Source organism: Durio zibethinus, chromosome 13, assembly GCF_047325235.1.
Source record: "Durio zibethinus cultivar Kanyao isolate XHJ-2024 chromosome 13, ASM4732523v1, whole genome shotgun sequence".
Lineage (NCBI taxonomy): Eukaryota > Viridiplantae > Streptophyta > Magnoliopsida > Malvales > Malvaceae > Durio > Durio zibethinus.
Genome location: NC_143174.1, coordinates 20,297,823 through 20,354,766, shown reverse-complemented (window position 1 = coordinate 20,354,766; position 56,944 = coordinate 20,297,823). Strand labels below are relative to the sequence as shown.

The following is a 56,944-nucleotide window of genomic DNA, read 5'->3' as shown; positions in this document are numbered from 1 at the left end:
ATTTTATTTTAAATTATCCTAAGAATTTTCGGTTATAATGGTCTTTTATTCAATTTTAGTGTTTAAAATATTAGAAATAATTTTTTAAGATTCTCCACTAATTCAAAAAAAATCCTAAAAATACTTTTTCATTTCAAAATATTTAAGAATCTCATTTATTTTCTTGAAGAGACTCTGTCATTGAAAAAAGATTTAATGAATTTTTTTATTAAAAGTTTTTATTTTATTGAAAATATATCTAATTCTTCCACCATTTGAACCTATATTAGAAATATTTTTTCAACTAAAATTTTTTTTGATAATCTTCATTTGAGATTATTAGGAATTTCATCATTGAAATTTATTATTTATTCTACAAGTTTCATTTTTAAATTTTTCACAATTTGGGCCAAATTTAGAAGTATCTTTCTTAGAATTCAAACTCTTGTCATTGAACTTTATTCGTTATTTGTTTCTTAATTTTTTTTAGAATGAAAATAAAATGCCAATTATTGTTTAAAATCTCTTCCAAGTTCTTTTACCTTTTGGGTTAAATCTAAAAAAGATTTTATCTAAAAATCTCTTAGAAATATAACCATTTCTGATTTTCTTAGGATTTTATCATCGGATAATTGTCATATATCTCTAATCAAATTTTCTTATTATTATTATTATTATTATTATTATTATTATTATTATTATTATTATTATTATTTTGGCTTGGAAATGAATGCAATTACTTTTATTGAAGTTTCCTCTAAATCATTATATCATTTGGGTTAAATTTAGAGAAATTTCTCACTTAAAATTTTTTTAAAAAACTCTCCATTTGAAATTTCTAAAAATCTCATCATTGAATAATTGCTAATTCATTCCCAAAATTTTATTATTTATATATTTTTATTATTCTCTTAAAAGAATTGAAAATAAATATTAATTATTGAAATTGAAATTTTATCTAAATTTTTCTTCCATTTGAGTCAAATTCAAAAAAAAATTTCTCACTTACAAATTTTTTAAAAATTCAACAATTCTTGACTTTTTAGACTTCAATCATTGGAATTATTATAACTTATTTTTAGTAATTTAAAATCTTTATTTTTATTTATTATTTTTTTTATTAATATCAAATAATGAAAACAAAAAAAAAGAATAAAAAAACAATTATGCATAAAACAAAGTGAATAAACAAACAATCAAAGAATTCAAAAAAAGCTAAATAAAAATAAGAAAAAGTACCAAAGTTAACTTGGACCTTTGTGATGAAATTTCCCTAAACCACTGTGCTAGCCTATCACACCACTTTTGTTTTTGGCACCATGTTTTTTCACCCCTATTTTATTTCTTGTTCTTTTTAACAAAACCAACAAGATTAACTTTTTTTGAATCTGAAACAACTTTTAAATCCTTCTCCTTAAATCGTCGTTCACTGCTGTTAAAATAGCCTTCCTAACTTCGCCTTTTTTCTTCCATTTTCTAAGTAAAGCCTTTAAGTAGATTTGGAGATCAATAACTGAAATCCCAAAGAAATCCCAAACTCCAAACTTCAAACTATCTATGACCAAACCTAATATATTTCTCCCATTTTCAATCTCTTATTTATCTCTATTAAACCCAAAATATCAAAGAATCTGGCTAACTTAAGATATACCTATTTCCCCTGTTTTCAAATTTCTTGTTTCTGTGTTGTTGAAAGATGTTTTATGTTGATAATAGCCAATGGCTGGGCTTAATGAAATTGATTCAAGTCAAAGAGGTAGAATGGGGTTTTTCGTGTATGTGTGTAGGAGGGAACTGTAATGGTAATAATAGGGATGTTAGAAAAGATAAATAAGAAAAGAGATAGTAAAAAAAAAATTTAGCTTTGTGACGAGAAGAATATTTTTTTAAAGGTAATTATGCCTTTAGGATACAATAAAACCTTAAACTATCCAATCAGAAGTAGAAAAATAGTTATACTGAAAGATTAATTTATAATAAATGAACAGACATAAACTTTTATTTATATGGTTATGACCTTCTGTATAATCATGACTTTTATGAATAACAATAAATTTATATTCAAATAGTTATGATCATTTGTCTTATGATAATTGTTTATGTTCAAACATAATTATTTAAAATATGAATAAAATTAATACAAAAATTAATTTTATTCATCAATAATTAAATCTTTTTATCCAATGTGAGATGTACCATATTCTAAACTACTAACAATCTCTCACTAGTGTGGAATGTTGGTGCTTAATCTTTAACTTTTCACATAAATAAATATTATGAATGCAATAAGGTACCTCTCGATTTAAACCTTCAACTAGTGTATATATTTTAAAATTCTAATGAAGTGAATGGTGTTCGCAGATTTAACCTCAACACCTTAGTATTAGAATTGAAGATATAACACACATAATACTAATTTATTCTTTTATTAGAGGTTTATAACTACTTTTAGTACTATTATGGTCATGTGTTTATCCTATTTATAAATATTTACAAGAGAGACTACAATTCTTCTTGTTGAAACTGCACCATTTTTATGTTTATATAGGTAGAGTTTTCATTATGTCTCAATTACCTTAGACATTTAAAACTCCATTAACAATATAAATATTTATCCTCCTCACGCAATGAATCACACTAGTTTCTAAAATTTGAATGGATTTTACTAGTGTTTAACAGATACATAACAATAACTTGTTTTCACTCATTAAACTTTGTAATTAGAGGTTAGTAATTCAAAATTAGGTTCTCATTATTGGTGTCTAATAGTAAGGGTTTAAATCCATTCTACTTGTAGTACTACTAACCAATATCTTGGAATTCAATTTTCTTTAATGAAATTACCCTCATTTGAGATAGAATCTCTAATATAATCACTTCAGACAAATATGTCCAAACTTTTCATTTTGCCTTTCATTTATATGCTTTAGACATTGTTGCCTCATTCTTATCATTTTAAGAAATACTTAGTTTTGGTTATGGCCACAAACCTATACTCATAAATTTCAACCATTCTATTTCCATACTTTTATACACCTTTAATACAATTATACTTCTAGTACAATTGGATAAACTCAATGAATAAAAAAAACCATTTTAATTCTTTTAAGATTTGTAAGGATATTTTTTTATAATTTTACTTTAATAATTGTCTAAACTTATTAACTTGTATAATTTACTCATAAAATTATACTGAAATTTTACAACACTATGATAGTAATTTTTTTTTAAATTTCTTTTGATTCTTATCACCTCTACTATGTGTAAGTATACATTATTTTATTAAAGAATATATCAGTCAGTTGTTAAGATGTCATATATATTTAATAAAGTTGCCATTCATTTATCTTTTCACTATTTGGTATTTTTTTTTAAGTAAAAGGCATCCAAATCCACCATTAGTGAAAGATAGCTAGCAAATATCTTAATATTTCTATAAAAGATTCAAAACTTTTATATTTTAATTCAATATAAGAGTTTACATCAATAAGTAGATTTCACATATAATCATGTTTCTATAGTCTCTTTTTAAGACTTTTTATGTCAATTCATAATAACTTATTATGAATTTATTTCATCATGAACACTATTAATAATTTTTATTACCATGAACAAAACCATTTTCATCACCTAAATAGATCAAATAGTATTCCTTTTGCTATTATAAAAGTTTTCATATTCACAAGATCTTTGAATTACTCATAGCTTCCAAAGTAAATATACTTTGAAATTTGCACTATATAAAATCATAAATGATAAATCATTGTACAATTCATGAATTAGACCATATACATAACAAAAAATTACCACAACATGATTAAGATTATGACATCAATTTTGGCCTATGGCTATTCTAAGCCAACCATAATAATCCACATCATACCTATAAATCATGTAGATTTGGTTACTGAAGTAATCTTATTTATAGTAATGGCTTTTAGTGAAAATTCAATTATCTTAAATGTTATCATAAGTTTCCAATGCATTTATTAATTGCCCAATGGCCAATTCCAAGTTCATGACTATTGAACCTCTAAACTTGATTTCAAAATTTTATGAGAACTTTATTTCTCCACCATTGTGCAGCCTATATATTTCTATTATTTATCACTTTTGATTGGTCATAACATTTTTGAATATATAATAAATTCAAAATTTACTCAAATGACTAATATGCCTATGTGTAATAAGAGTTCATAGTATATTTAACTCCAATTTCAAATACTTTTACAATAATTTTGTGATCAATATATTCATATTTAGATCATCATATCAACATAAGTCATGAAACATGAATCCAAAGAATCACTTTCATAAAATAGTATAAACAATAATTATAATATGAGTTCTACTCATATTTCATGCAAAACTCATGATGAATTTATATTAGTTAAATTATTGATTGGCTAAGTCCAAGGCTTATGGCTTTTACAAACCAATATTATTATCTAAGTTCATATGTTAATTTGGTGTATAACTAGCCACATCCTTGCCATTCTCATGAAACTATTGAAAACCTTAGAAACTTGTTCACTTTTCATTGTAATAGCCTACAAAGGCCATTTTTTCGGGTATAAGAAACAAAAATATCTTCATTGTCTTTAACCAATAATGAATCAATTGGATGATGGCATTTTATATCTATACTCCATATCTTTCTTATATGTATAAGAAAGAAAATTTCATCTCATTCAGTTCATTTTCGTAATATATGGCAAATGTACCAATATTCTCCATGCCATCACAAAATAAAATTAAACATATGCATATATTGTTGCCTAACATTGAATTTACATGTTCTTTTCTAATTTATAAACATGGCTAATTAGACATTGATGAGCATCCTTTAAAATGCTAGTAACCAACAAATGCTTCAATATTTTTAATCACATGTCTTTTATTTTAATCAATATCCCAAATACGGAAAGCAATAATACTTTGTGTAACCATTAGTTAACTCTTTGATGGGTATTTATGATTTTCACTTTGTAATTATTCACAATAAAATTTTATTTTGTAAAATTACATCTAATATAATATACCAAACAGGTAAAATACATGTCACATTACCCATGTTTCTAATAATAACAATTATTTAGTTTATTATCCATCTATTAATCCATGAAACATCATATTTTAATAATAATTATTCACATACATCAATTTAATTTTAATTGGTTTTCATGAAAATTGAACACTAGTCAAAATTTGAACCAATAATAAATTTAAAAATATGTATCAACATTTGATTTATAAACAAGCAACAAAGATAGAATCATACAAATAGCTTAACTTAACTTATTATCTCAATTTTAGTGCCATGATTTAAAAATAAAACTAATCTTGTAGCCAAATCTTATTTTTTGCATATATTCTCCACCTACATCTAATTTTTCATGGTAAATGCCTTTACCTATTTTTGATTGTTTTCATAGAAACCATGGGACAATTTGCCTATTTTATATATAACTAAGGCATGACAATTAAACAATCGGTTATTCCATTAGAACCTAATTTAATTCGTTACTTGATAATAATTGATAATTTTTTTTTGTTGTAGATTAATTCATGTCTTTCTCTTTTATGTTTTCAAGCTATTTCTCATCCTAATCTTTATAAGTATCGATTTATCAAATAGATATAATACAATTCATTAAACCCAATTGTGGAGCTAATTTCAGTATATATATATAAACTTATACAATGTAATTAATATATTGCATATTTTGTTTTAACTTTACACATTAATGAAATTAATTTTTAATATATTTATCTTATTCAGTCAATCTATTTACCAGCAATTATTCAAAAAATAAAATACATACGTCTAATGAAGATCTTTATGAAAATTAATATTTTGGTCAATGGAAACATTAATTCTTTGACACCTTGAGCCTCATCTAATATTGATCTTCAAATCATGTAATTTTTTTCTTTGTATCTTCCTCATGTAAAATATAAATTTATCATAATTGCCTTTAAATTGTTAGAAAAGATAAATAAGAATAGAGAAATAATAGAAAAGAATTTTTGCTTTAAGCCATGAAGAATACTTTTTTAAAGGTAATTATGCCTTTAGGATACAATAAAGCCTCAAACTCTCTAATTAGAAGTAATGAAAATTGCTATACTAAAATATTTATTTATAATGAATAAATAGACATAAATATCTATTCATATGATTATGGCATTCTGTATAATCATGACCTTTATGAATAACAATATATTTATATTCAAATAGTTATGACCATTTGTCATATGATAATTATTTATGTTCAAACATAATTATTTAAAATATGAATAAAACTAATACAAAAATTAATTTTATTAATCAATAATTAAATCTTTCTATCTAATATGAGATACACCACATTCTAAACTACCAATAAGAGAATGGTAAATGACAGTGGTTGATGGTGCAATTGACATTGATTAGGTTATGGGAATGTTGTTCTCAGCTTGTTGGTGTCTTTGTGTTGATTTTTATGTTATTCTTCTCGCTTGGTGTGAATTACAAGTCTTATAAGACTCAAATAGAATTTCAGGTGACTTGATGAAAAGTTTAAATAATGATAATACCAAACTTATCTCCACATTATCAACATTCTTTCTGTGGCCATCCAACATTTTTTCATTCTCTTTTTTTTTTTTTTTTTTGAAATAACCCTGTCAATAAATAAATAAATAAAAAGGTGAAAAATAACAAATAAACAATATAAAATAAAAACTAATCATATAAAAAGATAAATATTCAAAAGTAAATGAAATTAAAAATAAACCACAATAAAATAAAAGTTTAACACAAATTAAAAAAAAAAAAGATAAATAAGATAAATATGTACATAGATAAATACAATAAAAGTAAAATATAAGATTAAAAATAAAGGAAATTCAGCATTTGGTCATAGAATGGGTTTGAGGCCAACCAATTTGGGTCTTTAGGTTTAAAATTAAATCGAACCCAATTGACTTAGACCCCGGACAGAATGAAGTATCTATAATTTATTATTAAGTTATCATTAATTTATTATTAAGTTATTAATTATCAACTACTAAGTTATCACTAATTCTTTATTAACCTATCATTGATTTACTAATAAATTGTTATGCATTAACAACTATGAAACACAAAATTCAAAAGTCTATTAATAATATATGAGATAATTTTTTTATATAATAACATTATTGTTTTATGAAAAACATAAATTTTCACTAATTTTTTTATTGATTATGCTCATGGTAGGTTTATCTTAATCCAAAAAATGAAAATTTTGACTTCGTTTTTGTTAGTACCCAAGGTTCAATGCCTAATAACTTCAAGTATAATTAAAGTTATCAATACTTGACAATTAAGTTATCAGTTATTTATTACTAAGCTATTATGATATACTATTAATTTATGAATAATTAGCTACCAATTTATGAATGATTTGTTATTAAGTTATGAATGATTTATCAATTATTGTTGATAATTTATCACTAAGTTATCGATAATTTATTATAAAATTATAACTGATTTAATATTAATTTATCGATAATTTACTAAAAAGTTATTAATGATTAAATAATTTATTACCAAGTTATCACTAATTTACAACAAAGTTATTAATAATTTACTATTACATTATTAGTGATTTACTATGAAATTATTACTAAATTATCAATGATTTATATTATATTTTTATATATTTATCATATTATTATTATTTTACTACTTAATTTTTAATTATTTATCATAAAATTATCACTGATTTATCACTTAATTATCTATAATTCACTACCAAGTTATTTTTTTTATATTAAATTATGCATAATTTACTATTATATTATCAATGATTAGCTATTATGTTATCAATAATTTATTGCTAAGTTATACCGATTTACTTTTAAGTTTTCAATTGGTAACTACTAAATTATCAATTATTTATCACTACTTTATAATTGATTTACTACTAAGTTATTTATTATTTACTATTATCAATTATTTACTATTAAATTATCATTCATTTATTATTAAGTTATCATTGATTTATTATTAGGTTATCACTAATTAACTTTTAAGTTATTACTTATTTTTGTTAAGTTATCTTTAATTTAATACTATGCTATTATGCATTTATAATTATATTATAATTAATTTACCATTGAAGTATTATACATATATTATTATATTATTACATATTTACTAAAAAATTATCAACTATTGACTATTAAATTATCATTCATTTACTATTAAGTTATTACTAATTTATTACCAAGTCATCGATGATTACTATTAAATTATAGTAATAATATTTAAGTTGTCAATAATTTATTGCTAAGTTATTACTTATCCAATACTATATTATCATTAATTTATGTATATCTAAAAAAATAATCACAATGTTTGCTAGACGATGTAATTCGTAAGTTAGAGAAATTAAAAAAAAAAGTTTAAATGTAAATGACTAGAAAAATATGAGTAAATAGTTTTAATTTACTATTTGTAGTTTAACACATAATAATAAGTTAAAATCATAACTTGTTATATTAATGCCAATATTAAAATTAAATTAAATAAATATATACAATATACATTAAGTCAACATTTTAAAGATATTCTTCAAATTTTTTAGGATATGATAAAATAGTATATATTAATATAAGTTTTATTGATGATTTAATTGAATATTAGTGTTTATGTTTTTATACCTGTTAGTGAAGTACAATTGCATACAAAATATTGTAGAAAATATTATAAAGAGTCATAACAACTCAAATAATGTTTAACTTTATATTGTCTTCTTAAATGAGTATAAACTATGACATCTTTTTTAAATGAAATGTTTAAATTATTTTCCTTAACCTATATAACAGCAACTTGATTAATAAATAAATAATTATAAACTCATTAATCTAAATTAATATTTTTATAATACGAATTTTAAAATCTTCAAAAGAAGATTTATCCTTTTATCTCTGTAAAATTTGGATCTAAGGATTTTCTTCTAGAATTATTATTCATATCTCCATCATTTTTGCACTTAAATTTTCATTGTGTTTATAATTGTGTTTATAAAATTTGCACTTAAAATTTAAAATCCTCAAAAGAAGATTTATTTTTTAATCTTTGTAAGATTTGGGTATAAAAATATTCTTCTAGAATTATTATAAGTATCTTCATCATTTTTGTACTTAAATTTTCATTGTATTGTATTCTCATTTTATTTTAAAATTTATTATTGGTATCATAAAAATATAGCTAAAATAATATGGGTTAATTACTCAAATTTAAAACAATTCAAAACTCAAATTGAATATAAATAAAATTTGTACTCATTTTAAATTTTAATTTAACTAAAAATAATATAATATACATAATTATAAAAATGAACTAACTTGACTCTATTTCAATTGATTTTAAAAGTCAACGACTTAATACTTATTTAAAACCCGAAATAAATAAACATAACCAAAATCTAAATTGAAATAGTAATCCAATCAAAATCTAATATTTTTTATTTATCTTCCAGAACAATTTAAAAGTTCCTTATTTAAGCTTTTTTTCCTTCATTGTCAATGTCTTATTTTTATTGTCTTTGTGGTTGAATTAGTTAATTAATTTTTTTAATTATTTTTAAAATGAAAATGTAATTATAAGTAATTAATTATATTTTTATTTGAATTTAGAACAATTTGAATATAACTTTTTAAATAAAAAAATACACCAATTATTTAGTCAAATTTGTTCAGTTGCACAAGTAAATAATTGAGTACACTATGAATATAAGTAAATAATAAAACTTGACTCTATCTAATTGCTCGTTGATCATAAATTTAAAATCCAACTCGAAATTATGAAAAGTCAAAATTCAAAATGATTAAAATACTAAATATACAATTAAATAAAGATTTATCAAATAAATTTTGATAATAAATACATATACATCATTTTTAACTTTAGTTAAATTATAATTTATAATAATATTTTTATATTAAATATAATGTGATAATTAATTCGATAAATTTTAATTCTTTTGAACAAATATTACTTAATATGATAATTTTAAAAATTTTGATACAACTATGAATATTTTTAAACTGACATAAAAGAGAAAATGAAGGAGTATACAATGTTTTTTTAAATAAAAAATTTCATATTAATTCTAACAAAATTTGAAACAAATAATTTGTATATTTTTAATTGAACATCATATAGCACTAACATTTTTTGTCATATGAAAAAGATAGAGTTATGCACAATCAATTAATATTTTGTCTCATTTTTTTGCTTAGGATAATCTTCAATTGATGCTTCCATCAATTGGATGTAATTGTACGTTCTATCAATTGAAAGCTTAATTTTTCTTATATTTAAAAAATTTTATTATACATAAATTTTTATTATATAAAAAATATTAAAATACATAATTTAAAAAATAAAATAAAATAAAATCCTAACCTTATTGTTTGTCATGTTTTATTAAGAAATTTTCAATTTTAAAAATAACAAACTTATTATATAATACCTATATAATTTATAATGATTTCATTTTTAGTATTAATAACATAAATTTTCGTGAATAAATATAACTTTGGCATAAAACACATTCAAAAGATAGTTCTAATGAATTATGTCTCACCTTAAAAGAATTCACAAAAACTAATTAATTTTACTTTACTTGATAATTTCTTACTTAGAATAATTTATATTTCTGCTAGTAACCAATGTTCAACTTTTGATAACTTTAAATATAATAAAATTTATTAATAATTAATAATTAAGTTATCATTAATTTATTATTATGTTATTAGCAATTTACTACTAAGTTACCAATAATATACTGCTAAAGTATCAATGATTTATTACTAAATTAATATTAAAAAATTACTAATGATATTTTAATCAATCATTTTTAATATTTTTGGAATTAAAATTTTGTTAAGTGTTTAGTCAATCACTTTTAACACTTTTTTAGTCTAACTAAATTAGCATAAAAAATTACTAATGATATTTTAATCAATTGCTTTTAATATTTTTAGAATTAAAATTTTATAAAGTGTTTAGTCAACCACTTTTAGTATTTTTTTTGTCTAATTATAAAAAAAAGAGTCTAATAATAAAAAAAATTTCTTTTAAATTAAAATTTATAAACAAAATTTACTAAAAATATTTTAGTCAATCATTTTTAACACTTTTAAAATTAAAATTTTAAAATCTTAAGTAGTTTAATTTCTCATAAACTCTAATTTTAATTCTAATTGATATAAATTAAACTTAAATAAATTAATAAAAATTATATATTTAAGGATAACTTTGTTAATTTAAAATTTATATGGGCATTTAGATTATTCTATATTAACACTTTTGAAATTCATACTTTTATATATAAATGATAATAACAAAATTACATTTTCAATTTTTACCTTAATTTTATTTTAAGATTTATTTATATTCATTTAGGGTTCCTTTTTTTAAAATTTGTTTGATTGTTGTTTATTTATTATTCATGAATATATTTATTTATATATGTATATATATCTATGAACATGTTTGTTTAATATTTATAAATAAATTATTTAATTTAATCAAATTGAGTATAAATGAATGCGAATATCTTACAATTTAAACGAATCGAGCTTAAATGAACAATGCAATTTTTTTGTTGAACACGAATTGAGCTCAAACATCTTTAAAAATAAATGAACAAACTACAAATGTACATTTGTTCATTCATGTTAGGTTCGATTACGGTCCTAAAACTAAATAAATACCAAATTTATTCCTTTATCATTTCATTTTCAATTTGAAAAAAAAAAGGTCATATTTTTCTAGCTCCATTATTTCGTTCTTGGCATTGTATAGAGCATGCATAACCAAAATAATGTTTCAAAAGTTGATCGGATATTGATGTTAGAAGGTGCAAAAGTAACAACTGTAATGGTTGATGCTCTAAGAGCTGGCGCAGCTGCATTGGAGGCCGTAAGCAAGTGAACAATGTAAGTTATACCTCAGCTTTTGGAAAAGATTGCAGATTGCACTCTTTAGAATTTGGTTCCATTTGATGAAGTAATGGTTATGAGTGAAATATATAGGTTGTTCTTAAGAAACTAGAAAGTGCTTTGAGTGCTCGTAGTCAAACACCTACTGAAACTCTGAAACACTACTACGTGCAAGTAATGTATATATATTCTTCAAGAGTAAAGCAATGTTAGCATTTTACTGGTCCTATTATCAATTTTCTGTGTTGAATCTTTCACTATCCTTTTATTTTGTTTTGATATAAAAGAGATTACAATATGAAATTTTTAAAAAATTACAAATTTTAATATTTGAATTTTAGATTTACTGAATATCATATTTTAAAAATTATTGCATAAATTAATTGAACTAAACCCTATATTCCACTATCCTTTTAATTTATTTAATCATTCCTTTATAGCAAAATATTAAACATCCTTTTGAATGGGCTCATTTCGTTATCATGCATTGTACATGTATTCCACACAGCATTGTCATTCAAGTGCCTTGCCTAAAGTTTCTTTTTCAATTTGTTTACTTTAGTCAAATATACATACAACAATGCAAAACGATCTTATTATAAAACAACAGTAAAATCATTTTAAAGGAAGTGATAGCAAATTAGCAATCATTTCTTTTTGTCCTTTGGATTTTGTCTGCTGTTTACATTTAATTTCACATCTGTAGAAGTGGAACTCAAACCAAGTTGCGTTTGTTTAGTATTTAAATGAATCACATTTAACTATTACCAATGCCTGCATGCCCCACTATTGGCTTGCTAGTTTTTTTAACTCAGTTTCTTATTGTTGTGTTTTTTCTCTCGTTTCTCTTAAAAATAAATAAGGAAAACAGTAACTGTTCTTTCTTATGTTAAAAGGGACTTATTATTTTTCCGTTTCTATTGATTTCTTTGTTTCAGCCACTGCCTTCTTCTGTGGACTTATTCTTGATCAATTGAAAAACTTCACCGTGGATATTAGAATATTAACAATCCATATTAAACTCAAAATTTTGAAAGATAAAAATGCATATGAGAACTAAAGTACATACCATATATTAGATTCAATGTGTTGTTCTTAAGCTCATGTCATTGGGATTGAAAATCTTCTTTGAAGTCTAAATGTTTAGATTTCATCAGATTTTCAATCTTTTAAATTCTGATCATCTCTCTCTCATTTACTATTAAAAGATGCGGCCCTCTAGGCAAGTTAGCTAGTTCCTCCGATTCTTTAAAGAGCGTTACACCAATTAAGAAGATGAACTTAATTAAATAGCTTTACACATTGAAAGATAGGGTTTTTGAACTCGAAACTTATTTCAATTAATTTATATAGTCAAAAATAACATTCAGCAGATTTGAAATTTTAATCTCAAAATCTTAATCTTTTTCTTTTTTCTTTCATGTTATGATCTTCTTTGCAAATACAGTTTTTAAATACAAAATAGGACCGCAAGGATTAAAACTGTGTCCCAGGGAGGAAAAAGAAAAGCAATGCTGGTCTATCCAATGGTGCAGATATGCTGGTCCTCTTAAAATACTTTTGAGAAGGAATATTCATTTACAAGTAGCGCCACCAAGATATAGTTAAAGCACATTATGATGAAATGTCTGAAAGTGCAATGTGCAAACATTAGAGGGAACAAAATGTCTGCCCAGCTTTGAGGGCCTTTTCTATTTACTTAATTCCTAAAGAAAAGAAAACTCTATAAACAAGTTTTTTTTCCCAAACTTTGAAATTTTGAATCCTTTTTGAGCAGTTCCTTATTGAGGTAAGGGGTAGAATATACATTGAATAACCAGTTAGCCAAAACAAGTGTGTATTTGGCTTCTGGGCTGCTCAGGGTATGTGGACAAATTGAGGCAAGATTATAATTGCATTCACCAGGGTATATCTAGGGTTTCCAAATTAAAACACTGTTGGGTTTTCTGCTAATCAATTATACCCTTAACTGCCTCAGATTTCTGGCTCTCTGTTGAAAAAATATCGACAGTAGTGGCCCCAGCGGGGAAGCCTTTACCAGATATAACGAGGTTGCATAGTTGGCAAGGTTCTTATATCTCATTAGTCATTATATATGTTGCTTTAAGAGAAAATGGTAGTTTATTTTTAGAACTTGTAATTAAAATGAAAAGGGGTGGCGAAAAATAAATGTTTAAATGTAGAAATGCTTGTTTTTGTTTACTAGTATTTTTTTTTCGGGGAGGTTAGTTATAAAGGTGCCAAATATGAAATAGAAAGATTGGCAATGGGCACAGGAGAGTCACATGCATGGCAAAAGAAAATGTTAGCACTTTATTAATTTCTGGGTCTTGAAATGTCTGAAAGGAAGTCATGTTTTATACATATTGATCCAATAATTTAATGCTGCTTCAAGAAAAATCTTGAGAGTAAAAGTTTTAAATGGTAAAACTCGGATGAATATTGAATAGAAATTAGAAAATGATGTGTTAATTTATGACCATTTGAACAGGCCATGCCCCCATCCCATGCAACTTTTGTGATCAGTGAAACAGCAAAAAGCAGGCAGACATGATGATGGAATCACCCTCACACCCATGTCCATCTTTCCATAGGATAAATTAAAAACCAAAATTTTCAAGACCCCACTTCGCTTTGACAATTGTCCATATTGAAACTTATCAGTTAATAGAATATAATCATTTTTACATAAATTTTTATTTCATTTGAAATGTTTCTATCCGGTAACATGGTCCAAAATTGAAAGGTTAAAGGCTGCATTCAGAGAATAAAAACTATTACTATAAAATCAACATCAGATTAATTAAAGCTCCATTTACTTGACTTGAAAAGAAAATCTTATAATCTTGTATCTCTCTTTTCTTTCACATTTCTTTTAGTTTTTCTTCCACCATTCCGGCCAACTTCCAGCCATTTCTCTCTCAGTATCGATTAGCAACACTTTCATTCAGTCCTTGAGGCTTTACGTCAGCATGGGAAAAATCAGCTAAACCATCATAGCAACTTGGAACAACCTCGCCCGTTTTCTCCTGACTCCAAATGCCATTGACAAATTCATAAGGAAACTCAAAGCTGAACTGATCAATCAAAATATTGCCGGTATCTTCAGCATATCCATTACCAGGCATTGAGGCAGACTTGAGCTCCGTATCCAAAAAAGTAGAATCCCAAATGCCGGCTTGCTCGTGAGAGGAGGTAACAATGTGACTATTCGCCAAAGTTGCACGTGACTGTGACAGATGGGTGATTGCTTCTGGGCCAGAAAAGTCCATTACTGGGTCTAAAGGCAAGTTTTGAGTACTAATGACAGAGAATCCATAACCAACATCAGTTGAAATTGACAATGGTGTAGAAATATGAGACTGTGAAGTTGAGCAATCCAGATTGTAAGTTTCAGCTTTTGGTAAACAAGGCTGTGAAGCTGCTTGTTGAGGAGGAATATTAGTGTTAGCAGGGACAAAACCATTGTTATTGAAGCTTGATTTTCCTGACAGTAGCTTCTTCTTTAACTTGGTATTCCAATAGTTTTTCACTTCGTTGTCTGTTCTTCCAGGCAGTTGAGAAGCTATGAGAGACCATCTAACAAGAATCACAAGAGGAGTTTTTATAATTCTTAAATGAAGCAATATAAAAACAACCGACATTGGAATAAGTTAACACAAGAAGCTTTGGGATCAAGGTAATTAACTAAAATTTTTAAGAGCAACCAGACAGATCATTCTTTAACCAAAAAAACAAAGACAAAAACTTGCCTGCTTCCCATTTGACTATAGAGAGTGCATATGATATTGTCCTCCTCTTCGGTAAAACCTCCATGTTTGATGTCTGGCCTCAGATAATTAAGCCATCGTAATCGACAACTCTTGCCACATCGCTTAAGGCCTAGAGGTAACAAGAGATCATATTGAGGCGTAAACTTCCAAGCCAGGAAAATTATAGAAAAAATTACTGGCAATAAAATTGATGCTCACTTGTAGTTCAAAATTCAAATTAAAGACAGACAAAAAAAAAAAAAAAAACAGTTCAACGTCTTGTTTTAGACAGACGTAAAAAGCAAGATTAAGGCTGATTTCAACTGCTGTTGGAAACAAAATTTACAACGTCTTATGTTCTCTCTTTGATTCAGTCTTTCCGGGGCAAAAAAAAAAAAGAAAAGAAAAACTTTATGAGGCAGATGCATATGGATGTCAGAAAAGTATATATAATTTAATTATGAAAACAGATTATTTAGAAAGATGAAAAATGATCATAAAAGTTTAAGCAGGATAGGCCAAGACTAGAGAATAATGTCCAGACTTGAAACGGTACTCTGAACAAAGATCATAAAACTCAGCAGCCAGTCTAATTTTTTTCTTGCAGGGGAAGTACCATAATTATGAACGTAAATGGTATTTCTAAATTTTACATTAAAGTTTAAAGCAAAAAGAGGACACATATGTAACTAAACAACTGAAAAAGCTAAAATCTGCCAGAATTTTCTGAAACTGAAGGAAATTAAAACGATGGAACGGTAAAAATAAATGCACCATTTAGAAAGCTGACGTTACAAGATACCTTCATAGTTGATGATCATATTCCTTTCGTGCTTAGTAGAAAGGAAGAACAAATTTAATAATCTATTAAAATGTGAAACCCTTGTCTGATGATTTACTTTCAAGTTGAAAACATATGAAAACTCTTTTTTGGTGAAATGGATAGAGGAAAATTTGCCCAGAAACAAAAAAAAAATAAAAGACCCATTTATGATTGAAAGGTGAAATGAAGAAGAGAATACCCTAATAGAGACTAGAAACGGAGAGAACAAAAATAGCTTTATCTATACCAGCTTTTTGAGGCAAAGCGATCCAGTTACCACCGGTGCCATGAGTCTCAACATAGGTTTTGAGGGTGGCGTCTTCTTCAGGAGACCATGGGCCTCTCCTCACGTTTGCTTTGTCACAGCATGGAGCTCTCCCCATGCCTTCTAGCTCAACCTCTTCGGTATCACTCTAACCTCAAAACAAAGACAAAATCCGACAAATAGACAGAATAGACAGAGAGAGAAAGAGAGTAAAACTGAGACACGCAAATGCTTTCAAATTTGAGAAAAAAAAAAGTACTGGGCTCTCTAGTCTCTTCCAGTGAAGGAGTTTATAAAGTCAGTGATTTTCTTTTACTGGCAGCCTAAGAATATATAAAGTAATTATAGATATTTAAATTCAAATTTTAAATTATTTTTTTAAAAAATTATATAAATCAATTAATTTAAGTTCGATTAGATGACTCTATTCCTTTGCAAACAAAAGAAGAAAAAAATGTTGACTTTGTACGACTGTCTGTCTATCTATTTTCTCCCACTCTCCTCCATTTTCTTTCTTTTACTTTGTTTTTGCCTTCTCTTCTCTTGCATCCTTCTTGTCTGTTAAGATAGTAGGAACCAGTCAACAATCACACCGAATATCGTGTTGACTTTGTTTCATCAGACTTCTGAGACTTCATCTCATTAATTAGCCATCCTTTGGCCTTTATGCAATTAAAGCTTCTATTCAGAAAATTAACTAAAATTTATACCAAAATATAAGTATTGTTTGAGATTCACAAAGAGGATATATAAACAACGTAATTGAATAAAGCAAAATGAAAACTTGATTTGTAAATTGCACCTGGCCCCATAATATCCTTCTTTTCAAACATGTAAAAAATTTTAGAACGCCCTAATTTTTGTATTTCACTTTTTGTTTTTCTCGTCGTCCAAATAAGCAGCAACCTTTATCTATAATTAATTATAGAGTATACAATAAAAAAAGTTTTTTAAAAAATTGAAATAAAAATTACAAAATTTGAGCTTATAATTTTAATAGGATACTCTCTGAACATGTAATTTGATGATATTAGGCTATTTTTTTTATAAGCCATTCATATATAACTCAAGTAAATAAAATTTAGTGATATTTAGGTAAATATATTATTTCATATGAAAATCATATTTTGTGTATGAATAAGAATTTATTAATAAAAAATATTATTTTAAATAAAATATATTTAAAATAATTTAATCAATCATTTTTAACACTTTTAAAATTAAAATTTTATTAAAAATATTTTAATATTTTTAATATTCACACTTTTATATAAATAAAGATAATAGTAAATATTGTTTGTTGATGTTTATCCGTGTTATTACTAATTAACAAATCTAATAGTACTAATTTATTGTGAAAAAAATTACACATTTTATTATTTTATTATTTTATATTTTCTTCAAAATTTTCATGTTCTAAATATACATGCTCATAACCTTAATTATACATAAATGAAAGAAAGTTTGAAGTTGGGGAGTGTGGCATGAAATTGAAGAGCTACACATTATAGGGTCTAGTATTCAAATTTCAAAGTAATAAAGCAGAAGTATTAATGTTCAAATGAACCTAGTCCATTTGTAAAAAGGAAGACCTCCCTCCTTCAAAATGGTTTCTTTTTCTTTCTTTCTGAACAATATGTACTTCTCTTCTCTTCTATTTTAGATCATTGCTTAATCTTTCCCGTATGATTGAAATAGCCTAGTGTCATGTTTTTCAAAGGTGGAATGATATTTATCTCTCTCTTTGACAAAAGAAAGAACACAAATTCAAAGGAATACACCTTTCAATCTTTGCCTAACATTACCCTCTCTATCTCTCTCACTCAATGGAAATACAAATAAAAACAACCCACCTAAACAAAAGAGTCAAACTATTCTCTAAAAAAAAAAAAAAAAGTGAACTTCAGCTTCAATTTTTAAGGTTATATAAATATATAATATATTATAATATATAGTCATTTAGCACTTTTAGCAACAGTCGCACTCGCATGGATTATTAATAAAATATAAAATTTTTAATTTCAAAAAATATAATTTCAATTTTAACAATCTCAACCATAAAAAAAAAAAAAACTTTTTTAGAAAACGTGTAGTTAGGAAAATCCAATTTGTTTATTGGACTTGTTTTTTGGGCGGTTTGAAGGGTACAAGAAGTAATTAATCAATGGTTACTACACCTTTCTATCCCTAATCACTGAGGATAAAAAACTTAGATAAAATTTTTTATTAAAAATGATTAAATAAAAGTTAAAGTCGAAAATTAAAATCAACAAATTAAAAGGTCTTGTTACATAGATCAAGTTTTTAAATTTTGAAAACTGTTTAAATATTTTTTAGATAAACATTTTTAGTAAAAATATTAATAAAATATTTACCGTTGGATAATTATCGATCAAATTTTAATTATAAACAACATTTTAATACATTTTTTTACATATTAGTAATCTTCACTATTAATCTATTACTTTAAATTTTTTATTAAATCATTTTTAAGAAAAAAATTCACATAACTCCACTTAAAAATTTTAATATAAATCTTATCCCCGTTGAGGATCATACTTGGCTTTTTTAGACATTCTCTTCCTACGAGCAATTTACATATATGCATATGAAAAGGCAAAAATGTCTATCAATTTAGAGAAAGTGGCACCTTGATTACATTCCAAAATAATGTTTCTCAAAGAATGTAGTTTTTTTAGTGAATAAGTTTTTGGCATGTACATGATGTAAATGTAATTTTTATCTTTAAAAATCTATTTTAATAAATAATTTTTTTGATACTATGATAACAATGATAAATACTAATAATTTAGTTTTGATTTTAGTATAATATAAGTAAAATTTGATAACATTTTTATATAATTTTGATTTTGATAACCTTTGATAAAATTTTGGTAACCTTTGATATAATTTTGGTAATCATTTATATAATTTTAGAAATTTTTTATAAAATGTTAATAACCTTCTGATGTAATTTTTGTAATTTTTTGATAACTTATAATATACTTTTGATAATTATTGATAAAATTTATGTTATCATATATTTAACAATAGATTCCTATAAGAAAATATGAGTTTAGTTTTACTATAAGATAATTTTTTTATATAATATATTATTATTTCATTCAAATTTAAAATTTTTTTCACTAAATTTTTTATTGACAAGGTTTATGATATGTTTATCCTAATCTTCAAAAATAAAATTTCTAACTCCATTTTTTCAAGTAACCAAGATTTAATTCCTAACAACTTTAAGTATAAAAAAATTTATCAGTGATTGATAATTAAATTATCATTGATTTATTATTAAGTTATCAATGATATACTGCTAAATTATCAATGATTTACTTCAAATTAATATTGATTTACAACTAACTTATGAATGATTTATGACTAACTTATGAATAATTTATTACTAAGTTATTACTGATTTACTACTAAATTATTGATAATTTACTACTAAGTTACTAATGATTTGTTATAAAGTTATAACTTATTTACTATTAATTTGTTGATAATTTACTACAAAGTTATTAATAATTAATTAAGTTACTACTAAATTACTACTAATTTTAACTAAATTATTAGTGGTTTACAACTAAGTTATTAATAATTTGCACCTAAATTATCAATGATTTACTATTATTTTATTATGCCTTTAATACTATATTATTATTGATTTATTACTCAGTTTTTGATTATTTACTATAAAATCATCACAGATTTATTATAAAATTAACCATGATTTATTATTAAATTGTCACTGATGTATATTAAATTATCCATAATTTACTATCAAGTTTTCATTAATTAACTATTAAGTTTTTTATAATTAACCACTATTAAGTTATATTGATTTACTTTTAAGTTTCCAATGATTAACTACTAAATTGTCATTTATTTTATTATTAAGTTATTTATGCTTTACTACTATGTTTATCAATTAATTACTATTAAGTTGAAAGTGATTTACTATTAAGTTATCACTAATTTACTATTAAATTATTATTAAGTTATCAATTATATTTATTAAACTATCATTAATTTACTAATATATTATTATGCATTTACAATTATGAAACATGACATTTAAAAATCCACTAATAATATATGAGATAATTTTTTTAATGTAATAACATTATTGTTTTATTCAATTTTATAATTTTTCACTAATTTTTTTTATTAAATATGTTCATGGTAGATTTATCCTAACCCCTAAAATGAAAATTTTGATTTATTTCTGCTAGTACTCAAGGTCCAATCCTTGGCAATTTCAAATATAATAAAAATTATCAATATTGATTGATAATTATCAATTATTTACTACTAATTTATCAATGATGTATTACTAATTTATGAATAATTTGCTACTAATTAATGAATGATTTGTTATTAAGTTATTAATGATTTATCATTGAATTGTTAGTACTTTACTACTAAGTTATTGATGATTTATTATAACGTTATAATTGATTTACTACTAATTTACCAATTATTTACTAAAAGTTATTAATGATTAACTAATCTACTACTAAATTATCACTATTTTACAACTAAATTATTAGTAATTTCTATTACATTATTAGTAATTTACTACAATGTTATGAATTTACTACTAAATTATCAATGATTTATTATTATATTATTATATATTTATTATTATGTTATCATTGATTTACTACTTAGTTTTAAATTATTTGTCATAAAATTATCATTGATTTATTACTAAATTATCTATGATTTACTACCAAGTTATTACCGATTTATATTAAATTATGCATGATTTACTATTAAGTTATCATTAATTAATTATTATTATTGATGATTTACTATTAAGTTATATTGATTTACTTTTAAGTTTTCAATAAATAACTACTAAATTATCAATTATTTATTACTAATTTATAATTGATTCACTACTAAATTATTTATTATTTACTAATATCAATTAATTACTATTAGACTGAAATTAACTATTAAATTATCACTAATTTACTATTAAGTTATCATTAATTTATTACTACGTCATCAATAATTAACTACCAAGTTATCACCTTTTTATGTTAAGTTATCTTTAATTTAACTTATGTTATTATGCGTTTATAATTATATTATAACTGATTTACCATTAAAGTATTATGTACGTATTATTGTATTATTACTAATTTACAAAAAAAATTATCAACTTTGACTACTAAATTATCACTCATCTACTTTTAAATTATTACTAATTTGTTACTAAGTTATCTCACATTTGAAGAATGTGTGGATATGATATGATATATATGTAAAAATCTAAACTCAAATATATGAGGCACCTTTTGTAAGATAAAGTCGTAAGATCTTCGGGTCAAAGTAGACAATACTTTATAGGTTGGGTGTGGATCTCCACAAATAGTATCAGAGTCATCCCAGTTGACGAAAACTAAATGTTATATCCTGAAAGTCAGTAAATGTTACACCATGGGGTGCCATCTTTAGAATTTCAATATCTTGTATGATCTTGGTCATATAGTTAAACTCGGTTTGACAATGACTCAAGCTTTAAAGGTAGGAAGATTGTGACGTCCCTAATCTCACATTGAAAGAATGTGTGAATATGGTATGATATATATATATATAAAGATCTAAACCCAAATCTGTGATGAGCTTTTGTACGATAAAATCATGAGATCTTCATGTCAAAGTAGATAATATCTCACAGATTTGGTGCAGATCTCCATAAATTTACTATTAAGTTATACTAATTACATATAAGTTTTTAATGATTAATTACTAAGTTATTAATTATCCACTACTATGTTATTATTAATTTATATATATTTAAAAAGAAAGTAATCATAATATATGCTAGATGATATAATTCGTAAGGTAGAGAAAGAAAGAAAGAAAAAAAAGTTCAAGTGTAAATAACTTGAAAAGCATTAGTAAATGCTTTTAATTTATTATCAATAATTTAACACGTAATAATAAGTTAAAATCATAACTTTTTATACTAATGCAAGTATTAAAACTAAATTAAATAAATATATACAATATATATTAAGTCAATATTTCTAAGGTATTCTTCAAAATTTTTAGTTCATGGTAAAATAGTACATGCTAAAATAAGCTTTATTAATGATTAGATTGAATTATTAGTGTATATATTTTCATAACTATTAACGAAATATAATTGCTTATAAAAGATTGAAAATTTTAAAGTGTTTTGTCATTAATGGAAATAATAAATTATGCCTTATAATTCGATCTTTAAATATATAATTTTGGGTGAAAATCTTGTTATATATGCGATAAAAGTAATTAGAACAAATTTATTAAAAAATTTATAAAAATTAAACATATCACAATTTTAAAAATATTAAATTCATATTAATTTCTTTTTCTCCATAATTTTTTTTTACTAAACAAAAAGATGGTATACTTTTAATTATTGCTTTTTTGTTATTACCATCATTCAAAATGAATTTTTTGATATTTTGATCCCAATCAACTTTTTCATTTTGAAAGAGTAAAAATATTGTAAGAGGTTATAAAACTCAAATAGTGTTTAACTTTATGTTTCTTCCTAAAATGTTTGAATTGTTTGAACAAAATGTTTGAATTATTTTCCTCAACTCATATAATAGCAATTTGATCAATAAATGAACAATTATAAACTCGTTGATATAGATTAACATTTATACAATACAAATTTCAAAATCCTCAAAAGAAAATTTATCCTTTAATCTCTACAAAACTTAGGCACAAAGATTTTCTTCTAAAATTATTATTAGTATCTCTATCATTTTTACACTTAAATTTTTCTTGTATTATGTTTTTATACTATTTTGAAATTTACTACTAATGCCATAAAAATATAGTTAAAATAATATGGATTAATCAACTTAAATTTGAAACATTTCAAAACTCAAATTGAGTACAAATAAAATTTTTACTTATTTTAAATTTTAATTTAATTAAAAACAATATAATAATGTAATTATAAATATGAACTAACTTGATTTGATTTCAATTGATTTTAAAAGTCAACAACTTAGTAGTTATTTAAAACCAAAATGATTGAACATAACCAAAATCCGAATTAAAATAATAACTTAATCAAAATCTAATATTTCATATTCTTTCATAATAATTTGAAAGTTCTTTATTTAAGCTTTTTTTCCTTCATCTTCAATGTCCTATTTTTATTGCCTTCATGGTTAAATTAGTTAATTAATTTTAAAAATATTTCTAAAATGAAATTGCAATTATAAGTAATTGAGTATACTTTTTTTTAATTTTGGATTTAGGATGATTTGAATCTAGATTTTTAAATAAAAAGAAATATGGACCAAATATTGAATCAAATTTACTCAATTGAATAAGTGAATAACTGAGTGCTTTATGAATAAAAGTAGTTAATAAAACTTGACTTAACCTAATTGTCATTGATATTAAGTCTAAAATTTAACTCAAAATTATGAGAAGTCAAAATTTAAAATGATTGAAATACTAAATACACAATTAAATAAAGATTTATCAAATAAAATTTACTAATAAATACCTTTGAATTACTTTTAAGTTTAGTTAAATTATAATTTATAATAATATTTTAATGTAATAGTGATAATTGATTCAATGAATTTTAATTTTTTTAAATTAATATTATCTAATATGGCAACCTTAAAAGTTTTGATATAACAAAATATTCTTCAACTAACATAAAAGAGAAAATGAAAGAGTATACAATATTTTTTTAAATAAAAGAGTTTCATATTAATCCTAAAAAAGTTTGAAACTAATATATTTGTATATTTTTCATTGAACATCATATAGTACTGACATTCTTTATCATATGAAAAGAATGAAATTATGCATAACCAATCAATTTTTTGTCTCATTTTTTTGCTTAGGGTAATCTTCTATTCATGCTTCTATCAATTGAATACAATTGTATATTCTATTAATGAAAAGCTTAATTTTTTTATTTAAAAAATTTTATTATACATAAAATTTTATTATATAAAAAAATTAAAATACATAATTTTAAGAAATAAAATAAAATAAATTCTTAACATTGGTACTTGTCATATTTTATTAAGAAAATTTCACTTCTAAAAATAACAAATTTTTATATGTAATACCCATACAATTTATAATGATTTCATTTTCAATATTAATAATATATATTTTCTTAAATGAATATAACTTTGGCATAAACACATTTAAAATATGGTTTCAGTGAATTTTGTCAACCTTAAAAGAATTTATCAAAAATAATTAATTTTACTTTACTTGATAATTTTTTACTTAAAATAATTCACATTACGTTATTCAACCACCTAGATAACCAAAAAAATGAGCAATTTAATATAATTGAGAAAGATTAAATAACCTTGAGAGACAAATTAATTATATATAAGCATATTAAGATAAAAAGTTAAGAAAAATTTAAATTAATTATTGTTTTAATTAAAATGAACAATTCTTATGGCAATTTGACAAGAACCAATCCTGAGCTATTGGTAACTTTATCATCTCTTTAGTTATCTAATTCTATAGGTAAAAAGTCTAATTAAAGTGTTTAATAAATCATATAATGCTAATTGTTGGTGAATGGGATGCAATTGATCAGCCTTTAATTTTAGCATTTGATTTTATATTAGTTTTTGTTTATGGGAATAACAATTATAAAATTCTAAAGAAAAAAATACAAGAGAAAAATTAATTATAAAGGTCTTACTAAAGTATAAAAATGATATATTAAAGAATTATTTCAAGGGACTAAAAATATTTAATTATGTTATCAATGATCAAACAATTAACTCATAAAACATATAAATAATAAAGTCATTATCATACATATATAGTTAATATATTAAAAAAATTGAAAGGCCAAAAATAGAAAAAAAAAGCTTAAATGACTTAATTATTATTTTTTTAATGAATTTATTTATCAACATAAATTGTAGATACAATTATTTTTACAACAATTGAAGAAATAAAATTTATATAATTGTTTTATTTTTACGCACAGTGAGCTTTGGTATCGTTCTATTTGTATTTCATTTGATATGAAAAATCATTTTACTTAGAGAAAAAGAGTTTAATAATAAAAATAAAGTCATTTAAATTAAAATTTATAAAAAAATTATTATGATTTTTTTAATTAATCACTTTGAATATTTTTAGAATCAAAATTTTATTAAAGGTGTAATCAATCACTTTTAGCAGTGTTTAGTTTAATTATAAAAAAGAGTCTAATAATAAAAAATTCATTCAAAATAAAATTTATAAAAAAAATTACGAAAATTATTTTGTCAATCACTTTTAACACTTTTAGAATTAATATTTTAAAATTTTAAGTTAATTTCTCATAAACTCTATTTTTTAATTTTAGTTGATTTAAATTAAATTTAAATAAATTAATCAAAGTTATATATTTGAGGATAAATTTGTTAATTTAAAAATTTATAGGGATATTTAGGTCAATCATTATTAATACTTTTGGAGTTCTCACTATAGATGATAAAGGCTTTTAAATACACCACCCAAATTTATCTGTACACCTTTATCAATTTTTTTCCAAAAATACCGACATAACAAATGTCAAATTTATCATTTAATAAATTATAATTTTACCTTTTTCTTCTTATTTCCTTTTTCTTACTTTTGCTTCTTCCTCTTTCATCTTTCTTTCTCTCATACCTAGTCAAATCTAGATTTTTTATGTTTTCGAAAATCCATTTCTGAAAATTATGATATATTTTTGAAAATAAAATTTTGAAATTTATGTTATATTTTTAGAAATGAGGTTTCTCGAAAATGGATTTTCGATAAACTTAAAGGCTTCTCATAAATGGATTTACAATAGCCTTTAAGGCTTCTCAAAAATGAAAATGGATTTCCAAGAGCTTTTAAGAGCCTTTAAGGCTTTTCAAAAATACATTTTAGAGAGCCTTAAAGGCTTACTGAAAATTCATTTCTAAGGAGCTCGAATTTTGCAAAATCTATTTTGTAAATCTTAATATATTTTCGTATGCATTTAAACCAAATCAAACATAATTCTCAAAATCTTACTTTTAATCAATGGAAGATTCAAGAAAACATGTAATCTTAGGATTAATTTGGGTTTGAGATTGAAGAGAGAAGAAGAGAGAAGGAAGAAAAAATGTTGAGGGTATGAAGGGAAAATCAATTATTGAGAGATGGGGTGTATTTAATAGAAATAGCAAATTTATATTTGATTTTGGGGTGTATTTAGTACTTAGGTGTATAGAATAAAAATGGAGGTGTAAATAGAATTCCCCATAAATGATATACAAATATCAATGTTCTGGTGAAAGCATTTTCCCCAATATTTTTTCATAAGGAAATCTCTACTCAACGTTTGTTTAGTGACTTCATTAACTTAAGAGAATGTATATTATGTTTAATCTTTTTTGGGTAAGTAAAAGCTTTTATTTATGGAAAGAAGTACAAAGCTGCTACAATCTCAACAACGCTGCATACAACAGTCATCAACAACAATCTACCTATTAAACCATGGACTCACAAAGATCTCAAACATTACAAATGACTGATTAAAAGGATAACTGGCTATGTTTCTTAACCTTGCTAACCTAGCTCGAACTACATTAGCATTAATCAGGCAAAAAATAGCTTGATCTGATCTGCCTTATCCTCCATGAAGCCTGTTTTTCCTTTCCTGCCAAAGGTAGTAAATGTAAGCATTCCAAGCCAGACTCAGAATGAAAGTGATTAGATCCTTCCCTCTTAATATCTTCATTGCCCATAACAGTTCCTCCTGCCAAGCTCCCACTGATCCGCTGATACCACAAGCTGAAAGAATCTTTCCCTACAACTGTTCTGAGTAGACATAAGTGAAGACTATGTGATCTCTTGTTTCAAATCCTCGTGACAAAACAAACATTCAAGAGTTTTCTGATGACCCCATGAACTAATTCTTTGATATCATGTTTTTTTACCTTAACATGTTTTTTCACTCTTAATTTCTTTCTTTTCAACTTAACATCCACACTTTCAGTGTCCCTTGTTTTTCAAAATAATTCTTTTTTTTTTTATCAAGTTGCTTTAATTTTCAACTTCGTGAAACAGAGACTGAAGTGGAAACCTGACCTCCAAAACCCAAAAGATAGCATATTTGCATTTTCTCCATAGTGATTAATTCTCCCATCTGAGGACTAGGGCGTTTTATTTTACTCTCTTGGATGCTCAAGCAAATACAAGTGTAAGTTTTACACTCTAGCTCCTTAATTTTCTACCTCAATCCAAGTCTAAAGATAACTGCTAAAACATAAAGTGGCAAATAGAATAAGCATTAAAACTTAGATGTTTTTGAAACTCATGATTGTAATATAATAGAATAAGATAATATTATGAATAGAATTAAATTAAATAATATCATTCTATCTTGTGTTTGATGTGTGTACGGATTAAAATTAGATAATTTACTTATTGATCAAAATTATTTTTTCTCAAAATTTATACAATTTAAATCATTGATAAAATTTTTAAGGTTATAATAAGAAATAGTAGTTCAATTATAGATTAAAAATAATTTTCTCTACTTTTTGGAAGATTGAATTATCCTTTATCAGGAGAATGATCAATCTTTTTTATAATCTTATTCCTTTTTTTAGATATAAATAAAACATAATATAAAATGATTATCATCAAATAGACCAAACATTACCTTAATCTATGATAATGTTTTTGTTTTAATTTATTTCAATATCATGTATTACTTTTATGTTATTAAATCAAACTTCTAAAAAACGAGTCAATAATATCTATCTACATTCTATAGTATGTATGTTGATTTAAATGGTGAAATTTTATTCCATGAGTTAGAAAAAAAAAAAAGCAACATTAATCTTTCAATTCTCTCTAATTCAGAAATAAATAAGTTTGAATTATGAATTTGTAATATAACTTTTGAATCCACCTCTCCCTCTCAAAATGCTGGAAGAATGTAAGCCCACAATCTCATCAAGTGCAATGCAGGAAAGCTTCACATTTTGCGTTCCAAAAGTACAAAAAAGCACGTATTGAGTACTACTGCAAGACCCCAAGAATAATTAATGGGTTTAATCAGAACCTAACTTAGTCTATCAACTAACAAATTAGCCGATTCTTTAAAAAAAAAAAAAAAGAAAAAACCCTTAAGCTTGACTATTTTCAAAGGAAATTTTCACCTCAAGACCATGCTACCAGCATCAGAATTTGAGGTGATATTCATTCCTGGATTTGATTTGCTGCCCCATATTGCTCATGTTTCTTTCTAGTATTGAGAGAACATATCAGCATCTTGAAATCTATGGCAATCGATGACACTTATAACTAATCTCTCAAAGTTAGTTGCAGTACAAAAATAAGGCCCCAGCAGATGCAGCACTCTAAAGTAAGTATTCAAATAGCGATCGGATAACGGTGTCGCGGCCGCTATTTCGCGATTGCATCACTATCTGTCACCGTTATTAGAGAAAAAATGAAAGAGAATTTGAATCTTGTCTATAGCAGATGAATCACAATCGTGATTTGCGATATAACGGTGAATAGCAGCAATAGCGATCCGCTATTGCCGTTATTCCTATTTTCATTCAAAAATTCAAAAAAAAAATTCATTTGATTTTTTTTAAAAACTTAAAATAAAAATAACAAGAAAGAAAATAAATATCAGTTTACAAATTCAGAAAAAAAAAAAAACTCACAAAACTTAAACTTTCAAAAAAATCAATTCTTTCAAGTTCAACTTCAATCAAAATCAAGTATATGCAATTTAAAGTAAACAATTAATTTAACACTCAAATTATCTTTTTTTTTTTATGTCCAAATTTGCCATGATTTTGTGTGTTTGGGATTAGATTGGGCTATGTTACATTGATAGAAGAAGGCAAGAGTTGCTAGGACTTAAAATAAGAAACAAGAGATGAGAGTGACACTTGAGGTTTACAGAAGTAAACAGATAGTACACACCAAATAAAAAGAGAATTGAGAGATGGGAATGAGGATGAAGGTTTAGAGAAAAAAAATTATTGAATGCAAAGTGAAGGGATAAGAAGTTGTGTGGGTCTGTGCAATTTAGTCAAGAGACATGGGAAGTAGACTTGATGTTATTATTGTTGAAAATCGCCCATAACATGGAGGCTGTCAAGTTTGATTTACTGTAAGTTCATAAAAAGCAATTCTTTTTACTCATAAATAATAATGCTCTTACTTAATTTATGAATACCTAATCACTTATTATTTGATTTATGCATAATATAGTTTGATAATAATTTGATGAATACGGTAATTAAATAATTAAATATATTATTCGTTATGATTATTTATTTTTCACATATTTATTTATCTCTTTTTATTTTTTAATTATCATATAAATAAATTTTTAAATATGAATATTTTACTATAAATATTTTTTCTTAAATAAATAAAACACATGATATGATATAAATTACTTTAAAAATCATAAAATAAGAGGTTTTATGATTAATAATTAAAATTATTATATTTTATAACAAGTTGAGCGAAATTTAAAAAAATTCACGATCGCAATAGTCACAATGACCGCGAAAATCTTCGTTATATCCGTAACTGTGATAAACGCGATGCGATAAAAAACGTGATCGTTACCGCAATTTAAATCTCTACTCTAAAGTTACATTTATTTTGAATTTTTTATCGTATTTAAAGCCATCTAGGTGGATCCTTCAATGTAGAGATATAAATTTTCATGAAATTAAAGCTGAGAATTCAGAAATGTTGGGAAAAGAATTTGTTGAATCTACTCAAATGAAATAAGCAAACCCAAGTGCAGGTTCGGAAGCAACTATGAAAAACGAGTTTACTGGAGACCCGTCGGCATGGTTTTCGGCAATGAGGAGATCGGAATCAACAGAATTTGGAAAAAAAAAATTTTATGAGAAAAGGTTTTAAATAAAACTGAAGAAGCAAAGAAGAAGTGAGAGCAAGCTTATTTTTTGTTAGACCTAAAACACAGAAATTACAATTTAGCAGAAGTAAGGAGAAATCTCCGTAAGCCAGACGAATGATATTAACTTTCTTTCTTTTTTTTTTCAAGACAATTTAGTAAGGTAGCATAGCCCTTTTTTTCTTCAACAATTTTGCAGCAGAAAAAAAATTGAATGAAGAATTTTTCAAAGATAAAATTTGAGAACTGTTAGCTCAATTAATGATAAACGGCGCATGTAATTCACATGTGATAAAAAGAGTCTTGATTTAAGTACATTCATAAATGTTTAATTTTTAATTAAATTAAATTAAAGATGATACTTTTTTAAAAAAATAATTATAAATTAAGCTACTTTAAGTTCGTTTCTTTGTATAAGTAAAATAAAATTATATATTAATAATTTAAATATTAAACAATATAAAAGAGAAAAAGAATTTTATGATTATTTATATTTTGAATATTTACATTAATTGAAGTTCATGACAATATTTACATTAGTTGAAGTCTATGATGACGATGAAATATTAAACTTATTCATTGATGATTCTTTGTTTGTCATAATCATTAAATCACAAAAAAATAAGTAACTTTATTTATAATTCAGCATTCAACATAAAAAAAATATCTAAGCAAAAAGTTTAACAATGAAAAACAAATAAAACAACCTATCACATTATTTATATTGTCAATGAGTGATGGATAGAGTCACTATTATGTTTTCATATTCTAGATAAGGAAACATTAAAAACTAAATTTGAATCCTTGTTAGCATTTTACTATACAAAAATGGATACAGATAGCAAAATTAAAAATATTAATAAATAAAACAACAGAAGGCAAACACGTAGATAAATAAAAGAAAAAAGATGATATTAATACTCAAATTTATTTTTTAAAGTTTCCTTTCCACATGTTTTTTGTTGTTTTCACGAAAATGCTATTAAGTTCTAAAATTAGTTGTTAAGAACTTTACAAATTAAATATATATATATATATATATCAGTTATCAATTACCATTAAAATTCTCATTACAAGAAAACATGCATTTAATAGTTTTTTTAGTGACGTTTTCAAACAAATGTCACTAATTACAATGTCTTTATAATCTTAACTGTATTTTTTATCTAAATGCCTCTAAAAAAACATTTAATGGTGTTTTAAACAAAAATATCACTAAACTTTAAAATTTAGGAGCATCTATAATTGAAAATGTCACTATACTTTAAAATTTAACGATATTTATACAATGAAATACGTTAAATTATCAAAAAAATTTATTATTTATAAAATATAATTTGATTTGATTATTAACTATGTTTAAATATAAAATATCACAAAATAATTATAAAATATTATTAAAATTTTAAAAATAAATTATTAGCGACATTTTAAAATAAACATCTCCATTTTGCGAAAATTATTGGCGTTTGTTGGTACTTACGCCATTAATTAATCCACAAAATTTTGAAATTGACCCAGCCCCTTTCGTATCGACGATAAACCGGACACCACCCAGAAAACGTCCTCCGTCTCCCAGGAAAACATGGACCAACTTCAAAGAGTGTTCAACCAATTCAACGCCAACAAGGATGGCAAGATCTCGGTAATGGCGACATCTTGGAAACAATGGGGTCTACCTACACAGAGGGGGAACTCAAATGTGTCATGGAAGACATCGACACTGACAAAGACGGCTTCATCAACCTCTCTGAATTCTGCTCCCTCTGCCGCTTATCTTCCGATGCTGTCACCGCCGCCTCGGAGCTACGCGACGCTTTTGATTTGTACACTCAGGACAAGAACGGCCTGATTTCGTCGAACGAGTTACATCTGGTTTTGAATCGATTGGGGATGAAGTGCTCGGCTGATGATTATGTCAGGATGATCACGTCCGTTGATTCCGACGGTGATGGAAATGTTAATTTCGAGGAGTTTCAGAAGATGATAAGCGCTTCAATGCCGAGCAATGACATCTTATTCACCGGGAATTAAAGCCACAGGTGGTGGTGCTTGATTATCATAGTTTAGTCGTGTAAATGTTGATTTTCTAATTAGATTGTGTTATTGGCTATGAAGTCAAATCATTTATATGAGAACCCCTAGTGCAGACCATGTTGTTTGCTTTGAGAATTTATATCGTTAAAAAAGAATCAAACATTTTAGTTTTGTAGGGCTCTGTAGTGTACTTGCTCTTATTGCATCTAGTGTCTCTGTTTAGAAATTTAACTGGCATCTAATATCTATAGTTGTCATGTGATGAAGACTGAATCTTTGGTTTATCAATTTATTTCTTATAAATTTGTTGTAACTTGCAGAACTTACTACCGTCAACTAAAGGAGCAACTTTGCAACTGAAGATAAGAGATTTTGGTTTTGCAAGGTAACCATTTTAATTGGCCTTTAACAAATTGGCACAAGACTTAGCTTTTTGACATTGCTTGACCTCGATATTTATGAAATTAATAAATAATTAAAAATATTAAAATCAATTTTGTCAAATAAAAAATTTATTGATAAATAATTGAAAATTATTTAAAATAATAGTAATATATCAAGTGATTTTTTAATTGAAATATATATTGACTTCTCAACTTTTTTTATTTACTATATTATATATTTAATTACTAATTTGCATATTAATTTTATTTATTTAGTGTTATTCACTTGTTTAATTCTAAATGAATATATTTATTTATTATTTATTTATGTTAGAGTTTAAGATTTTTAAGTGATATTTTAGAAAAATATTAATTACTTATGGGTATAATTGAAAAAATAATAATATGATTATTTTCCAAATTTATTAAGATAAAATTAAAACATTATTTTCCAAATTTATTAAGATTATTTTAACCTTAAACTTATAAAAGCATAGATAAAATTGTAATAAAAAATATCAATAAAGATAAAATGTCTAATGTTGGATGTGGTGAGCCACCACATCCATTCCTCAGCAATGGAAAAACGCACTCCCACTGGTTCAACATAAGCTCAACTGATTGGTGATTATGTCACTTGAATAAAAGCAACGGTACAATTGCACCTAAAAAATGCTTAATCATGAGGACACCAAAAATAGGTAGAGGAAGTTTTAGATGCATCCAAGAAGTTAAACTTCAATCAATTGGGGGTTCAGATGCTTTTGAAATAGTTTATACTGATGAATTTAATTTGAAGTATTGAAGCATGATTGCTCATAAAAATGAGTAACCATTGGCCCTTTGCAGGTGGATTTTCTTACCAACATGCTAATAAGATTTTCACTTTTAACTGATTGTACTTTTTAGTTTTTCTGAACATATACTGGTTTTGCTGGCAGCAGCAATTTTTCGTACAATATCTGTTCTTGTATTTGGCTTTGTGTTCAAGCGATTTTCATTGTTGTTTTGATTCCAGATGGGTCTTGTCACAAAAGTTTTCTCTAAAACAGAAAAGAAAAGAGGGTGGTTGAAGAAAAGTGTGTCAAAATATTGGAGCATAAGGTAGCTCCATTTAGAATTTGGTTCCACTTAATAGAAATAGCAAATGGTGAGGGAAGGATACTTGCATATTTTTCCCCATCACATCCAAATATAAGGTGATAGGCCCAAAAACAAAATCCTTTGGCCAACAAACAATGATACAGATACTACTAGTGATCAAATATTCAGATTGTTGAATTTGGTGTTTCAATGTATTAACCGTGTAGTTTTTCTCAAAAGTTTATTTATAAGCATTATAAATGTTTGTACATGCAATGTCTTATATTTAATGTGGATCTAAAGAGCAATAACACAATAGATCTATATTTCAAACATGATTAATTTATGATTCAGTGGTTAAGGGACAGGGTTGCCCTTGGCTTTTATAGTCTTCTCACGAGCATAGTGGTTTTAGGATCGTTGAGGATTCTTTTGTTTCTTCATATGGTTTTACTTGTTCCTCCAAAGCAATATCAAAGTACTGTCTTGTCCTTTTGCTTTCTTTCTTAGTTTAGGCCTAGGATCATGAAATTTTTTGTTTGGTTGGACCATGTCAGTGTTATTGGTTTATCAATCGCTTACAATATTTATGTCCATTATGGATGCTTTGCCTATTTTCTGTCTTGTAAGGAGACTTGATCATTATTTGTTAATTTTTCGCATAATATAGGAAAGATTTTATTTTGGAGATCATGTGTTGCCGTTATTCGAGACTGGGATTCCTCTTCTAAAGCAACGTCTTCACCAGCTTCCTGATGCTGATAAGGTAAGAATATCACGTCCAAATGTTGCATGCGGCAAACTATAATTTTCTGTGGTCATGCTGCTCGTCAGCATTAGAAATGTTCCCTTATGCTAGGTTGTTAAATCCTCTCCAATTAAATTGAAGCAGTTGATATTGCAAAAAAGACCAAGGACCCGCTGAGAACAGCTAAACTGCTGGCCGTGGAGGCATTGAACAGATACAGTAAGGATGATATCTCCTGTATTGTAGTTCGTTTAAAGGGTAAACGAAAACTGAAAAAGTTCCACAATTGCATAAGATACGAATCAATGGGCAAACGCCATCCAGCAATCTCATGGTGAAAATTCACCTTCCAATATTTCTCCTCTTTTGTTAAATTAATATTGTAGTACTTAGGGTCGTGCGGCTTGATATTTGCTTTACTTCTTCAATTTGTAGATTCGTTCCGTCATTTTTCTGTATAATTTGCATTGCACCTCCGAAGACATAGAAAATTACCTGGATTTTTATAAAGCTGCGTGGATGCATGCAGTCACTATACTAGCAACATATTTTATGGCTGAAAAAGCTCCAATCTCTTGAAACCAGGTTCGTCTCCTTGGGTCTTACAATATGAATAAGAAAATGGGTAAACCATAAACGGTCTTTTAATTCTCTCCGAGTCATTATATTTTAATTCGTTTATTGGCCATGGATATATATATATATATATATATGTATATTATTTCTGTTTTAATATAAGTAGTTGCTGTAGAACCTTCTTTCCATGACAATGCAATTATTGCTCGTATGAGTCACAACACTGTCACTTTATATAGGTAGGTAACTATTCTAGTCAGATTATAATTTTATTGCAGGAATTCGTAATTCTAGATTTTCATGAGTTACAATTTGTTTTTGCCATGCAAAGAGCACGGCTGTTATAAAGGAAAGAGATCCTGCCTCATACAATTTATATTGCATCAACTGCTTATAATTCTATTTCTGTTGGGGAGTTTATGCAAGCAGGTTGGGACATGATTCATGTATGCTCTTAAAATTCGTCACATGCATAGCAAATGTTATTGTATTAATACTTTTGAATATTATTGTATTAAATTTTGTGGTTACATGCATATTACAAAAAATTATGTATTTAAATATTTATAATATTCAATTTATGAATTTTAATTTATTTTAATATTTAATTATAATAGTAATTATTAAAAAAAATTAAAAAAAAAAGATAAATTTCTTAATTTAGCGACATTTTCTCTTAAAATGCTGTTATATTTTCTAACGTAAATATAATTAACATTTTTAGCAGTGATTTTGATAACGTCACGAATCATTTAATTGTATTTGTAAATGTCATTAAACATAAAATAAAAAAAAAATCGTTAAAGACATATTTCCATGTAGTGTCTTCTACATGGATTGGATATTCTAGCGCCATTTGATTAGACATCGCAACAAGACATCACAACGTTCCATTATGACTTATCTTTCTATAAAATTCTATTATTTAATTGAATATAAAGTAATTAAACTGATCTTTTTCAAGAAAAATAGGCTTTTCATGCAGAAGCTCGGCAAAGATGGAACCAGCAAACAACATATCAATAGTTAGACTATACTTTGTTGCTCTAAGAAATAGCTCTGAAGCTCTGTGAAAATAACAAAAAATGAAAAGTAAATATTGTATTAGTTAAAAATTATGATTGCATTTCTCAGGTTTCTCTTTAAATAATCACATTTAAAGAAAATTCTCAAAACATACAAATTTGAAACTAATCAAAAGTTAAAATCAATGATAATCTTAAAACTATACCTTAAATTAAGGTAAACAACTTCAAATAAGAATTCTTATTAACAAATGGTGTAAAGCTAGTTGTATATATAAATCAAAAAATATATATATATATATATATATCTCTAATTACCATAATACTTTTAAAGAACAATAACCATACAAAAAACAATAAATAGTAATTAGACAAATATATTTAAACGACAAATATATAGAAATGAATTAACTTTGCAAGCTCACTTATCAAAATTTGAAGTAAAGGCAAACAAACACTTATACCCATGAAAGAAAAAAATAAAAACACATTAGAATACTAAGTTGGATAAAGAAACAAATGATTAAGAAGTTGTACATCTACTCACCAATCCTAAAATTGATGTATTTGGCTAGTTATATAACATTATCTATTATAGATAATAGGCAACACAAATAATAACACTGAAAATTGCTTTTGATATTGATATTTTGTTTTAGCAAAAGTCTATCTACTTGTTAATTGCATGCAACGTATAGATATTGCATCAACAATAAAACACATTTATTTTTTGTATTTCCAATAGACATAGAACAGAACAAAAAATGATTTTTTTTCATTTAAAAAATTGCAATAAGAAGTTCATGATTGAAGCATCGATAATAAGTTAAAGAAACTAAAGATAACACAATCAATTAGTATTGTAATGTCAAGAATTAAAATGGAAAAAGGAGTTACACGAAAGAACACACACTATATTCATTTTTTTGCTACATTTACAAAATATATTAGGTGCAAAGTAGTTAAAACATATCTCCATGAAATACGAAGTTTCACAACTTTATAACTAAAGTAACTAACCAAAGCTTCATTGATAGATTACGAAAAGATATTGTTCCTAGAATAGAGTATCTAAAAAGTCTTATGTTCATACAGTTATAAAGTAAACGAAATAGATACATAAAAAATAATAGACAAAATAAACAAATATACTATTAGAGGTTGTAAACTGTTAGCTGAACTTGACGTTCCTCCAATAAGCATAAGCAATATTAATTTATTTAAATTTGAAAAGGCAATTAGAATTTTTCCTTAAGAAAATTAGTTATATGCTTAATAAATGAGAGCATGAACTATCATAAGGCTTAAACAGGCATTTCCAACAATTGGGAATAATCATTTCATAAACAAAAGCCAATAAAAAGATAATTAAACGCTAAAACTTAAAACCACATGCTTTTCTTAGGTATGAAAATCATGTATGCGACAAACTAATTAATGCTTAGTGGTAGCCTTGTAATCAAGTCACTATTCGTATTAACAAATCAAACTCCACAATATAATTAATTTCAAAGAGGCATTAAAACAAACACTTTTATAGCATTAGATGGAAAAACTCTAAAATAAAACTAAAAAAAGCTAACTACCCGATTGTAATTGGCTTGAATAGTTTTGCCATAATCAATTTGTAGGCTAAGTAAATAAAATGCATAGCTTTAGAGTCATCACAATCATCTTTTTCATATTGTTTCTTGACTTCAAATTTTAATCCATATTCTTTTGCTTATTTCTAAAACGAAGTCTAATCTTATACAACAGCTCTACAATCTTGAAATGCATAACCTTAATTAAATTCATATTCATTACCTAAACAATAAGTCAATTTTAATCCAATTATTATACATTGGATTGTATACCCTTAAAACAATCACAATTAGAACTAATGATAGACTTGAATATAATTAAAGTTATATAAAATGTTAACAGTTTTATGATCAATACTTTTTTAATACAGATTTTGGGAAGGCATATAAAACACTAACCATTAGAACCAAGAACTAACCCCCAATTGCAAGCGAGCACTAATATGGTAATAATATTACACTACAAGAGAATAGGTTTTAATGGTGTTTTTTTTTTTTTTTCACATTTAGCAGCATTTATAAATGCCACTAAATTGTTCCTAACGTTTGTCGCTAAAAGCGTTGAGGAATATAGAGACGTTTTATCCTAAAATGTCGCCAAATTTTCTAATTTACTGGCATTTGTGTCTCAAAATCTCATTAAAAAACGTCGCTAAATTTAGTAATATTTATTGACAAAATGCCATTAATTTCTATAATTTAGCATCATTTTTTCTTATAAAGTTTTAAGACACAAACACCGTTAAATTAATAAATTTACTTTTTTTTTCAATATTTACTATTATAAATAAATAAATAAATTTTAAATTCATAAACTAAATATTATAAATATTTAAATATCTAAATACATAATTTGTTTCAATATACATGTAATACTAAGTTTAATACAATAACATTCAAATTATTTTAGTACATTAATCAAAATTTTAAAATACATAAAATTAATGACCGCTTAGATTAAGAGTATTACCATTTGATGAAGGATTTTTTTCACCACGATCACTAGTGTGCTTAAGAACCTACTGAATAAAGTAAAATAAGTTTTTACATTTAATAATAAGCTATTTTTATATTAAAAAATATAAATATTTACTAAATATAATACCTCAGTTGGTGTACCACCTAAATTGGTTCCTGAAAATTATTGTTGTACAAAATTTATAAGTATGTTGAATCGATCATGCAACTATTGAAATCTTGCACATTCCTAATCCATTCTAGCATGCTTATCTTCTTTTTCTGTTTTCATTTGCTAGAAACATTGCACAGTTTGCAATCTCTCTCTCAGTATAGAGATGTCTTGCGAAGATTGATTTGTTGAGAATGTAAATTACTACGAGTTATGTCTATAGTAGCTAAATCGTGTTGGGCCAAATCTAAGGCCTCGGACCCATCCAAATCTTTCTTTTTCAGTAACTTTTGTAAAAATTTGATCTTTTAGTTCTTTCCTATTGACATAACAGTCAGATGCTGAGGAGCCATTTTTTCTTTTACTTTTTTTTGTAAATTAATTAAATAAAGTTATCGAGTTTAATAATTAATTCATAATATATTTGAAATAGTAAATATTTACTTTTTTTATAAAACGTTCTAAGAACTTACTACAATTTTTTGTGTTTCAACATTTAAGTAAGATCTATATTTTTTTGTGCAAGTTAATCCAAAAACTTTCACACGTCCAATTGTTTCATCCAACTCAATCTTTTACATAAAAACACATTATTATTAAATACATATCAACTGTAATTTATTCATGCATATCATACATGTCAATTAAGTTCAAACATTCGAAAAAATTTAATATCATGTACTAGAGCTATCTAAATTGTTAAAATATAATAATAACTGTAAACTTATTTTTTTGCCTTTTGATGTTACAAAAAGTCTTAAACAGATATAAATCATAACTTATTTATGCATATCAAGTGTGGCAAGTAAGTTCAAACATTCATATAAGTTTAATATCATGTATTTAAGCTATCTAAACTGTTAAAACATAAATATATATACAAAATTATATTTGACCCTTTAATGGCATAAAAAGTACTAAACAGACATAAACGATAATTTTTTCACACATATTAATTGTGAAAATCAAATTCAATCATTTGGATAAATTTAATATTATATATTTAAGCTATCTAAATTGTTAAAATAGAATATAATAGCAAAATTATATTTTTGCCTTTTAACAGTACAAGATATCATAAGCAGACAAATGATAACTTTTTTACATATATCAACCATCGAAAAGAACATCAATCATTTGGATAAGTTTAATATCATATATTGAAGCTATCCAAATTTTAAAATAGAACAATAACTATAAATTTACATTTTTACCTTTTAACAAACAAAATTTTCTAAACAAACATAAACGGTAACTTTTTCATACATATCAATTGTAGAAATCATCATTCAAACAAGTTTAATATCATATATTTAAGCTATATAAACTATTAAAACATAAATACAACTACAAAATTACTTTTTTACCCTTTAACGGCATAAAAAGTCATAAACAAGCATAAACGATAACTTTTTCACACATATATACCATGGAAACCGAGTTCAATAATTTGGACAAGTTTAATATCATGTATTGAAGCTATCTAAACTGTTAAAATAAAACAATAACTGTAAACTTGTATTTTTACTTTTCAACAGCATAAAAGATCCTAAACAAATATAAACCACAACTTTTTTCACATGTATCAACAATGAAAAACAAGTGCAATCATTCAAACAAGTTTAATATCGTGTATTTAAGCTATCTAAACTGTTAAAATAGAATAATAACTACATAATTATAATTTTACCCTTTAACAGATAAAAAGTCTGAAATAGACCTAAACCGTAATTTTTTCACACATATCAATCATGAAAACTAAGTTTAATATAATGTATTGAAGCTATCTAAATTGTTAAAATAGAACAATAACTGTAAACTTGTATTTTTTCCTTTTAACAGCACAAAAAGTTTTAAACAGATATAAAAGGTAACTTTTTCACACATATAAACCATGAAAACCAAGTTCAATTATTTGGATAAGTTTAATATCATGTATTGAAGCTATCTTAACTGTTAAAATAAAATAATAACTACAAACTTGCATTTTTACCTTTCAACAACATAAAAAATCTTAAAAAAACATAAATCTTAACCTTTTCACACATATCAACCATGAAAATCATGTTCAATCATTTAGACAAGTTTAATATTATGTATTTAAGCTATCTAAATGTTAAAACAGAATAATAACTACATAACTATAAATTTACCCTTTAACAACATAAAAAGTCTAAAACAGACATAGATCGTAACTTTTTTCACTCATATCAATAGTAGAAACCAAGTTTAATCATTGAAATAAGTTTAATATCATGTATTGAAACTATCTAAATTATTAAAATAGAAATATAACTACAAACTTGTATCTTTTTTTGCCTTTTGTCAACATAAAAAGTCTTAAACAGACATAAATCGTAACTTTTTTACATATATCAACTATGAAAATCAAGTTTAATCATTTGAAAAAGTTTAATATCATGTATTGAAGCTATCTAAATTGTTAAAATAGAACAATAACTACAAACTTACAATTTTGCCTTTTAACGGCATAAAAAGTCTTAAACAAACACAAATCATAACATATCAATCGTGAAAACTAAGTTCAATCATTTGAACAAGTTTAATATCATATATTGAATATATCTAAACTTCTAAAATAGAACAATAACTGTAAATTTGTATTTTATCTTTTAACGGCACAAAAGTCCTAAACGGACATGAACGTAACTTTTTCACACATATCAATTGTGAAAACTAAGTTCAATCATTCAAACAAGTTTAATATTATATATTGAAGCTATCCAAACTGTTAAAACAAAAACATAACTATAAATTTATATTTTTACCTTTTAACAATACAAAAAAGTCTCAAATAGACATAAAGTGCAAGTTTTTCATTTAGTGCTTAACTTACTTTTTCTTTTTACTTTCTTACAAAGCGTTTTGATCCATTCGTATGGTTATATTTTTGTTGCTTTTTGCTAACAATCCCAATCTTTTCTTTTTCTTGTCATAAAAAATAAGCGTATAAGAAAAAATACAAATATTATCAACTAAAAATAGAAAACATCTTTATTATTAAAAATAGTATGAAAAATTATAAATTAGTACATTTATTTCCTTGAGAACAAAAATTTAACCAATTGTTCATATTGTCACCTAATCACACAATGAGTAGCTTTTTGGTTATGGCCTCTATTTCGATCAAAATACCTTTTCTTCAAATTATGCTTATAGTCTTTTTATTTTTTTTCTAATGACTTAGATACAAATGAAGTAGGTATTTCAAGTAAAAATCTTAATTGTAACAATACAAAAATAAAAAGTTACAATCAATAAAACAACTTTAAAATAATTAATATTTTTTATATGTAATTAATTATACTAATACCTCAATAAAATTTAAAGCATCGTTTTTAACTTATGTTGGAACTTTATGCCATGTTTTGTAATGAATAGGCAATTTCATTTCATTACGGGCAACCGTTCCTAGAAATCCCACTAATAGTTGACACCCTTCACCAATTTGTTACCTATCAGAGTTTTCAGATACTATAATACGCTTATTTAGAGGTAGTATCTACAATTCCTTCAAAGTTGTCTAACCTCTGATCTTCTGTTGACTATTGTTATCAATTGAAAAAAATAAAAAGTCAATTAGTAAATTATCAATACTTAAATGATTATAATCAAAATCTAAATATTGGGTTCATAATACTTGCATTCAAATTAGAAGTAGAATTAATTGGCGGGATACTATCTAAACCTGAACTTTTCGTATTGTCAGATTTAGTATCAGTTGAAGGATTAAAAATGATGAGCTAGAACCAATAGTAGGCACATTCTTTTCTAAAGGATTCAATCCATAGTCAAGATTAACAGGTGCCACAAATGGTTCTGAACTAATATCTCTTATATGTACTCCCTTCAATCTATTATTCGGCATTGTAGCTTAGCTACATTATAAAAAAGAATCAGTTAAAAATTGAAAAGTTAAGACATTGTAAATATAACTTGCTATGTATAAAGAACATATATAAAGACATTGAGAAGTTAAGAAATCATAACCAATGATATATAAAAAATGTATCGACTCAATTAAATTAAAAGATTATGTATGATTTACAACACAATAAATATACAAAAGCAAATGCCACATAAATTACATAAAAGCATTTATTACATTGTGTTTTGAATATTCTAATTACAAAACACAGATGATCCATAATGGTTTATAAATATCTTCATCAACATCTTTATAAACTCATTGAGCAGGGGTACTGGAGATATTTTCATCCAAGTTTTGTTCAATAAAAAAATATTAAATTTCATGTTCAACATCATCTCTGGTAATTAATATTAAAAATATTAATTTTAATATTAAATATTAAAATGAAGGCCTTAGAGAAAAAAGAAGACATGAGAACTAGTAGAGTTACCGAAAGAAAAAAATCTAGTGGGGTGTAAATGAGTTTTCATTATAAAATACAAGGCGGATGGTACTCTTAAAAGGTATAAAACCATGTTAGTGGCTAAAGGCTAAACTCAAACCTATTGAGTGGATGATAAAGAAACCTTTTCTCCAGTTACCAAGATAAATACAATTAGGATTTTGTTATCATTGGCTACAAATTACAATTGGCAGCTTCAACAATTTGATGTAAAGAATGCTTTTCTACATGGTGATTTGAAAGAAAAAATATATATGAAGGTTTCATTTGGATTTGGAGGTCATCTCGAAGCAAACAAAGTATGCAAGCTGAAAAAGGCTTTATATGACCTTAAATAGTTTCCTAAAGCCTGGTTCAGGAGATTTGCCGAAGTAATGCTAGCAATGAGATATAAACAAAGTCAAATAGATCATATATTGTTTATCAAGCCCTCTGATTCAAGGAAAGTTACAGTTTTATTACTATATGTTGATGATATAATTATAACTGGAGATGATGAAAAAGAAAGAGAATCTCTAAAACAGTATTTGGCTAGAGAATTTGAGATAAAAAGGCTAGAAAGATTGAAGTAGCTCATTACGGTATGATATTTTCATCTCACAACAGAAATATATGATAAATTTTCTAAAGAAAACTATAAAGCTCGCATGTAAACCTATAAATACCCTGATAGATTCTAATCATAAAATTAAAGAAGCTAATAAAGATGTTATTGTAAATAGAAAGATGTACCAAAAATTAGTTGAAAGATTTATTTATCTCTCACATACTAGATTCGATATAGCATATGTTATGAGTGTGATAAGTCGATTTATGCATAATCTTAAAAAGTGCACCTATAGGCTGTTTATCGTGTATTACACTATTTGAAGGTCAATCCTGGGAAAGGTATTTTATTCAAAAAAAATTTGAAGCTAGTTCTAGAAGTATATACAGATACTATTATGCAAGTTCAGTAACTGATAGAAGATCTACCTCAAACTATTACACTTTCTTATATGATAATCTTGTGACTTGAAGGAGTAAAAAATAGAATGTGGTAGTAAGATCAAGTGCTAAAACAGAGTTCAGAGTAATGGCTCAAGAAATTTGTGAACTACTATGGTTAAAGATTATCCTAAAAGAGCTTAATATAAAGTGAGATAAACTAATGAGACTTTACTGTGATAACAAATCTATAATAAGCATTGCACATAATCTTGTGCAACATGACAGAACAAAACACATTGAAGTAAATCAATATTTCATAAAGAAAAAACTAGACAGTGGGTTGATTTGTACCCCTTATGTATCAACCAAGGGTCAACTTACAAATGTGTTGACTAAATGTCTCGACAGTGCAACATTTTAAAAGATTATTTTCAAGTTGAGAATGAAAAATACCTATTTACCAACTTGAGGGGGAGTGTGAAAAAATAATTATTTATAGCTAGTTATAATCTTGTAATCTGTATGTTCATTTTTGTATCTCTAGAATTAAGTATTTATATCTTTAGAATTAAGGATAAAAAATTAGGATAGACAGTCCTTCAATCATATGATCAATTTTTAAGAAGATTTAATTTCTTAGTTTAACCCCTAATTAGTTGCATATAAACCTAAGGTTTTTATATAATTTTTAATAAGTAATTTTTCAATATACATTCAATTTTTACTCTTAGTTTTTCACATAGTTTTATTTTTGAGTTTTTCACAAGCTGTTCTATTTTCCAAGCTGAAATTTTAGATTTTGTTTTGTTATGGTTTTGAATAAATTTCAAGTACTAAATGATGTCCAAAGCTCTTGAGATTTTATGTGCATGTTCACATATTAGTTAGTTACTTGTATAAAAAAATTTAGAGATCAAATATTATCAAATGAGTGTGGAAACCAAATTTTAATCAAATGCTGTCCAGAACCAGTTTCCAGATTTTGATGTTTACTTTAGGTTGTTGTTTCTTTGACTTTTCATGGTTGTTTGGTGGTTGATGGTACAAGATTATTATTAGGTTCAGCATTAACCTAGAAGGCACCTTGTTACTTGAATCAAGTGTTTTAAATTTTTGTTTGATTTATTTTCATGTTACTGCTTTACTACTTAATTAATTTTCAGTTTTTGTTCGTTTGTTCATTTATCTGAGTTTGATTTCTGTATTAATCTTATTGTTATTTAATTTTCATGTTTATTTAATTATAATGCCATTTACAGTCAATTAGCTAGCCAAACCAATTCTTAGCTTACCTTTACATAAAAAGAGAACTTCTCGATAAAAGTTCAATAGACTTAGCTAGTTCTTGACTCTTGGGTCATAGCCAGCTAACAAATTACAAAATATTAATAAACAAAGGGGACTATAGCTGAATTTAACTCAATGCACAATTTTTACTTGACTTTTAGTTTTTGACAGAAGTGTTGATTAACATCACCATTCAATGAATAAAAAAACCTAGAATTCTAGATTATCTAAATCAATAGTCCCAATCTTGAAGCTGTTATGAAAGTTATACACTCTAAAAAAACCAATCATGAAGATGCAAATGTTTTGTTGTTTCATAATCAAGGCAATTAAGACCATTTCTAGTTTTTCTTAATGAGAAAGGAAAGATTTCATAACAGAAGAAATGTGAATATCTAGAACATTAGCCATGGTAATAAAAATATGCAAATCAACAAAATAATTTCATTAAAATGTTTTGTTCTACAAAATGAAAGATAAATTTTCCTTTAGAGATTGACTTGTCACTAGTTAACCCATTCAAGAACCAGGTTCATTGCATTCTAATAAATTAAAAAACAATCAAAATTTATTCTAAAAGATTTTTAAAGAGTCAAAAAGCTTGAAACAATTTCATTATTGTATTCAAGCTTGAAACAATCAAATTCTTCAGTTCAATTTGTTGTCTTTGCATTTTCAATCATGCAATAAATGGGTGGAAACATTCAAACTCATTTTTGCAGAAAAAAATTATCAATAGCAAACCTTGTAGCACAAATAATATTCACGTAGTAAACCCTATGGAATCTACTATTAAAAAAGATTGCATAGATAGGGTGAAGAAGCTCACTTTGGAAAGATGATGTCGCTCACCATTGAAGAATACCACAAAAGATGTTGGGGCTAGAAACCATGAAATATAAACTAGAAATCATGAAAGAAGAAAAGAAACAAACTTTAAATAATGAGAAGCTTTAAATTGTGAAACTTGTAAATTATGAGTTGAATTTTTAAAACAATTTGGGAACAATAAAGCAAAAACCAGGAAAATGAAATAGAGAATTTGTGTAGGGGTAGGGCTCGACGAGTTGAAATTGAGGTCAAATTTAATGGCATTTTTGTAAATAAATGCCACTAAATTATTCTTAATAATTTATTTATGGCATTTATGTACATAAATGTCGCTAATTTTTACTGATTAGTGACGTTTTGAGTTACAAATGTCGCTAATTCTTACTTTTTAGTGGCGTTTTATATTACAAACGCCACTGTATAAATCTTTAGTTGTGTTTATAATAAAAACACTGTTAACTTTTAAAAATACAAAACTTAGTGGTGTTTATTAGTAAAACACCTCTAAAAAACTATCACTATTTAACCATTTTCATGTAGTGTTAATTCTACTTTTGTTTCAAGTTTAAGGAGGATATGGTTCCATAGCACAACTTTTGTGTCTTTTGAAGCGGAGGCCATCAGCTTGCAATCAATTGAGTATGAGACAGAGTTGCACTGCAAGAGTAGAAGCTTTATTTCTAAATTGTAATACAATAAATTAATTGTTTAAAATCACTAACATTAATGAATTAATGCGATTGAAGAATAGCATGACACACTATGAGTCATAATTACACAATTATAGCTTGTCAGGACTACAATTACACTGAATGAGATCATATCAATAGTTTGAAGGAAAATAATAAAATGTAAGAATTTCGACCTTAGAATCTTCATCATATCATAACATGATGATATTTACGAATTGTTAGAGGACTTCCTTTGTGATAATTGTATATTCTTACCCTGCCATCATGAATGAAATAAAAAGGCAAGTTAAAAGCAACTCTTTGCAAATAGCTATCTAATATATGATCACCATGCAACTGGTTACATGTAATATATATTTCCTAGTTGAGTCTTGACTTCTGAGGAGAAATATAGAACAATAACTCAAGAGTTGTATTATTCCAAGAGTTGTATCAAGGTTATTCCAAACACACTTTCTCACCAATTTAGCTTTAAAGTTTTAAATTGCTTGAAAAATTATCAATGAAAAAAAATTCGTAACTATTATTACATTCCTACTAAATTGAAATCTACAAGTTTTTTTTTTTTTAAATCTAAGACTAGGAGAAAAAGATTAACATATGCTACCATAAAACTTAAAACATAAATATCTGTAGTACAAAAGAACACATATATCCAAATAAAATTAAGAGGAAAATTTGTGAGAAAAAAGTAAAAAAAAATTGTAGTTCCAAGAAAACCAATCAACATGCAACTATAACAATAATAATAAAAAAAAAAACTTTCCTTACCACTTTTTCTATTTATTTTTTCTCTTAATTTTGAGTTGAAACGGGCAACAACATGACTTTAGTGAAGTTACAACAACTAACAAAAATCCAAAAAAGAAAAAACTTTAATTGAAAATTTTTTTAAAAATTTAAAAAAAAAAAGCTTTCCAAGAAAGGGCAAACTTTTTTTTTTCTTTTAATCTTTGCACTAGGTTTTATTTTCACCGAAATTTTATTCCTCTTCAATAATCTTGTACATAAATAATTAAAACCCAATAATCAATAATGCATGAAAAATAAAAACAATAAAATAAATAATAAACATGCACACAAATAACAATATCAAAATCACAAAAAGACTGATTATTAACTTTAATTAGCGACTAAAAATATAAGAAATCCAAGACATAAGAAAAAGTCAAGAACATAAAACTGAAACTGGCTTTAAGTACAACATTAGTAGCATTGCTATCCATCATCGTATCTTCAACATCTTGGCTTCATCTACGATTCTAGGCTCCGACACCTACCTTCACGATGGTAATACCATCGAACTCCACTCAGCATTTGGCCCGAGAGTTTTGCTTTTAATCCCAACAAAGATGGCTCATATATTGGCATTGCTAATGGTCGGATTTAAAGAAGAAAAGCAGTGTATAATAGAAGAGGACAAAGAGAAAAAAAGAAAGATAAAGGCAAAGAATATGAAGTAAAGTAATTTTTTATGATCCAAATTAACCCTCAATTTTTTTAAAGATATAACTGAGGAGTATAAGAAATTAGAGATTAAGAGGTGGAGGACATCTTTTATTAATAGTTGTAAATTATAGATTTTAAATTCAACATTTAGATAGACACGTCCAACTTATGGGTGGAATTTATAATTAACGAAAGACCATGCGCCCGATGGGTCAATTTTGCTCTTGGAAAAGCCTTACGCATCAATGCCTGCAAATCTAAGGGAAATCCTATTTTGTCAACAATATCGGAGAAGATGTAACTCTTCAATAAATAAAAAGGAACATGTAAAATGCAGGTTGTTGGACCATTTTTCAGAGATTTTTTTGTTAGGTCCCATTTTTAAATGTCTTCACAATATGGGTTTAAACAAATTTTTAATGTAAGTGATTAGCCGTGGCGCATGGTGGTGACATATTAAATTTTTAAAAATATTTACTAGAGACACAACAAAAAGTTATTAGAGATGAATTGGAGACAAATGCATTTAAATTATCTTAATATCTAAAGTTTAGATTTGGATTAGAATAAAATTGGCAATTAAATTAAACATTTATAATATTAAATTCAGACTCTAACAAGTTTTGGTCAAAATCTGTCTCCGGTTTGGAAACATTCAACACAACTTTTTTGAGGAAAACAATATTTTAGAGAGTTAAAAAAGGAGACGATATTTTAAAGTAATTTATGTGCAATTCCAACTGGTTAGAGAAGCTCAAAATTCATATATATCTTCCAATGAGGCCCAAAATAAATAAAAGTAAATGAAGCATTTATTATAGTAGAATTTTTTTTTTTAATATAAAATGGACAGTTGAATGGATAATTTATGATGTGACAGAGGCCGGGAACAGAGAACCAAGGGACCGCGTTAAAGGGCGTAATTTATAGCCCATGAAAAAGAAAACTTGGGTCCCCCATGCTATGGGGGCTGCTCGCCTTTTGATGGCAGCTTCCATTCTTCTATACCACCTGTCAGGCACAGAGAGGACAATGCCGGCCCTTGTACATAAAGTTCTAGAGCTTTAAAGGACTCCCATACAAAAACGAAAAAATCAACAACCTGAATTGTCAATAATAGAGCAAAATTTACTTCATTTACTGTGTTTCTAAGCCATTCATTCTGTATAAATTCGAATATTAAATCTTAAAATTCTTCCCAAAAAAAGGTTCATCATCAAATTATAAAATGTTTACCCAACGTGAAATTAATATTTTTATTTGTTCTGAAGAATTGAATTTAAATATTTGAAAGAAGAAAATAACGTGAAATAGATTATGGTTATTATAAATAGAAAGTAGCCGATGTAAAGAGTAATTCGAGACTAAATTCTGATGTGAAAAAAAATTATGTTTTAAATTAAAACAAAGATAAATTCAAATAAAGTCTGAAAAATACTTTAATTGTATAATAAAAATAAATAAATGAAGAAAAGCCAAAGGTATAGACATCAACGATGCAACAACCAGCAATGTTATCCAAATACGACAACCTGGAATGTGCGGCTCTCGAATTGATAATATTAGATATTAGATTGGGGGGAGAGAAAGAATGGTATAATTATTAACAAGGTTTAGTCCCTTGGAAAGGAGTGGAGGTCCCCCTACTATTGTCCCTTTATTGAGGTAACGCAATTTTAAACACGAGGGTCTCGGGTTTTGGATAAAATTAAGCGTTGGGAACAAGGATCTTTGCAAACACAGAAGGAACGAGACTAAGTTCAAATGTGAAATTACCAAATAATGATTTTTTATTTTATAAATGAGATTAATATATTAATATATATTTTTCTTGTATTCAAAAAATAATTAAAAACTATGATGTGTTATTTTTTATATCGTTTGTAATATTCCGTTTAACTTATGCAAGACGTATAGTTTGAATATTTATTTCATAGTAGTTCATCAATGCTAAGTACAAATTGGTACACATGAAATAAATAATTATTTTAATTGGTTAAAATTTATTATTTTTTATGAAAAAAATTTTATATTCAAATTATATCAATAATTATTTGTTAAAATTATTTTAAATATATAATTTATAATAATTTATTTTAAATTATTAAATATAATATATTTTATTTTGATAAGAAAGAATAAATAATTTAGCTACATGAATTTTTCTTGTAAAAAACATTTTTTTTTTGGTAAGGCATAAAATGACTTTATTGGGTCATTCTCATTTCAACGACATTATTTATATGCATCGTCGGTCGACAAAAATAAAAAATCGCTGGGGAACTATCGTGCAAAGAAAGGATCAAGATATCTGTCTGACTCAAAGACTTATCTGGCTATGAATATGATGAGTATCCTACGGCCAAAAACAACAGCAGCACCGTAGTTTCGAACAACTCGCCAGCAGAGAATCCATCCATGCACCACTAACTTTTTAAAGCCTCGTATCCATACCAAAAAGGGACCAAATCTTGTAACTATCGTCCACTTTGTCGGCCTCTTTAACCAAATCCTTCACTCTCTATGTCCAGTCACTAGGAAGAGGAGGAAAGCAGAAACAATCCCCTAGATTTTTTAATAGGACACTCCAAGCAGATAGTGCTTCTTCTTGAACAGATCCTGTCCCTTCAACAAAACTTTCACATCAAGTTTATTAACAATAAATTAATCACAAACACAAGTGGCTCCGAGGAGATAAACTAAAAAAGATTATCAGCAGATAGATAAGACTAAGGCCCAGTTTCATCGGTTCAAAATGTGTCCACGTCACAAATCTAATCACTTGATAAAATACGTGATATAATTCTTTATATAGGGTGGCGGATCATATCAATAATTTAGACTCCTTGTCGCAATTGATTGTTCCTCACGATTGGAAAGTATGATGATTTACCTACAGATTTAAGAATTCAACCACCCCAAGATAAGTTTTCCCCATTTCCCACTTTGAAATGATAATGTAAAGACTAATCCTTTTTTTTGTTTTTTTACATACTATAATACAAACGTATGCATCAAACAAGGAAAAACATGGATGATGCTAATAATCAGGTGTGATGAGACGAGGAGGGCACTAGAACCAGAAATTTTGATAATAGTCGCCCTTTGCCTATTTTAGTTCCAGAGCCTTTAGATCAGATAGCTTGTTCCCACCTTTTCTTTTTTGTTTTTCTGGCCAAAAACTGCTGATTTTTGGTCTCCCTGTAAGTCTACCGTGAATTAAACTTTCCCCCAGGGGACCATAAAAACTCTACAAAAAAGGAAAAAGTTGAATATCAAATTTTGTTTCTTCTTTTGGAGAAAAAGAATTCTGTTCGGCTCTAGTATGCTAACACTGGTATTATCCTATCAAGCGAATCAGGCAAAAGAGTAAAAGAAGACGGAATGAAGAAATATATTACATTGCTTAGCCATGACAAGAAAATACAGAGATAATGAGGAAGAATATGAGAAGGAAATTACGATTCATAATAGACAAAATCAGAAACACTCCGCTACCCATTCTTCGGCAGCCACAGCAAATCCCTCTTGTCTATACAAAAGTTACAATCATCTTTTTTTTTTCCGAAAAACAAAATGAAAGAAAGAGCAGCACCACAAAATAGAGACTTCTCCGATCTCTCTTTCCCAGTCGTCTATTCACAGTGCTAATTATCCAAATCAGAAACATCATCAATATTCACAACGTCAGAAGAATCGAAGGCCACCGGTGTTGTTTTCAAATTCCCCCAAATAAATCCCGAGTTACCAGAACCCACCATCCAGTCCATTCTAAACGGATCAGCTTCACATCACCAACTCGGATACCCACCCAACATCAGGACCCGATGCAGCTGGATCAAGTCGATCAAGAGAATTTTCCTCACTCAGCTTTGCGTACATCCTTGCCCTTAGGTCTCTCCCAGACTCCACTCTCTCCATTGCAGGCTCCTCTTCAAATGCGTTACATTCCCAATGATCGAACCGACCAAGGCGAGGCCGAATCAGTGTACGAGTTGGAGTTGAAGGAGAGCTGCAAAACCCGGGCCGGAGCGCGGAGCACCTAGGAGAACCGAAACTTGATCCCCTTTGCAGGCCCAAGGAACAAGTATCGATTATTTTAGCCTTATCAAGCTTGCAATTACGCATAGAAGCAGCAAGTTGACTCACCAGATTAAATGAGCCACTTGGCGACATAGGAGGGGAGTCTGAAGGTGGCGATATTGGAGGTGATGCCAGGATAGAAGTAGGTGAAGAAACAAAGTCTAGACGGTGTCGTAAGGGTGAGCTAACATAATCCAAATCACCAGAACCGGACCCACTACCTCTCGGACTCCGCTGGGGCAACACTCGAAGCTGCTCCGGCGTGTGAGCAAAAAAACAAACCCTTCTTGTACAACTTGTACCATCTTTGCATGGCTGGGTACGGTAGCGAGCAGGGTGGAGCCAACATTCAAAAACGCCATGAGCAAACTCGCAGGAATCCCCCTTTTTACAGTTTCCTTTGCGAAAATCAGGGCAAGCATTTCCAGAGTAAGGGAGCTTTCTCGGGTCTCTTCTTCTAGCCTTCTCACCCGGGTGGGCGTACGGGCACTCAGTCCAGTCATGTGACCTGCTACGAGCGCATCTCCTCACCTTGAACTCGTACATCCGAAAATGGTCGCATGAGAATGCATCCACAGGTAAGTCGGATTCCTCAGTCAACGAGTCAGTCTCAAAGTCGTTTGACGGGAGGCAACAGTGGATGGACGCGAGGTAGTCGACCGGACAAGGACTGTTGGGCTCATTGCAGTTATAGCTAACGGAGGGAAAGTTAGCCATCAGATCATTGAATGGGTCCCACTTGGGGATTTCGACGGTGGGATTTGGTCGGATTAATTCTCTGATCATCATTTTTGGACATCGTTCTCTGATTCTCAGAGGAGGAGCGGTTCTCTTCGTTATAAACTGCATTTTCGAACCCGTAGTTGTTCGGTATAACCATGGTTTGGTTAAAAATCTACCGCCTCCGCTTCTTTACTTCTACTGTTACAGGTTAAAATAGACGTAGATGTGACGGTTTGACAATTCTATGTAACGGGCTTATCGTGGCCGTTGATTTCAGTATTATATTAGTGGGACCCGGGGAAATTAGAGATTTGTGCTTATCTGTTTCTGGCTGGCTGTGGTAAATTGCAGCACCCATCGGTGATTCTATCGTTTGTATTTGTGTGAATTGGAAACTGACTGCTTGGGGTCCCTTTGGGGGATATTTTGAGGGTAGCAGTCGCTTATCGCGGAATAAACGGTATAAAATATCGTGAGTTAAGGTGATCTTTAACCGTAGTTCAAGGGAGCTTTAAAGCTGTTTTAAGCGACGTTTGGTCCGCGAAAAAATAAGAAGTTTTTTTATAATTTTGTTTTTTATAATATAATTTTTATATTTGATATTCGTAATATGATTTTTTTAAAGATTTTTTTAATATTTCAATAATATTAAGAAAAAAATTAGTCTTAAATTATAAATTTTTTAATTTTTTAAAAATTTTTAATGAAATGTAAAATTTATTTGACTTTTGACCTAATAAATAATTTTTAGCATTTATTTTACTTTTTAATATAAACAAATTATATGATAAAATGAAATTTAAACTTACATACATAAAATATTTTAAATTTAGTAATGACTATCTTAAAAATTTTATATTTAAAAAATATAAAATTAATTTAATTTTTATATGTATTGAATTTTTATTTATTAAGATAAATTTGTATTTAGTTTATATAATAGTGTTTAATTTATTTAATGAAAATACAATAATTGTTAATATATTTTAAATAATATTAAATTATTTAAAATTAAAAATATGATAATATTAAATTATATGAAATTAAAATTATTTTAATATTAAATGTATTGAGATTTGAAAGAGATTATAATTTCAAACCTTTAAAATTTTAACAAAAATTACATTTTTAAGATAAAAAATTAGTTGATATTGAAATTTTATTTCCAAAATTCTGTAATTTTAGAAAAATCGCATTTTTAAGATAAAAATGTAATGGATATTTTGATTTTATTTTTGAAATTTTAAAATTTTAATAAATATCATGTTTTTAAGATAAAAAATACATTGGATATTGAAATTTTATTTACAAAATTATGAAATTTTAACAAAAATTATATTTTTAAGATAAAAAACATAGTAAATGTTGAAATTTTATTTTTAAAATTATTAAAATTAAAAAATGTCATGTTTTTAAAATAAAAAATGTAATTGATGTTGAAACTTTATGTTTAAATTTTTGAAATTTTAACCAAAATTGTTTTTTAAATAAAAAAACATAATTGATATTGAAACTTCATTTTTAAAATATTGAAATTTCAATAAAAATCATGTTTTTAAAATAAAAGAACTTAATAATTTTTCTACTCATAACAAAACTAAAATTAAATGCAAAATACATTTACATAATATTATTACATATAAAATTTAAAATACATTTACTTAATATTATTATATATAAATTTTATTTTGAGGGCTCTCCCCTAAAATTTCAAGAGTAAGTTTATCACCCCTTTCTAACATTTATATAGACCTTATTTCAAAAATCGATTTGTGAATTTTTTTTTCATAAAATAATTAATGTAAAGATAATAATTAAAATTATAAAATTATTCTATTAAAAATGTAAAAAAAATATTTTTAAAAAAACTTAAATTTAAACAAATTATTAAAGATATTTAATAATTTACATATTATTAAAGATATTTAGATATTTACATACTTAAAAGATATTTAAATATTTTTTAAAAGATATTTACATATTATTAAAGATAATATAATAAAAATATTTTTTAAATAATCTTATAATCTTCTAATCTTCTAAACCAAATATAAAATTTTATATTTTATAAATTAATAAAATTCAAGAATCAGTATTTCTCTTATACATTTTCAAAACTTACTTTTTTTTTTTTATTGAAATTTAAGAATTCACAAAGTAAAACGACCTTAAAAATAAAATTACCGGTACCTTCAAAGGTCAATTTCGACGTTTCGGATATATTGATACGATATTTTAGCGAGAAATCCTAAGGTATATACGGTTTTGGTGGATCAAGAAGTTTATTGACACGTAGACGGTTCCAGACAGTGGCAGCCTTGCACAAATGGACGGATGATTTGGGTTCGTGCAATGGAGCCACGTGTCTTTAACTCTCCTGCGTAGCGAAGAACTACATAGCAATTAAGAATCGGCCAGGTAGGCGGTGTCACGGATACCATTGCGCAGTTTAGCAAGCTCAAATCCTGTTTCTCTAATCTACGAATTGGGCGGTAGATATTTCATATTTCCATGGCGGAGCTTCTGTCTGCCAAGCAAGCAATTTTCCTTGACCTGTTTTGAGAATCTACGGTGAAGTTCAATGCTTGGTGTCTTCAAGTTATTTATTTACTAGCAGAAGTGGCGGTTGGCTTGTGCATATGTTTACCATTTTAACCATTTGTTTGATCTTCATCTTTTTTTTTTTTTTCATTTCAATCAAATTATTATTTTTAATGAATCCACTGAAGCCAGGAAAAATCGAAAATCTTAAAAATTAAGCTTGTAAAATAAATATAATTTTATTTTAAATTAACAAATAAATAAATACAATGTTAATAAAAAAAATAATTTTAAAAATTTAATTCAATCCAATAAAAAAAATCGATTGGCCTTTGAATCAATCATGATAAATAAAAATATCTGATTAACTAGTCTTTACGAACAATGATGAAAGTAGTTAAAATGATTTTATATTTAATATTATATTTATTAAATTTAAAAATAAATAATGCATAATTATATTTTATAAATTTTGGTAAATTTAATAATTCTCAAAACTTATTTTGGTGAAGATAATTTCGTCTGACATCGAAACGGAAAGTACACGGAGGGGTAATGTACCTCAATTCTCCTTGATCTATGGAAATAAACGGCTGTGATCGAATCACGTCATAATCAAGGGATCATCTCGCAAACGGACAAAAGAAGCTCATTATCCCTACGAATAAAAATCCCATCCGCAGAAGTCCCTACAGTGACACCTAAGACGGATC

At 26.1% G+C, this 56,944-nt stretch overlaps 1 protein-coding gene and 2 pseudogenes across 3 annotated transcripts; 1 reads left to right on the top strand and 2 right to left on the bottom strand.

Annotated features, from left to right (window-relative positions):
• Positions 1-14,734: 14,734 nt before the first annotated feature.
• LOC111304107 (transcription factor MYB8-like) lies at positions 14,735-17,034 on the bottom strand. The gene is made up of 3 exons (XM_022900622.2): positions 16,784-17,034; positions 15,714-15,843; positions 14,735-15,540 (listed from the first exon to the last, which is right to left on the bottom strand). Exons 1-3 carry the CDS (start codon positions 16,917-16,919, stop codon positions 14,883-14,885), a joined length of 924 nt encoding a protein of 307 aa, XP_022756357.2. The 5' UTR covers positions 16,920-17,034; the 3' UTR covers positions 14,735-14,882.
• Positions 17,035-32,210: 15,176 nt separating this feature from the next.
• LOC111304106 (putative calcium-binding protein CML27 pseudogene) lies at positions 32,211-36,090 on the top strand (annotated as a pseudogene). Its single transcript, XR_016326879.1, has 3 exons — positions 32,211-32,779; positions 33,095-33,159; positions 34,911-36,090. The product of XR_016326879.1 is annotated as a putative calcium-binding protein CML27 pseudogene (transcript).
• A 16,164-nt stretch (positions 36,091-52,254) lies between these two features.
• On the bottom strand, positions 52,255-54,230 carry LOC111304105 (zinc finger CCCH domain-containing protein 23 pseudogene; annotated as a pseudogene). Its single transcript, XR_016326554.1, has one exon. The product of XR_016326554.1 is annotated as a zinc finger CCCH domain-containing protein 23 pseudogene (transcript).
• Between the last annotated feature and the right edge of the window lie 2,714 nt (positions 54,231-56,944).

Coding starts and splice junctions, on each gene's coding strand:
- LOC111304107 (XM_022900622.2), bottom strand. CDS start 16,919: ATGGGGAGAGCTCCATGCTGTGACAAAGCAAACGTGAGGAGAGGCCCA. Junction 15,844..16,783: donor CGCTTTGCCTCAAAAAGCTG/GTATAGATAAAG, acceptor TGTTACCTCTAG/GCCTTAAGCGATGTGGCAAG. Junction 15,541..15,713: donor TATAGTCAAATGGGAAGCAG/GCAAGTTTTTGT, acceptor GATTCTTGTTAG/ATGGTCTCTCATAGCTTCTC.